The 72,089-nt window shown below is 37.1% G+C and overlaps 1 pseudogene; it reads right to left on the bottom strand.

Moving 5' to 3' along the window:
• Positions 1-12,980: 12,980 nt before the first annotated feature.
• On the bottom strand, positions 12,981-69,844 carry LOC104976350 (tigger transposable element-derived protein 1-like; annotated as a pseudogene).
• Between the last annotated feature and the right edge of the window lie 2,245 nt (positions 69,845-72,089).

The raw sequence follows: 72,089 nt of genomic DNA, 5'->3' as shown, positions 1-72,089 counted from the left end.
TGCAATTCATGGGGTCACAAAGGGTAGGACACGACTGAGCGACTGAACTGAACTGAACTGAAATCATAGATCTAGTAATGAATATTTGTTCTACTACTTACTTGTTTTAGGTTTGAGCAAGTTATTTAATCTCTTTGAAACGTAGTTTATTTTGTAAAAATAGGAATGATAATTAAAAATACATCTAGCACAATTATGAGGAACCCATGATCACATATGATTATAGAAGTTGATTCCAAGGAGTTGAGATGTATTGTTGTGTAACCAGAGTGAATTTTATTTAATTTCCATCTACAAATGAAGCACTGGAGGTTCTCAGAGCTTAATGTTCAAGCAGGACTTGAAATTATATTTGTAACTTAATTCCAAAACTTTACATTATACCATCCTCCTGTAGAGGCTCTACAGTTGAGAATATAGTCCAATATAGTCAATATAGCCCAATATCGTCAATGAAACATTGAAATTAGTTCATTTAATGTGATTTGCACTTTTAATACTACATTGTGTGGTTAAAGTCAGCTGCCTGTGAGGTTTTTCTTATACTTTGTGTATCATGGTGGAATATCTTACAGTCCTAAACAGCCAGTAGAATGTGCTGGAAGTGGTACCATCTGCTTTATGAGCATGGGTGGTAAAAGGCAATGAGGTTTTAGCTTTCTTTGCTGGAATACTTGTACTTAGATCCCTGAGCTGCCATCTAAGTTATTTGGTTAGTCTCATATCCCATGTTGTATGGCTTATGCCACATACAAATGTATGTGGTAGTTTTGTTGAAAGCTACTGTTGAGGCCAACTTTTCAGCCATTTCTGCCAAGGTACTAAACATGTTAGTTAAGCCATCCTGAATCCTCCAGGCCAGACCATCTGCCCTCTGGAGTATAAGTGAACAACTAAGGTTGAGGCCAAAAAAGGGCAGAAAAATTGTTCAACTGGGCCTTTCCAGAATTTCTGACTCAGAATATCTGTGAGATATAATAAAATGCTTGTTGTTTAAGCCACTTGATTTGGGGGTAGTTACATAGAAATAGATCACTGGAGCAGTCTGTTTACATAAGCAAATTTATCTTCACTTTTCCTATCTTTCTGTCACTTTGACCACTTTCCTTTTGTCTCTTTGACAGTGATAAAAGATAAGTTCATAGTGAGATACTTATTATCTTAAAGGAAAACAAAACAGATGAAGAAATGTCTTAATCAGAAGTGTAAAGGAATGGGGATATTGTTGTAGAACATGACAGATGCTATAAATGTTGTATTATATAACAGGAGGAAATAAAATATGACAAGTAAAGAAGAGGTTTGAATTACACAATTAATTGGAAGCAATACTCAGATAAAAATTGGAAATGATACATTAAAACAGTAGGTTAAGTAAAACTGTATTTTATTTATTTATTTTATTATTATTATCTCTTTTTTTTTTTACTTTACAATATTGTATTGGTTTTGCCATACATCAACATGCATCTGCCATGGGTGTACACATGTTCCTCATCCAGAACACCCCCTCCCACCTCCCTCCCCATACCATCCCTCTGGGTCATCCCAGTGCACCAGCCCCTAACTTCCTGTATCCTGAATCGAAACTGGACTGGCGATTCGTTTCACATATGATATTATACATGTTTCAATGCCATTCTCCCAAATCATCCCACCCTCTCCCTCTCCCACAGTCTATGTTTGATTTTCTTCTGATTCTTATTTCCAAGGTGATATTTACCATCACCAACTCCAGGAGTTCACTCAGACTCATGTCCATTGAGTCAGTGATGCCATCCAGCCATCTCATCCTCTGTTGTCCCTTTCTCCTCTTGCCCCCAATCCCTCCCAGCATCAGAGTCTTTTCCAATGAGTCAACTCTTCTCATGAGATGGCCAAAGTACTGGAGTTTCAGCATTAGCATCATTCCTTCCAAAGAAATCCCAGGGCTGATCTCCTTCAGAATGGACTGGTTGGATGTCCTTTTAGTCCAAGGGACTCTCAAGAATCTTTTACAACATCACAGTTCAAAAGCATCAATTCTTCGGTGCTCAGCCTTCTTCACAGTCCAACTCTCACATCCATACATGACCACAGGAAAAACCATAGCCTTGACTAGACGGACCTTTGTTGGCAAAGTAATGTCTCTGCTTTTGAATATGCTATCTAGGTTGGTCATAACTTTCCTTCCAAGGAGTAAGCATCTTTTAATTTCATGGCTGCAGTCACCATCCACAGTGATTTTGGAGACCCCAAAACTAAAGTCTGACACTGTTTCCACTGTCTCCCTATCTATTTCCCATGAAGTAATGGGACCAGATGCCATGATCTTCGTCTTCTGAATGTTGAGCTTTAAGCTAATTTTTTTACTCTCCACTTTCACTTTCATCAAGAGGCTTTTTAGTTCCTCTTCACTTTCTGCCGTAAGGGTGGTGTCATCTGCATATCTGAGGTTACTGATATTTCTCCCAGAAATCTTGATTCTACCTTGTATTTCTTCCAGTCCAGAGTTTCTCATGATGTACACTGCGTATAAGTTAAATAAGTAGGGTGACTATATACAGCCTTGACATACTCCTTTTCCTATTTGGAACCAGTCTGTTGTTCCATGTCCAGTTGTAACTGTTGCTTCCTGACCTGCATACAGATTTCTCAAGGGGCAAGTCAGGTGGTCTGATACTCCCATCTCTTTCAGAATTTTCCAGTTTATTGTGATCCACGTAGTAAAAGGCTTTGACGTAGTCAATAAAGCAGAAATATATGTTTTTCTTGAACTCTCTTGTTTTTTCCCATGATCCAGCAGATGTTGGCAATTTGATCTCTGGTTTCTCTGCCTTTTATAAAACCAGCTTGAACATCAGGATGTTCATGGTTCACGTATTGCTGAAGTCTGGCTTGGAGAATTTTGAGCATTACTTTACTAGCGTGTGAGATGAGTGCAATTGTGCCATAGTTTGCGCATTCTTTGCCATTGCCTTTCTTTGGGATTGGAATGAACATTGACCTTTTCCAGTCCTGTGGCCACTGCTGAGTTTTCCAAATTTGCTGGCATATTGAGTGCAGCACTTTCACAGCATCATCTTTCAGGATTTGAAATAGCTCAACTGGAATTCCATCACCTCTACTAGCTTTGTTCATAGTGATGCTTTCTAAGGCCAACTTGCCTTCACATTCCAGGATGTCTGGCTATATGTCAGTGATATTATATTATACATGTTTTAATAACATTCTCCCAAATCATCACGCCCCCCTCCCTCTCCCACAGAGTCCAAAAGACTGTTCTATACATCTGTGTCTCTTTTGCTGTCTTGCATACAGGGTTGTCATTATCATCTTTCTAAATTCCATATATATGTGTTAGTATACTATATTGGTGTTTTTCTTTCTGGCTTACTTCACTCAGTGTAATAGGCTCCAGTTTCATCCACCTCATTAAAACTGATTCAAAAGTATTCTTTTTATTGGCTGAGTAATACTCCATTGTGTATATGTACCACAGCTTTATTATCCATTCATCTGCTGATGGACATCTAGGTTGCTTCCATGTCTTGGCTATTATAAACAGTGCTGCGATGAACATTGGAGTACATGTGTCTCTTTCAATTCTGGTTTCCTTGGTGTGTATGCCCAGCAGTGGGATTGCTAGGTCGTATGGCAGTTCTATTTCCAGTTTTTTAAGGAATCTCCGCACTGTTCTCCATAGTGGTTGTACTAGTTTGTATTCCCACCAACAGTGTAAGAGAGTTCCCTTTTCTCCACATCCTCTCTACCATTTATTGCTTGTATACTTTTGGATTGCAGCCATCCTGACTGGCGTGAAGTGGTACCTCATTGTGGTTTTGATTTGCATTTCTCTGATAATGCGTGATGTTGAACATCTTTTCATGTGCATGTAAGCCATTTGTATGTCTTCTTTGGAGAAATGTCTATTTAGTTCTTTGGCCCATTTTTTGATTGGGTCGTTTATTTTTCTGGAATTGAGCTGGAGGTTTTGCTTATATATTTTTGAGATTGGTTGTTTGTCAGTTGCTTCATTTGCTATTATTTTCTCCCCTTCTGAAGGCTGTGTTTTCACCTTGCTCATAGTTTCTTTTGTTGTGCAGGAGCTTTTAATTTTAATTAGATCCCATTTGTTAATTTTTGCTTTTATTTCCAATATTCTGGGAGGTGGGTCATAGAGGATCCTGCTGTGATGTATGTCAGAGAGTGTTTTGCCTATGTTCTCCTCTAAGTGTTTTATAGTTTCTGGTCTTATGTTTAGAATTTTAATCCATTTTCAGTTTATTTTTGTGTATGGTGTTGGAAAGCGTTCTAGTTTCATTCTTTTACAAGTGGTTGACCAGCTTTCCAAGCACCCCTTGTTAAAGAGATTGTCTTTTCTCTATTGTATATTCTTGCCTCCTTTGTCATAGATAAGGTGTCTGTAGGTGCATAGATTTATCTCTGGGCTTTCTATTTTTTTCCATTGATCTATATTTCTGTCTTTGTGTCAGTACCATACTGTCTTGATGACTGAAGCTTTGTAGTAGAGCCTGAAGTCAGGCAGGTTGATTCCTCCAGTTCCATTCTTTTTCTCAAGATTTCTTTGGCTATTTGAGGTTTTTTGTACTTCCATACAAATTGTGAAGTTATTTCTTCTAGCTCTGTGAAAAATACCGTTGGTGGCTTGACAGCAATTGCATTGAATCTATAGATTGCTTTGGGTAGTATACTCATTTTCACTCTATTGATTCTTCCAATCCATGAACATGGTATATTTCTCCATCTCTTAGTGTCCTCTTTGATTTCTTTCATCAGTGTTTTATAGTTTTCTATATATAGGTCTTTATTTTCTTTAGGTAGATATATTCTGAAGTATTTTATTCTTTTTATTGCAATGGTGAATGGAATTATTTCCTTAATTTCTCTTTCTATTTTCTCATTATTAGTGTATAGGAATGCAAGGGATTTCTGTGTGTTGATTTTATATCCTGCCACTTTACTATATTCATTGATTAGCTCTAGTAATTTTCTTGTGGAGTCTTTAGGGTTTTCTATGTAGAGGATCATGCCATCTGCAAACAGTGAGAGTTTTACTTCTTCTTTTCCAATTTAGATTCCTTTTATTTATTTTTCTGCTCTGGTTGCTGTAGCTAAAACTTCCAAAACTATGTTGAATAGTAGTGGTGAGAGTGGGCACCCTTGTCTTGTTCCTGACTTTAGGGGAAATGCTTTCAATTTTTCACCATTGAGGGTAATGTTTGCTGTGGGTTTGTCATATATAGCTTTTACTATGTTGAGGTATGTTCCTTCTATTCCTGTTTTCTGGAGAGTTTTTATCATAAATGGATGTTGAATTTTATCAAAGGCTTTCTCTGCATCTATTGAGATAATCATATGGTTTTTATTTTTCAATTTGTTAATGTGGTGTATTACATTGATTGATTTGCGGTAATTGAAGAATCCTTGCATCCCTGGGATAAAGCCCACTTGGTCATGGTATATGATCTTTTTAATGTATTGTTGGATTCTAATTGCTAGAATTTTATTAAGGATTTTTTGCCTCTATGTTCATCAGTGATATTGGCCTGTAGTTTTCTTTTTTTGTGGCATAATGCTCAGGTTTTGGTATTAGGGTGAACTTCATCATAGAAGGAGTTTGGAAGTTTACCTTCCTCTGCAATTTTCTGGAAGAGTTTGAGTAAAATAGGTGTAAGCTCTTTTCTAAATTTTTGGTAGAATTCAGCTGTGAAGCCGTCTGGACTGAGGCTTTTATTTGCTGGAAGATTTCTGATTACAGTTTCAATTGCCATGCTTGTGATGGGTCTATTAAGATTTTCTATTTCTTCCTGGTTCAGTTTTGGAAAGTTGTACTTTTCTAAGAATTTGTCCATTTCTTCCACGTTGTCCACTTTATTGGCATATATTGCTGATAGTAGTCTCTTGTGATCTTTTGTATTTGTGTGTTGTTGTTGTGATCTCTCCATTTTCATTTCTAATTTTATTGATTTGATTTTGCTCCCTTTGTTTCTTGATGAGTCTGGCTAATGGTTTGTCAATTTTATTTATCCTTTCAAAGAACCAGCTTTTGTCTTTGTTGATTTTTGCTATGGTCTCATCTGTTTCTTTTGCATTTGTTTCTGCCCTAATTTTTAAGATTTTTTTCCCTTCTACTAACCCTGGGGTTCTTCATTTCTTCCTTTTCTAGTTGCTTTAGTTGTAGAGTTAGGTTATTTATTTGACTTTTTTCTTGTTTCTTGAGGTATGCCTGTATGAACTTTCCCCTTACCACTGCTTTTACAGTGTCCCATAGGTTTTGGGTTGTTGTGTTTTAATTTTCACTCGTTTCTATGCATATTTTGATTTCTTTTTTTATTTCTTCTGTGATTTGTTGGTTATTCAGCAGCATGTTGTTCAGCCTCCATATGTTGGAATTTTTAATATTTTTTCTCCTGTAATTGAGATTTAATCTTACTGCATTGTGGTCAGAAAAGATGCTTGGAATGATTTCAATTTTTTTGAATTTACCAAGGCTATATTTATGGCCCAGGATGTGATCTATCCTGGAAAAGGTTCCATGTGCGCTTGAGAAAATGGTGAAATTCATTGTTTTGGGGTGAAATGTCCTATAGATATCAATTAGGTCTAACTGGTCTCTTCTATCATTTAAAGTTTGTGTTTCTTTGTCAAGTTTCTGTTTAGTTGATCTATCCATAGGTGTGAGTGGGGTATTAAAATCTCCCACTATTATTGTGTTATTGTTAATTTCCCCTTTGATACTTGTTAGCATTTTTCTTATATATTGTGGTGCTCCTATGTTGGGTGCATATATATTTATAATTGTTATATCTTCTTCTTGGATTGATCCTTTGATCATTATGTAGTGTCGTTCTTTGTCTCCTTTCACAGCCTTTGTTTTAAAGCCTATTTTATCTGGTATGAGTATTGCTACTCCTGCTTTCCTTTGATCTCTGTTTGCATGGAATACCTTTTTCCAGCCCTTCACTTTCAGTCTGTATGTGTCCCCTGTTTTGAGGTGGGTCTCTTGTAGACAACATATATAGGGGTCTTGTTTTTGTATATATTCAGTCAGTCTTTGTCTTTTGGTTGGGGCCTTCAACCCATTCATGTTTAAGGTAATTATTGATAAGTATGATCCCGTTGCCATTTACTTTATTGTTTTGGGTTCGAATTTATACACTGTTTTTGTGTCTCCTGTCTAGAGAATATCCTTTAGCATTTGTTGGAGAGCTGGTTTGGTGGTGCTGAATTCTCTCAGCTTTTGCTTGTCTGTAAAGCTTTTGATTTCTCCTCCATATTTGAATGAGATCCTTGCTGCTGCTGCTGCTGCTACTAAGTCGCTTCAGTCGTGTCCGACTCTGTGAGACCCCATAGACGGCAGCCCACCAGGCTCCTCTGTCCCTGGGATTCTCCAGGCAAGAACACTGGAGTGGGTTGCCATTTACTTTTCCAATGCGTGAAAGTGAAAAGTGAAAGAGAAGTCGCTTAGTCGTGTCCAACTCCTAGCGACCCCATGGACTGCAGCCTACCAGGCTCCTCCATCCATAGGATTTTCCAGGCAAGAGTACTGGAGTGGGGTGCCATTGCCTTCTCCGAGATCCTTGCTAGGTGCAGTAATCTGGGCTGTAGTTATTTTCTTTCGTCACTTTAAGTATGTCTTGCCATTCCCTCCTGGCCTGAAGAGTTTCTATTGAAAGATCAGCTGTTATCCTTATGGGAATCCCCTTGTGTGTTATTTGTTTTTTTCCCCTTGCTGATTTTAATATTTGTTCTTTGTGTTTGATCTTTGTTAATTTGATTAATATGTGCCTTGGGGTGTTTCACCTTGTGTTAATTCTGTTTGGGACTCTCTGGGTTTCTTGAACTTGGGTGATTATTTCCTTCCCCATTTTAGGGAAGTTTTCAACTATTATCTCAAGTATTTTCTCATGGTCTTTCTTTTTGTCTTCTTCTTCTGGGACTCCTATGATTCGAATGTTGTGGCATTTAATATTGTCCTGGAGGTCTCTGAGGTTGTCCTCATTTCTTTTAATTTGTTTCTCTTTTTTCCTCTCTGATTCATTTATTTCTGCCATTCTATTTCACTAATCCTATCTTCTGCGTCCATTATTCTACTATTTGTTGCCTCCAGAGTGTTTTTGAACTCATTTATTGCATTATTCATTATATATTGACTATTTTTTATTTCTTCTAGGTCCTTGTTAAAACTTTCTTGCATTTTCTCAATCCTGACGCCAGGCTATTTATCTGTGATTCCACTTTTATTTCAAGATTTTGGATCATTTTCACTATCATTATTTGGAATTTTTATCAGGTAGATTCCCTATCTCTTCCTCTTTTGTTTGGTTTGGTGGGCATTTATCCTGTTCCTTTACCTACTGGGTATTCCCCTATCTCTTCATCTTGTTTATATTGCTGAGTTTGGGGTGGCCTTTCTGTATTCTGGCAGTTTGTGGAGTTCTCTTTATTATGGAGTTTCCTCGCTGTGGGTGGGATTGTATTGGTAGCCTGTCAAGGTTTCTTGGTTAGGGAAACTTGTGTCGGTGTTCTGGTGGGTGGAGCTGGATTTATTCTCTCTGGAGTGCAATGAAGTGTCTAGTAACGAGTTATGAGATTTCAATGGATTTGGAGTAACTTTGGGCAGCCTGTATATTGAAGCTCAGGGCTGTGTTCCCGTGTTGCTGGAGAATTTGTGTATGTCTTGCTCTGGAACTTGTTGGCCCTTGGGTGGTGCTTGGTTTCAGTGTAGGTATGGAGGCGTTTGATGAGCTTCTATCACTTAATCTTCCCTGGAGTCAGGTGTTCTATTATGTTCTCAGGATTTGGACTTAAGCCTCCTGCTTCTGGTTTTCAGCCTTATTTCTACAGTAGTCTCAAGACTTCTCTTTCTATACAGCACTGTTGATAAAACATCTAGGTTAAAGATGAAAAGTTTCTCCACAGTAAGGGACACCCAGAGAGGTTCACAGAGTTACATGGAGAAGAGAAGAGGGAGGAGGGAGTTAGAGGTGACCCGAATGGGATGAGGTGGAATCAAAAGAGGAGAGAGCAAGCTAGCCAGTTATCACTTCCTTATGTGTGCTCCACAGTCTGGACCACTCAGAGATGTTCATGGAGTTATACAGAAAAGAGAAGAGGGAGGATGGAGACAGATGTGGCCAGGAGGATAAAAGGGGAGAATGAAAAGGAAAGAGACAGATCAAGCCAGTAATCAGTTCCCTAAGTGTCCCCCACCGTCTGGAATACACAGAGATTCAGAGAGTTGGATAGAGACGAGAAGGGGGAGGGAGGAGACAGAGGCGACCTAATGGAGAGAAAGGTGAGTCCAAAGGGGAAGAGAGCAGTCAAGCCAGTAATCTCGCTCCCAAGTAATAATAGGTACTGAAGATTGGATTCTTAAAGGTACAAAATTGATAACAAATACCAAAAAGCAAAGATTAAAATTCTAGAGTAGTGGTTGGATTTTCAAAGATACAATATTAAAGAAAATAATAATAAGAAAAAAAAACAGTCACAAAAGCTATTATATATATATATATATATATATATATATATAATATGGAGTTTGCTTTAAAAAATAGTCTTTTTTTTGAAAAGTAATAGTGGGTTATAAAAATGAAAATTAAAGGAGTAATAGAGGATTTAAAAATTTTAAAAAAAAGTTAAAAAAGGAAAAAAAAGAAAAGAAAAAAAAGAAGAAGAAAAAAAGGAAAAGAATGATGGTAAAAATATATCTAGGACTTTCTCTGGTGTTGTTGTGGGCAGTGTGGGGTCAGTTCATTTTCGGATAGTTTCTTGTTTTGGCTTATATTTCTCAAGATCTATAGGCCCCTTCCTATGTAGTTGGTATTAACTACAGGGTTTTAATCTAGTGCACCTGTCACTTCCAAGGCAGTTCCCTCGGTTTTAGCTTCTGTTTGCTGGTCTCTTCAGTGTCTGATTTCCGCCCTGACACAAAGAGGCAGTGGTGGACACTTTCTTAGGCTCACTTGTTCAGTCGCGCTGTGGGGAGGGAGGGACACTGTAGGCAAATAACACTGGCATGTGCTTGTAGTGTCTCAGCCACACTGGGCCTGCCCCTGCTCACGGCACGTGCACCCTCCCTGCCCACACAGCTCAGGCTCTAGGTTGCTCTGCTGGGAACCCTCTGAGGCCAGCCCTGGGCTGCATGCACCTCGCGGGTCTTAAGCCGCTCAGGTTCAGGCACTTGGGTAGTCCTCAGAGGTGCAGACTCCGTTGGGCCTGCGTTTGTGCCCTTCCCAGCTCCGAGCAGCTCGGGTGATGAGTTGTTTGGCGAGCGCAGTCACTGTGACTTATTGCCTCTCCTGTCCCTGCCACTAGGTTTTCTGGGTGTACAACCGGTGCACCTTCTCAGGCGGATGACTGTCCAGAACCCCAAGAAGCCTTAGTAAGCAAAGAAGCCTGCTTGCAGTTTGGTAGATAATGTCTCTCTGGGGCTGCGATTGCCCCCTTCCGGCTCTGGCTGCCTGTCACCTGAGGGGGATGGTCTGCTGCCAGCTAGTTCTGTTCTGCCCTTTGTTCTGTGCACGGGCCTGGTGGTGTCTTAGGGCTTTTAGCATGATAGCTATCCCACAGTCTGGTTTGCTAGCCCAAATTGGTTCGCTCTGATTACCCTCTGGTGCATTCAGTCCTGATCCTTACTCTAAGCAATGCAGCCCACGCCTCCCTTCCCAGCCCCCACTTGCTAGTGGTGGGTGCAGGCATATGCGCTGCTTCTCTGCTGGGGGAGTTACCGTTGGGCTCTTAATCTGTGGGTTTTAATTACTTACTTATTTTTCCTTCCTATTATGTTGCCCTCTGTGCTTCCAAGGCTCAGCACAGACTCGGCAGTGAGAGTGTTTCCTGGTGTTTGGAAACCTCTCTTTTTAAGACTCCCTTCCCAGGATGGAGCTCCATCCCTACCTCTTTTGTCTCTTTTTTTGTCTTTTATATTTTTCCTACCTCCTTTTGAAGACAATGGGCTGCTTTTCTGGGTGCCTGATATCCTCTGCCAGCATTCAGAAGTTGTTTTGTGGATTTTACTCAGCGTTTAAATGTTCTTTTGATGAATTTGTGGGGGAGAAAGTGGTCTCCCCGTCCTATTCCTCCTCCATCTTCAAGCCAACAAACTGTATTTTATTTGTTTTTTAATTAGAGGGTGGAATAGAATTTTGGCTGATGCATGGTCCTGTGGCAGTGATATAGGTTCTTCCATGTTCTTCCAAGGCACAATTAGATAACTTCTGTTGAGCATTAACAAACAATGGTGACTAATATTTATTGAGGATATCTAATGCATCATCTTATTTAATTTCCATGCAAAGCCTGCAGGATAGATATACTATTGCTTCTATCCTCAAATTAAATACAAGGAAAGTAAAATTCAAGTAGATTAAGGGACATAGTTAAAGTTTCAAGCCTGACTCCAAAAGCTTTAGCCTTTTCCACTCAAGCTTCCAACTGCCACAGCTATATAATAGGCCAGTTACTGTTATTGACACAGGTAGTAACACTAAGGTACAATGACAATTTTCAATATCATATTCATATCACCAATAATCAGAGAGGGGAATAAAGAGAACAGCTGAGAGAATGTGAGTAGCTGAATGCAGACTTAACCACACTACTAGAAATAAGAAAAGTCATAAATATTTACCTTTCTATTTCAGAACTATAAAAAGTCTCCTCTAAGGTTCTATTAACATAATTAAGCTCTCAATGCTTTTGAAAATTAAAGCTCCTTAGCATGCTACATAAAAGGAAGAAAAGGACTGCTTACTTCTAGGGAATTGATGTTGTGATTTTAAGTCTGAGGTCTTTAAGTTTTCTATGCTGATGTTTTCAATTTGTTTTCTATACATTTGAAAGTTTCTGTTGGATATATTTGCATTTATAATCTACTAGATAGCAGGATGTAGACTGAAGTCTAAGTTTGCCATGTGTATATTTCCAAATAGTGTACATTTACAAATTTACTAGTTTGCTGGATCAAAGTCTATAACTATAGGTAGCTTGCAGACTGAAGGAGGAGTTTACTAATGGAGGAGTTTGAAATTAGGGATTGATGAAAATGTGGTATGTAGCACACTTCCTTTGAAAGCCCACTGCTTGAATCTTCAGTCATATTTGGTTTTTTATAAAAATGTAAGCAACAGGGAACAGAACTACCTCCAAATGAAATGCCATATCTTTAGTAGCAGCAAAGTTTTTATTTTTATAGCAGAGCCAGGGAAACCTTTAGTTTGGTTGGCCAAAACAGTCATCCTTTTAGTATAGTGGTTTTTCAAGCCTTTTAAATCATGAACCATATTAAGGAATTAATTTAGCTCATGACTCAGTACACACATACATATATAACAACAACAACAAAAAAGGAACAACTGAAATTATGGGGAACAATAATTACCTTACTAACATGTTTTGTTCTCTTCTGTTCTACTTTATGCTACATTCTATTCTTCTAGTCTAGTCTAGTTTGTTTCATTTAAAAAGTAAAGTGTGACACAATTCACCAAAATAATTAGATGATTTTAATTTATGAGCTTCTTTCTGCCCATAGTCCTAGAATACAGTGATTTATCGATGAGAGAGCGAAGGCTCCAGATTCTGAGTTATAGTAGAAGATGGGCCACAACAAGATGTGAGCAGTAGAAGGACACACATAAATTCTCTCTTTCAAATGAGAAAAGAAGATGAGATATTCAATAGAGATTACTAATAATTTGCCACTATTTGTAACACAATAATATGTAGAAGAAATCATTTGTGGATTTTATAAATTTTTACCTTGGAGTAGGTTAAAAAAAATTGGAATACATATAATAAAGGCATAACTCTGAGATTTCAGATGACCATGATAGAGAATATAGAGCAGTGAAATGAGTCAAACTTTTTTTTTTTTTTTTGGTTTTCCAATGCATTTAAAAGTTATATGTAACTATACAGTAGTCTATTAATTGTGCAATAACATTATGTCTAAAATAAACAATATATATACCTTAACTAAAAAAATACTTTGTTCTTAAAAAATGATAACCATCAACTGAGCCCTCAGTGAGTTGTTATCTTTTTTCTGGTGGAGAGTCTTACCTTGATGTTCATGGCTGCTGAATGATCAGACTGATGATTGATGAAGGTTGGAGTAGCTGTGGCAATTTCTTAAAAAGTATACCTGTGGGGGATTCATTTTGATATTTGGTGAAACTAATGCAATTATGTAAAGTTTAAAAATAAAATTAAATTAAAAAAAGACAACAATGAAGTTTTCTGCACTGATTGGGTCTTCCTTTTACTAATTATATATCTATAGCTTACAATGCTGTTTGAGAGCATTTTATCAACAGTAGAAAATTCAAAGCTGGAGTCAGTTCTCTCAAGCACTGCTGCTCCTGTACAAGCAAAGTGTATGCAATATTCTAAATCCTTTGTTGGCATTTCAACAATCTTCAGAGCATCTTCCTCAGAAGTAGAGTCCATCTCAGGCAACTACTTTTTTAACTCATCCATAAGAAGCAACTCCTCATCTGATAGTTTTTTCTTGAGACTGCAGAAATTCAGATCTTCAGGTTCCACATCTAATTTGATTTCTCTTACTATTTCTCCCACATCTGCAGTGGCTTCCTCCACTGAAACCTTAAACTCCTTGAAGTCATCCATGAGAGTTGGAATAAACTTCCAAATTCCTGTGAATGTTGATATTTTTAATTCTTCCCATGGATCAATAATGTTCTTAATGATATCTAGGATGGTGAATCTTTTCCGGAGGGTTTTCAACTTACTTTGTACAGATCCATCAGAGGAACCACTCTCCACGGCAGCTACAAACATTGCAAAATGTATTTATTAAGTAGCAAGACTTGAAAGGAAAATTCACTCCTTGTTCCATGGTTGACTTAATGGAAATTGTGTTAACAGGCATAAAAGCATTAATATCATTTTCCATGTCCATTTGAGCTCTTGACTGATGTGGTGCATTATTAAGAAGCAGTAACATTTTGAAAGGAATTTTTTTTTTCCTGAATAATTGGTCTCAGCAGTGGCTTAAACTCTTCAGTACACCATATTGTAAACAGATGTGCTGTCATCTAGTCTTTGTTGTTTCATTTGTAGAGCACAAGCAGAGTAGATTTAACATAATTTTCAAGGACCCTAAGCGTTTTGGAATGGTACATGAGCATTTCTTCAACTTAAATCACCATCTGTATTAGTCCCTAACAAGAAAGTCAACCTGTTCTTTGACACTTTGAAGCCAGGCATTGACTTCTCCTTTCTAGCTATGAAAGTCTTAGATGGCACCTTCTACCACTGTAAGGCTGTTTTGTCTACATTGAAAATCTGTTGTTTAATGTAGCTACTTTCATTAATTATCTTAGCTAGGTCTTCTGGATAACTTGCTGCAGCTTCTATTTGAGTCTTGCTGCCTCATCTTACACTCTTATGTTGTAGAAACAGCTTATAGAGGTAAAGTTTTCTTCTGATGCTACCTCATCTCTTCCAGTTTTTATAGGATGGAAAAGAGTTTGGTGGGCCTTGCTCTGAATTAAGTCTTGGCTTAAGGTAATGTGGTGGCTGGTTCGATCTTCTACCCAGACCACCACATCTTTTTTTTTTAAACTTTTAGAAAATAAAAACAAGCAATATAAAATAAGATCATTAAATCTTTCTCCATATAAGCAAGGTTGTTTCACTTTCTTACCATTCATATGTTCACTGGAGAAACATTTTTAATTTCCTTCAATTACTTTCCCATTTCATATAAAAGTTGGCTAATTATTTGGCACAAGATGTCTAGATTTTGGCTTATTTCAGCTTTTTATGTGACTTCCTCACTAAGCTTAATCAGTTCCAGCTTTTGATTTAAGTGAGAGATGAGGGGCTCTTTCTTTCTCTTGAACACTTTTAAGTGTTCAATATCTTTTAAGATATTGTATAGTTATTAACTGGCCTAATTTCAATATTGTTGAGTCTCAGAATACGGAGGTCCATCCAAGAAGAGGGATAGAGATGGGGTAAAGGCCAGTCCACAGAACAGTCAGAACATACACATTTGATTAAGCTTGCCATCTTATATGGGCATGATTTCTGACCCTTGAAAACAGTTACAATGGTAACATCAAACATTAGTGATCCCAGATCACCATAACAAATATAATAATAATGAAAAAGCTTGAAAAACTTTGAGAATTATAAAATTGTGACAGAGACATGAATTAATCCAATGCTTCTGGAAAAATGAAGACAATTGACTTGCTTGATGTGGGGTTGCCACAAACGTTCAATTTGCAAAAAATGCAGAATCTGCAAAGTACAATAAAGCAAAGTGCAATAAAATGAATCATGCTTATTTACCTTCAAAAAAATTTAGGATCACAGTTATCATGTGATCACTTAGCTTTATTTATTTAAATTTTAAAAGCAATATGCACTCATTTACATATAATTAGCAAAAAAATGCTATGAGTGAGTAAATCAAAACTACCCATAATTCAAAAACCGATTAGTAATATTTCGTCATATTTTCATATAACTTTTATTCTTCTCATTCTTTATTTTTATATGTATATTTTTCTTCAACAGAAACTGATGTCATATTATATATATTCTACCTTTTCACTTAAAATTATAAATATTTCTATGATATTACATACTGTTTGAAAAATAATTTTCATGTGAACATTATATTAAGATGTATACTATGACCTATGTGTCTGCGTTTTGTTGTTAGACATGTAACTTATTTTTATTTTCTCACTGAAATTTATAGCAAATTATAAATAATATTGCACTGAACATTATTGTACATATATCACAGTTGAATTTGAACCTCATGGTATATTTTATAGGATGTGGATTTAATGGATCAAGAAGTACAATTATGTGTGCCTACATAAGTATGTCCCCAAACTTCTTTCCAGGAAGGCTATAACAATTTGTTTTCAGAAACAGTCTATGGGACTGCATTTGACATTGATCTTTTAAAAAAATAAAACATTGCTATTATCTTAAGAAAATTGCTGATTTAATACATATTACTTTTATTTTTACTTTATATAATTTACAATTATATTTGTAAATATTATTTTCTATAACTATAAAATTTGAGTACAATACATTTTTCTCCTTATCTAATTTGAAATGATTAAGCATCTTTTACAACATCCTTTCAACGATTCCCAATGTGTGCCAATACAGTTTAGAATTGTACACCTGTACTATTATTATTATATAATTATTTCATTTTTGCAACATTCTTTTACATATTGCTTTTTCTCTTATGATTAATCTCTTTAAAATAATTATAAAAATATGTCTCCATTTGTTTAGTTGCTATAAATTATCATCATAAACCTACTCTTAAGTTCTTATTTTGTTTTTGTGAATTTAAAAAAAAATATCTGAGCTCTAACACATTAGAGATTTTAAAACACTTTTGGTTATTGATCATTCCATTTCACCTCATGCAATGATGCATCACTAAGAACTATAGTTTTCTTAAGGTATTTAGCAATAAATACTGAAGAGCTCCAGGTGGGGATGGCTACCTGTGTCGTTAACAGTTTTTCAAATGGTAAATGAATGACCAATAATTTTTTGTTTGTATCCCCATCCTTGAGCCACTAATATGACAATATAAAGTGAAAACACTAAAAGTCTTCTCTTACATATATTTTATTTTCCGTTAAGCCCAAGTTGGTCTTTGCCTCATAGAACTGCTCCTCTACTAAAAGCTACTTAGATTCTATACCTTGTTCTCATAGGTATTTAAATGGGAAAGTGGATTAATGTGAATCAGACATCATCATCTCAAATTGGAATGGCCATTTATTTGTTTTGACTAAAGATTCTAATTGAGTTGAAAGACTATCCTACAACATTAGAAGGCTTAATATGTCTGTGATGTATTTTGAGTGTATATATTGTATATGTGTGAATATTTTATATCTACAGTATGAAAGCCAATAGAAATTTCCAATGAACTCTATGAAATAATTATTTCTAAATTATTTACTACTTTTTTAAAAATAGTGGGAACTGTTTCAACTTTTTAATAATTTTGTTCAGACCTTCTATGGACTGCTGCTGCTGCTGCTAAGTCACTTCAATTGTGTCCGACTCTATGCGACCCCAGAAACAGAAGCCCACCAGGCTCCCCCGTCCTTGGGATTCTCCAGGCGAGAACACTGGAGTGGGTTGCCATTTCCTTCTCCAATGCTTGAAAGTGAAAAGTGAAAGGGAAGTCACTCAGTCGTGTCCGACTCTTAGCAACCCTATGGACTACAGCCTACCAGGCTCCTCCATGCATACTGGAAAATTTGGTAGTATCGATATTATGCATGGTCTCGTTTCTGCTGTATGCATATCTACTATGCTTCCCCTTGCCTAAATGCAGTATTAACATGAAATCTAAGTTGCACAGATGTCTTTAAATCAATGCTGAATTTGCAAAACAGATTTTTTTGGTAAAAAACTGTGGTTTGCCTTAATAAAATTGCTACTCAATTTCTGTCTTAAGTTATTTCACAAGAATTTACATATTTAAGTTATTTCTGAAGAACCAATGAAGTTCAAGTGATTTTGAACATAGACGACATGAATGAGTAAAATAAACTACTGTCTTTCCTTCATTATACATGAGGTGTAACTTGCAGTGTGAGTGAGTGAAAGTCTCTCAGTTGTGTCTGACTCTTTGCAGCCCTATATATACAGTCCATCGGATTCTCCCAGCCAAAATACTGGAGTGGGTAGCCTTTCCATTCTCCAGGGCATATTACCAACCCAGGGATTGAGCCCAGGTCTCCCACATTGCAGTCGGATTCTTTACCAGGTAAACCATTAGTGAAGCCCAAATAAGAACCTCAGATATGCAGATGATATCACCCTTATGGCAGAAAGTGAAGAGGAACTAAAGAGACTCTTGATGAAAGTGAAAGAGAAGAGTGAAAAAGCTAGCTTAAAACTCAATATTCAGAAACTAAGATTATCCATCCAGTCCCATCACTTAATGGCAAATAGATGGGGAAACAATGGAAACAGTGACAGATTTTATTTTCTAGGTCTCAAAATCACTGCAGATGGTGACTGCAGCCATGAAATTAAATGATGCTTGCTCCTTGGAAAATAAGCTATGACCAACCTAGACAGCATATTAAAAAGCAAAGACATTACTTTGCTGACAAAGGTCCACTAGTCAAAGCTATGGTTTTTCCAGTAGTCATGTATGGATGTGAGAGTTGGACTATAAAGAAAGCTGAGCACTGAAGAATTGATGCTTTTTAAAAAATAAATAAATGAATTTTAATTGGAGGCTATTTACTTTACAATATTGTATTGGTTTTGCTACACATCAACATGAATCCGCCATGGGTGTACATGTGTTCCCCATCCTGAAACCCTCTCCCAGCTCCCTCCCTATTCCATCCCTCTGGATCATCCCAGTGCACCAGCCCGGAGCATCCTGTATCATGCATCAAACCTGGATTGGGAATTCATTTCACATATGATATTATACATGTTTCAATGCCATTCTCCCAAATCATCCCACCCTCACCCTCTCCTGTATGTGAGACAGCAAAAGAGACAGAGATGTATAGAATGGCCTTTTGGACTCTCTGAAATTGATGCTTTTGAACTGTGGTGTTGGAGAAGACTCTTGAGAGTCCCTTGCAAAGCAAGGAAATAAAACCAGTCAATCCTAAATGAAATCAGTCCTGAATATTCATTGGATAAACTGATTTTGAAGCTGTAACTCCAGTATTTTGGCCTCCTTATGCAAAGAACTGACTCACTGGAAAAGACCATGATGCTAGGAAAGATTGAAGGAAGAAGGATAACGGGATGACAGAGGATGGGATGGTTGGATGGCATCACTGATTCGATGGGCACAAGTTTGAGCAAGCTCTGGGAGTTGGCAATGGACAGGGAGGCCTGGTGTGCTGCAGTCCATGGAATCTCAAAGAGTCAAACACGACTGAGCAACTGAACTGAACTGAGACAATTTTCATGGGCTAAATAAACTTAGATGTTAAGTGCAAAAGAAAGCAAACTTTCTATCGGTGATATCTGGCCAACTTCCATCAAATTTGCAAATGCTGGCTTTTAGGCATCATAATGGAAACTGTTTCTATGAAGTACTATAGCATATTCAAAAGTAGAGACATTACTTTGCCAACAAAGGTTCGTCTAGCCAAGGCTATGGTTTTTCCTGTGGTCATGTATGGATGTGAGAGTTGGACTGTGAAGAAGGCTGAGCACCGAAGAATTGATGCTTTTGAACTGTGGTGTTGGAAAAGACTCTTGAGAGTCCCTTGGACTGCAAGGAGATCCAACCAGTCCATTCTGAAGGAGATCAGCCCTGGGATTTCTTTGGAAGGAATGATGCTAAAGCTGAAACTCCAGTATTTTGGCCACCTCCTGCAAAGAGTTGACTCATTGGAAAAGACTCTGATGCTGGGAGGGATTTGGGGCAGGAGGAGAAGGGGACGACGGAGGATGAGATGGCTGGATGGCATCACTGACTCGATGGATGTGAGTCTGAGTGAACTCCGGGAGTTGGTGATGGACAGGGAGGCCTGGCGTGCTGTGATTCATGGGGTCGCAAAGAGTTGGACACGACTGAGCGACTGATCTGATCTGATCTGATCTGAACTTTAAAAAATTAAACCAAACTCGGCAGTTAGTGCAAAACTTTCTAAATTGTAGCCAACAATTTACCTCTCTTTTCCTTTAACACCTCATTAAAAGTAGCAATGAGAAAAAGCTAAATGGGAAATAATAATGAAAAGATAATGGAAAGAATGAGACAACAGAAAAAAAAAAAATTGAAACTAGAAGTCATAGCATTTAGCAAACAAGGGAAAGCTGAACTTTAAGCCAGGAAGTAATAGGGTGAATGGAAACAATCCAGGTGCTCTTTTTAGAAATCTACCAGAGGTTGTGCTGCTCCTCCAAAATGAAAGAACAATCTAAGAAAGAGTAAAACATAGGATACAAGAAACAAGGAAGAGAGAACAAGATGGTGGAGGAGTAGGTGGATGGGGAGTACATCTCTCTCCATGGATACATTGGAAACACACTTTCAGACACAGAAGTACATGCAGAACATCAGTTCAGAGTGGACAGGAGTACCTGACCAGAGGAAAAGAATATATAGTACCATGCAAAACTCAGTAGAACAAAGGAACTCGGGGGAAAAACAGAAGTATTAGTAGCACTGGACCTGCCCTGGGCTGGTGGAGGAACTGAAGCAGGGATCTGATCCCATTTCGGGGCAATTGTCTGAGTCAGAGGAGAAACATTTAAGGCTGAGAGTGAAGCAGCTGATTTGTGGCACCTAAATGGAATGAAAATCAGACAGTCCTTGCCACAGCCATACATAGCCTGGACAGGGATAAGGGTCCCCTGGAAGGTGCAGTGGCTGGGAGCTGGAGTTTGGGGAATGTGGAACGATTCCAGAGTGAGGAGTGCTGTTGACTGCGGAGGGACAGATTGAGAAAGGAGACTGTGATAGGAAATTCCTGTGGGGGAAAGCCAGGCAGCCATGGAAGCAAGGTGATACAGCTGAGTCATGCATAGGGGGTGGAGCCATCACCATAACCTCTCTCTCCCCACAGGCCAGCATTGGCAGCTGAACAACAGAGAGGCTGGCCCATCAAATGCCTGACACATTGAACTGCAGAGCAGGACCCCACCCAGGGTGCCCCTTTAAGTGCCTGACGTGCCAATCTACAGAGTATGACCTGAGCCAGGGGGTCCCTCTATGTGCCTGATGCTCTGAACAGAGAAAGACCTCAGGCAAGGGAGCCCTCTAAGTGCCTGAATGGGTGGAGCTAAGGAGAAAGACTGGCCAAAGAGGCCTTCTGATCGTCAGCTACAAAAAGATTGAAAAACGACTCTGATAGGGCCATAACTCCTTCAGTGGAGTCAGTCTGTGTTCCTGCACACTTGGCATCACCAAGGTTCCCACAAGCCAAGCAGGTGCAATACCTTCACACTCAACTCTCATTAAGGCAGAGCTGGAACAGGAAAAAAAAAGTCTTGTGTCTATGTGCACAAGGTCACTTTGATCATGTCTGGCTCTGTGACCCTGCAGACTGTGGCCTTTCAGGCTTATTTGTCAGGGAAGGGGGGGTTCTCCAGGCAAGAATACTGCAGTATACTGGCCAATATTGTTTGCCATACCCTTCTAGAGCACTATATTTCCTGCTGCCCTAGCTGCCAACTGCTCTGTGTGCCTGGTGCTGCCAGAACCATGTGACCCAAGCAACTGCATTACCTCTACACCTGGCCCTCACAGGGGCAAGCCCAAGTCCTACAGGGCAGCCTCAGGAGCAAACCCCAGAGGATGATCCACATGCAGAGGTGGAAAGAAAACCACAATTGAAACTCAGGGGCAGTGTGGCTAAGGGAGAAACCCAAAACCTTTCCACCAGCTGTACATGCTGCTGATTAAATCCACACCACTAACTAGGCAGACTCTGTGTCAATGGAATATATAAAAGATCATTGAGAGCTACCACAAAAGAAAACAGTAGTTCTTATAGCTGTGAACATTGGAAGCAAGAACACACAGGAGTAGGACCAGATTAGAATCTGAGCTGCACCCACAGCAGGTCCAGAGATCAACACAGTGTTGGAGGGCATCCTAGGGAGGTGAGGTGGACTATGCCTCACAGCAAAGGAAAGGACTCTGACAGCAGTGACTCGAGAAAAACATTTATTATTCTTATATTTTGACTTGTTCTGTAGATTCTTTTGGATTTTTTCTTTTTTTTTTTTCTTTTATTTCTTCACCTGTTGTAGCTGTCTATTTTATTGGCCTTATGAAATCTAATTAAGCTTCCGAGCTTTTTTTTTTTTTCCTCAGTCACAAGTTTTATTGTTGTTATAAACCTCTACATTGGGATTTTGCAGTCCTGTGGAGTTTTCCTTTTCTTTCTTTCTCTTTTTTTTTAAATTTTAATTTTTTAGCATATATATATATATATTTTACATTTATTTCCTTGTTTGCTTTTCCTACTGTTTTTTCCCTTGCAGTTAATCTTTAATGTATATAAATCTTCTTTATCTACCTCTATTTAACTTTGCATATTTATTCTTTCTTTTCTTTCTTCTCAACAAATTGGTTGGTTTTATTTTCATTGCTTTATTTCCCAGTTGGCACCTTGCTTTAGTTTCTTATTTTTTTTTCCAGATTTAATCTGGTAGATATAATTTTTTGATTCCTTTGTTTGCTGGGTCAATATATTGTACTGTATTTTTGTTGGACTGTTTTGATTTTACTTATCAGTATATATGTTTAGGTGTATATTCAGTCACAATTTTTGTTGTTGTTGTAAACCTCTGGCTCTAAGTTGGGCTTTTGCAGTTCTATGGAGCTTTCTTCTTTTTTTTTTTCTTTATTCTTTCTCCTTTCTTTTTTTTTTTCTTTTCTCTTTTTTATAATTTTAATTTTTAAAAACCTATTACATTTTTTCTATATTTATTCATTTGTTTGCCTTTCCTACTGTTCTTTTCCACTTGAAGTTAATCTTTAATGTATATAAATCTTCATCTACTTCTATTTAATGTTGCATATCTATTCTTTCTTTCTTTACTTTCTTTACTTTCCTCTCAACATATTTGTTATTGTTTCCATTGCTTTATTCCCCACTTGTCCCCTTGTTTTAATTTTGTTTTCCAGTTTGTCCTTTAGTCAGTTTTGTTCTTAACTGGTAAATATAATTTTTAATTTTCTTTGTTCACTGGGTCAATCTACTGTGCCTTGTTTTTGTTGGACTGTTTTCACTTTGCTCATGGATGTATATGCATGTGTGTATATTTCATTATTTTAATTATTACTTGTCTGATTTTGTAACTGCCATTTGTCTGGGGTTCATCTTTGCTTTCTAGTTTTGGATATTTGTTTTAATCCCACTTAATACCATAGCAAACCACTTGTGGAATCTTGATTCCTGACCAGAGATCAAGCCCTGAGCCTGTGGAGTGGTACCACTGACTCCAAGACCTTAGACTACCAGAGAACTAACCCTAGGGAGTATCAAATAGTGAGAACTCACACAAAGGAAACTGCTTGAAAACAAGACCCAGCAACACCCAACCACCAGTAGCACCCTATGCAGGATACCTCACCTAAACAACAAACAAAACAAAAATACAAACCCAATCATCAGCAGACAAGATTACTACATCATTCAACCTTGCCAATCAGAGAAAAAAAAAACAAACAAAAACTCAGCACAAATATCACCCTATATGAAGCTTACACAGGCCACTGGACCAACCTTAGGAGGGAAGAAAAAAAAAGGAAGAAAGAATTCAACCTTGAAGCCTAGGAAAAGGAGACCTCAAACACAATAAGTTAAAAAAAAATAATGAAAAGGCAGAGAAATATTACACAAATGAGGGAACAAACTAGAAACACAGAAGTCCAAATAAATACAGAGAAAATAGGCAAACTTCCTGAAAAAGAATTCAGAATAATGATAGTAAAAATGATGAAAAACCTTGAATACAAAATGGAAAAAATGCAAGAATCAATTAACAAAGACCTAGAAGAATTATCAGACCACCTCACCTGCCTCTTGAGAAACCTATATGCAGGTCAGGAAGCAACAGTTAGAACTGGACATGGAACAACAGACTGGTTCCAAATAGGAAAAGGAGTATGTCAAGACTGTATACTGTCACCCTGTTTATTTAACTTATATTTAACTTATATATATGCTGGAATCAAGACTGCCGGGAAAAATATCAATAACTTCAGATATGCAGATGACACCACCCTTATGGCAGAAAGTGAGGAGGAACTTAAAAGCCTCTTGATGAAAGTGAAAGTGGAGAGTGAAAAAGTTGGCTTAAAGCTCAACATTCAGAAAACGAAGATCATGGCATCCAGTCCCATCACTTCATGGGAAATAGATAGGGAAACAGTGGAAACAGTGCCAGACTTTCTTTTTTTGGGCTCCAAAATCACTGCAAATGGTGACCGCAGCCATGAAATTAGAAGATGCTTACTCCTTGGAAGGAAAGTTATGACCAGCCTAGAGAGCATATTGAAAAGCAGAGACATTACTTTGCCAACAAGATCCGTTTAGTCAAGTCTATGGTTTTTCCTGTGATCATGTATGGATGTGAGAGTTGGACTGTGAAGATGGCTGAGCGCTGAACAATGGGTGCTTTTGAACTGAGGTGTTGGAGAAGACTCTTGAGAGTCCCTTGGACTGCAAAGAGATCCAACCAGTCCATTATGAAGGAGATCAGCCCTGGGATTTCTTTGAAGGGAATGATGCTGAAGCTGAAACTTGAGTACTTTGGCAAGGTATTGTCTCTGCTTTTGAATATGCTATCTAGGTTGGTCATAATTTTCCTTCAAAGGAGTAAGCGTCTTCTAATTTCATGGCTGCAGTCACCATCTGTAGTGATTTTGGAGCTCAGAAAAATAAAGTCTGACACTGTTTCCCCATCTATTTCCCAGGCAGTGATGGGACCGGATGCCATGATCTTCGTCTCACGCTCCTCTTTCACTTTCATCAAGAGGCTTTTTAGTTCCTCTTCACTTTCTGCCATAAGGGTGGTGTCATCTGCATATCTGAAGTTATTGATATTTCTTCCGGCAATCTTGATTCCAGCTTGTGTTTCTTCCAGTCCAGCGTTTCTCATGATGTACTCTGCATAGAAGTTAAATAAACAGGGTGACAATATACAGCCTTTAAGTACTCCTTTTCCTATTTGGAACCAGTCTGTTGTTCCATGTCCAGTTCTAACTGTTGCTTCCTGACCTGCATACAAATTTCTCAAGAGGCAGATCAGGTGGTTTGGTATTCCCATCTCTTTCAGAATTTTCCACAGTTTATTGTGATCCACACAGTCAAAGGCTTTGGCATAGTCAATAAAGCAGAAATAGATGTTTTTCTGGAACTCTCTTGCTTTTTCCATGATCAGTGGATGTTGGCAATTTGATCTCTGCTTCCTCTGCCTTTTCTAAAACCAGCTTGAACATCAGGAAGTTCATGGTTCACATATTGCTGAAGCCTGGCTTGGAGAATTTTGAGCATTACTTTACTAGCATGTGAGATGAGTGCAATTGTGTGGTAGTTTGAGCATTCTTTGGCATTGTATTTCTTTGGGATTGGAATGGAAACTGACCTTTTCCAGTCCTGTGGCCATTGCTGAGTTTTCCAAATTTGCTGGCATATTGAGTGCAGCACTTTCACAGCATCATCTTTCAGGATTTGGAATAGCTCAACTGCAATTCTATAACCTCCACTAGCTTTGTTTAGTAGATACTGAACAGAAAAAAAAAATTACTGCAGATAGTGACTAGGCATGAAATTAAAAGACACTAGCTCCTTGGAAGAAAAGCTATGGTCAACCTAGACAGCATATTAAAAAGCAGAGACATTACCTTGCCAACAAAATTCCATATAGTCAAAGCTATGTTTTTTTTTTTTTTTCAAATAGTCATGTATGAAAGTGAGATTTGGACTACAAAGGAAGCTGAGGGCCAAACAATTGCTGCTTTTGAGCTGTGATGTTGGAGAAGACTCTTGAGAGTCCCTTGGAGTGCAAAGAGATCAAACCAGTCAATCCTAAAGGAAATCAGTCCTGAATATTCATTGGAAGGACTGATGCTGAAGCTGAAGCTCCAATACTTTGGCCACCTGATGGGATGACCTGATTCATTGGGAAAGACCCTAATGATGGGAAAGATTGAAGGCAGGGGAAAGATTGAAGGCAGGACGAGGAGCAAACGACAGGATGAAATGTTGGATGGCATCACACTCTCCATGAACATGAGTTTGAAAAAGCTCCAGGAGTTGGTTATGGATGGGGAAGCCTGGTGTGCTCCAGTCTATGGTGGTAACTGATACTTCCTAAGGCCCACTTGACTTCACATTCCAGGATGTCTGGCTCTAGGTCGGTGATCACACCATCGTGACCATCTGGATCCTGAAGAACTTTTTTGTACAGTTCTTCTGTGTATTATTGCCATCTCTTCTTAATATCTTCTGCTTCTGTTAGGTCCATACCATTTCTGTCCTTTATCGAGCCCATCTTTGCATGAAATGTTCCTTTGGTATCTCTGATTTTCTTGAAGAGATCTCTAGTCTTTCCCATTCTGTTGTTTTCCTCTATTTCTTTGCACTGATCTCTGAAGAAGGCTTTCTTATCTCTTCTTGCTATTCTTTGGAAATCTGCATTCAGATGCTTATATCTTTCCTTTTCTCTTTTGTTTTAGCTTCTCTTCTTTTCACAGCTATTTGTAAGGCCTCCCCAGACAGCCATTTTGCTTTTTTGCATTTCTTTTGCATGGGGATGGTCTTGATCCCTGTCTCCTGTACAATGTCACAAACGTCATTCCATAGCTCATCAGGCACTCTATCAGATCTAGGCCCTTAAATCTGTTTCTCACTTCCACTGTATAATCATAAGGGATGGGATTTGATTTAGGTCATACCTGAATGGTCTAGTGGTTTTCCCTACTTTCTTCAATTTAAGTCTGAATTTGGCAATAAGGAGTTCATTATCTGAGCCACAGTCAGCTCCTGGTCTTGTTTTTGTTGATTGTATAGAGCTTCTCCATCTTTGGCTGCAAAGAATATAATCAATCTGATTTTGGTGTTGACCATCTGGTGATGTCCATGTATAGAGTCTTCTCTTGTGTTGTTGGAAGAAGGTGTTTGTTATGACCAGTGCATTTTCTTGGCAAAACTCTATTAGTCTTTGCCCTGCTTAATTATGTATTCCAAGGCCAAATTTGCCTGTTACTCCAGGTGTTTCTTGACTTCCTACTTTTGCATTCCAGTCCCCTATAATGAAAAGGACCTCTTTTTTGGGTGTTAGTCGTAAAAGGTCTTGTAGGTCTTCCATAGAACCATTCAACTTCATCTTCTTCAGTGTTACTGGTTGGAGCATAGACTTGGATTACTGTGATATTGAATGGTTTGCCTTGGAAACAAACAGAGATCATTCTGTCGTTTTTGAGATTGCATCCAAGTACTGCATTTCAGACTCTTTTGTTGACCATGATGGCTACTCCATTTCTTCTGAGGGATTCCTGCCCGCAGTAGTAGATATAATGGTCATCTGAGTTAAATTCACCCATTCCAGTCCATTTCAGTTCGCTGATTCCTAGAATGTTGACATTCACTCTTGCCATCTCTTGTTTGACCACTTCCAATTTGCCTTGATTCATAGACCTGACATTCCAGGTTCCTATGCAATATTGCTCTTTATAGCATTAGACCTTGCTTCTATCACCAGTCACATCCACAGCTGGGTATTCTTTTTGCTTTGGCTCCATCCCTTCATTCTTTATGGAGTTATTTCTCCACTGATCTCCAGTAGCATATTGGGTACCTACTGACCTGGGGAGTTTCTCTTTCAGTATCCTATCATTTTGCCTTTTCATACTGTGTATGGGGTTCTCAAGGCAAGAATACTGAAGTTGTTTGCCATTCCCTTCCCCAGTGGACCACATTCTGTCAGATCTCTCCACCATGACCCGCCCATCTTGGGTTGCCCCACGGGCATGGCTTAGTTTCATTGAGTTATAATAAAATATCATATTATACTCACTAGGTTGAGTACTATTAAAAGAAAACAGAAAATAGTAAGCATTGACAAGGATGTGGAAAAATGAGAACTTATATGCACTGTGGATGGGATCGTAAAACGGTTCAACTACTAGGGAAAAGAGTGATGTTGGCATGTGTACTTAGTTGAGTCCTACACCCTGCTACCCCATGGACTATAGGCTGCCAGGCTCCTCTGTTCATGGGATTTTCCAGGCAAGAGTACTAGAGTGGGTTTCCATTCCCTTCTCTAGGGGATCTTTCCAACCCAGAGACTGAACCCGGTCTCCAGGGAAGCCCCCATGGAAAACAGTATAGACATTCAAAGAAAAAAACCTACATATGATCCAGCATTCTTATTTCTGGATATATACACCAAGAACCGAAAGCTGTGTCTCAAAGAGATATTTACACATCCCTGCCTGTTCATAGCAGCAGTATTACAATTGCCAAACAAGAAAAATGTGCATTCATTTAGATGAATGGATTAAAAAAATGTGAAGTATATATAATGAGATACTGAACAGACTTAACTAGCAAGTTAAGTCTGTCACATGCTGTAACATGCATGAACCTTGAGGTCAATTTGCTAGTGAAATAGGCCTGTTGCAAAAAGACAAATACTATATAATTCCACTAAATGTGAGTTATGTAAAGTAGTCAGATTTATGGAAACAGAGGTAGAATGTTGGTTACCAGGGACTGGGGGAGGGGGAAGTTAAGAGTTGTTTATTGGGGATACATTTTCAGGTTGGCAAGATGAAAAACTTTGGAGACCTTTTTCACCACAGTGTGAATATACTTAACACTGCTGAATTGCTTATGAAATAGTCAAAACATGTAAATATTAAAAATAAAGCTGCTTCAAAAACAGTTAAGATTGTAAATTTTATGTTGTATATTTTTTACTGCAATAAAAATAACTTATCTAAAATGTTTTTCATAGTTCCAAAACTGAGAACAGTTGAATTTTCCATAAGCTTTTCTTATGCCATTCCATAAGCTGGCTGTGTATATATGCATGTTCACAGTTTCCTTGTGTTGAATATATTTACCCTTGGTTAAGAGAAAAAAAATTGTCCTTATGAAACTTTTGTGTTATCTGGAGTTTTACAATAAAGCTGTTAGTGAATATTCAAACAAGTATGCATGGTTTGCTTGCTATTCTAGTAGCTGAGTGGTGAAGATGAGCTGAAAGAGTTCTGGTAGGATCTTGAATTATAAAAAAGAACTTTCTCAGGTACTCAGGAAACCTAATGGGAATTTTGCCTGTTGATTTCATGGTCAATAAAAGGTGGCAATTTCCTCAGAGAACTGGCTTGGATTCAGTATCATCCTTCTCTCCTCCAAAGATGGCTCTGTCTTCAAAATATATATTCAAGCATCACATATTCACGCCTGTATTTGAATCCTTTTCACTGCCTCATACATCAAAGTTGCCCGATATATATTTATTTCATACATGAATGCATGGATCATTCATTTCTTAAATGCTGAAGAAGTTTTATTCTAAGGGGAGAACTGTATTAGAAGTCAATCATGACAGTAGTCCAGGTTGTCTAATGATCCAGTCATGACAGTCATTTGTATTTTGGCAAATCACAGCCTTATAAGTGGGACAGTCTTCATCTGTAAAATAATGAGAATTATGAATAAAAATGACAATACTTGGATCAAAATTTTAATGCATTTGTAAACTGTATGGCAATATAAAATGTAGCATTTCATTTATTTTCAGAATTACTATATGTCTTGTTCTTTGCTAGGTACAGGGGAGATAGAAAGGAAACATGATCCTTCACCATTCCTTCAGGAAGCAATGTACTCATCTATCTAATTTTGAAGGACTACCTTGTTGCTTTTTAAAGAGATTTAAGACAGGAAATTAGATAGATGGACACAGTTATATATTAAATAGCAAGCTCTGATGATAAGTTTGGCTGACAATTCAAGTAGATAGATTACTGACGGAGACTTTCAGACAGTGATAAATCTTTTGGGAAATTTTGTTTGTTTTGTTTAAGCAAATAGAAAGTTCTGTGAATGTCTACTGGCTTTTATAAGATGATCATTCTAAACACCTGATAATAATGAGATCTCACCATGCTACTCCATAAAAAATAGGTAAGACCAGAAAAAGGTAATATTAGAAACTGAAATTCTGAGTTGTACATCATACATCTTTAAACTGTGAATACAGTATATGCTGCAACACTATATGCTTGCAACTTTTTAAATGTATTTTTGTCATATTGAAGTGTAACTTTGAATTATACCCTGCTTCATTTCAGTTCCTCAGCAAGATAGAATTGCATAGCTTATAGCTTTTGTGTTAGCTCAAGTTGACCAATAGTGAGTTGGGCTCTGCATGGGCATATTGCATGATGTAAAGTTCTTGAAGCACATGAGTGGGAATAAGACTTAAATTGCAAAGTTCTGGGGAACTATTGTAGGCTAATGAGAAGAACATAAATGCATGGTGGAAGTGATGATGGTGTATCACTTCACTCATTATTATTCTTATTGTTTAATAGTAGCCAAGTTCTTTGAGATCATTTTGAAAAATGTCTTGGTTAGTACTCAAAGATTTGTAAGCTACTCTTGACCAAACAAAACAAACAAAAAACAAAAGTAAATATTAACAAGATAAAGAATACCTTACTTTAGGGGAACATGATTACTTTTAAAAAATGACTCATATCTTTGCTTTATAAAACATTTTTCTGTAGTAACTTATCTACTAATTGAGTTGTTATGTAAAAATGCTGTCATCAACAAATCATCTGCAATTAGAGGTCATATGTAGTACCAGGATCTTAGTAGTTATCAAGCTGATTAACAGGTTGAAAGTTGCAGAGGACAGCTAGCAAGTACATGATGAAACAAATACAAAAAGTCCCACAGTCACAAACCAAGCTAAATACTGAAGTATTTATCTTCATAAATACTGAAATATTATATTTATGGAGATCAGGTGCAAGACTGTGAGATACAGGTAGTATATAAAGAATATTCAGTCAGTTTAATATTTTCAGCATTCAGTAAGGTCTAAATTCAGATCAAGTTGGAAGACTATCAGAAATTTTGCATATGTTGACCATGTTATTGTAGTTCTTCACAGACATGTGAATTATGCTGTGTTTTAATATTATCTATACAGATTTTCTCCAAACAAAACTGCCACTCTTGTTCTAACATTCCTCCCACTTGATATAAACAAAATCCATCCATACCCACTTAGGGGCTTTTCTGATGGCTCAGTGGTAAAGAATCCATCTGCCAAGGCAAGAGCCATGGGTTCAATCCATGGTCCAGGAACATTCCCTGGAGAAGGAAATGGCAACCCACTCCAGTATTCTTGCCTGGAAAAACCCCCATGGACAGAGGGCCTGGCAGGCTACAGTCTATGGGATCGCAAAGAGCCAGACATGACTTAGCGACTGAGCCATTATTTCATGGCAAATAGAAGAAGAAAAATCAGAAGCAGTTGACAGATTTTATTTTCTTAGGCTCGAAAATCACTGCTAACATTCACTGCAGTCATGAAATTAAAAGACACTGGCTCCTTGGAGGGAAAGTGATGAAAAACCTAGATAATGTACATCATTTGTCAACAAATGTACAAATACTGAAAGCTATGGCTTTTCCAGTAGTCATGTGCAGGTGTGAGAGTTGGACCATAAAGAAGGCTGAGTTCTAAAGAACTGATGCTTTAAAACTGTGGTGCTGGAGAAGACTCTTGAGAATCCCGTAGACTGCAAGGACATCGAACCAATCAATCCAAAAAGAAATCAACCCTGAATACTCATTGGAAGGACAGTTGCTGAAGCTGAAGCTCCAGTACTTTGGCCACCTTATGGGAAATGCTAACTCATTGGAAAATACCTTAATGATGGGAAAGATTGAAGGCAAAAGGAGAAGAGGGCAGCAGAGGATGAGATGGTTAGATAGCATCACCAGCTCAATGGACATGAATTTGAACAAACCCTGGGAGATAGTGCAGGACAGAGAGGCCTTGTGTGCAGTCCATGGGGTTGCAAAGAGTTGGATAGGACAACATATCCACTTAAGCATCTGCCCCAGCAATACTTTTGAAGGGAATCCCATATATAAGCCTCGTTGTTCTACTATGAAAACCCAATGAAGAATGTCTTTAAGAAGTTATTCTATGAAGAACTGTTTTCTTTTTTTCTGATAAATACCAAGAACTCAGTTTTCACTTTGACTCTTGGGAAGTTTAAAACTTGAGCTGAGACTCCATATAGCAATAATGTAGGTCTCTATGACCTGAATATTTATTTTTCTGTTTTGTATCCTGGCTGAAACTTTCCTATTATTTAAAATATTTGTTTCCCTTTTTCTTTGTGTAAAATTGATCTTTTAGAACATTTTATTGTATATGTTCATATTATAAGAAACCTTGAATGCTTTTAAAATGAGGTAGAGGTACAAGTAAATACTTTTTAAAATGTCAGGTGACATAATCATTTGGCAAGAGAATTACATTCATTCACAGGAGAAGGATTAAAAACAGCAGATTGTGGTAGAATGTAATATTCAACAAATTAATGCATTATCCCTCTCAAAACACAAAACAAAACCCACACAGTCTTGTAGCCTAAACCATACATGAAAAGACATAACTTTGTTTTTCTAATTTTACTTTTTCAACTTTGCTATTTATAATAAAGTTCTGTATTGATGTACAATTACATTATAGAAATTTAGGAATGTGGAAATAACAAATTGTATTGGGATATATACATATATAGCAATTTATCCATTACTTTTTGGTTATCTAATTTGTCAATGTACACATTTTTAATTACTTTTAATTACATTACTTTGCCAACAAAGGTCCATCTAGTCAAGGCTATGGTTTTTCCAGTAGTCATGTATGAATGTGAGAGTTGGACTATAAAGAAAGCTGAGTGCCTAAGAATTGATGCTTTTGAACTGTGGTGTTGGAGAAGACTCTTGAGAGTCCATTGGACTGCAAGGAGATCCAACCAGTCCATCCTAAAGGAAATTAGTCCTGAATGTTCATTGAAAGGACTGATGTTGAAGCTGAAACCCTAATACTTTGGCCACCTGATGGGAAGAACTGACTCACTGGCAAAGACCCTAATGCTGGGAAAGATTGAAGGCAGGAGGAGAAGGGGTCAACAGAGGATGAGATGGTTGGATGGCATCACCGACTCAATGGACATGAGTTTGAGTAAACTCTGGGAGGTGGTGATGGACATGGAGGCCTGGCGTGCTGCAGTCCTTGAGGTCTCAAAGAGTAGGACATGACTGATTGACTGAACTGAACTGAATGACATTTTTAATAGTCTCTTATGATCCTTTTTATTTCTGTGGCATCAGCTGTAATGTCTCCTTTTTCATTTACAATTTTATGTTTGAGTCTTTTCTCTTTCATTCTTAGATTAGCTAAAGTTTTGTCAATTTTGTTTATCTATTCAAAAAGCCAGATATTTGTACTAATGCATTTTTTTTCTAATTTTACAGTTATCTATATTATTTATTTCTGTTCTAGTAAAGATATGACCAACCTAAATAGCATGTTCAAAAGCAGAGACATTACTTTGCCAACAAAGGTTCGTCTAGTCAAGGCTATGGTTTTTCCTGTGGTCGTGTATGAATGTGAGAGTTGGATTGTGAAGAAGGCTGAGCGCCGAAGCATTGATGCTTTTGAACTGTGGTGTTGGAGAAGACTCTTGAGAGTCCCTGGGACTGCAAGGAGATCCAACCAGTCCATTTTGAAGGAGATCAGCCCTGGGATTTCTGTGGAAGGAATGATGCTAAAGCTGAAAGTCCAGTACTTTGGCCACCTCATGCGAAGAGTTGACTCATTGGAAAAGACTCTGATGCTGGGAGGGATTGGGGACAGGAGGAGAAGGGGACCACAGAGGATGAGATGGCTGGATGGCATCACTGACTCGATGGAGGTGAGTCTGAGTGAACTCCGGGAGTTGTTGATGGACAGGGAGGCCTGGCATGCTGCGATTCATGGGGTCGCACGGAGTCGGACATGACTGAGCGACTGATCTGATCTGATCTGATCTGATTTATTATTTAATTTCATCTGCTAATTTTGGGCTTAGTTATTTTTGAACTGTGGTTTTGGAGAAGACTCTTGAGAGTCCCTTGGTCTGCAAGGAGATCCAACCAGTCCATTCTGAAGGAGATCAGCCCTGGGATTTCTTTGAAAGGAATGATGCTAAAGCTGAAACTCCAGTACTTTGGCCACCTCATGTGAAGAGTTGATTCATTGGAAAAAACCCTGATGCTGGGAGGGATTGGGGGCAGGAGGAGAAGGGGACAACAGAGGATGAGATGACTGGATGGCATCACTGACTCAATGGACGTGAGTCTGAGTGAACTCCGAGAGTTGGTGATGGACAAGGAGGCCTGGCGTGCTGCGATTCTTGGGGTCACAAAAAGTCGGACACGACTGAGTGACTGATCTGATCTGATCTGATTCTCTTTTCTTAGCTACTTGAGGTATACAGTAAGATTGTTTTAGATCTTTCATCTTATTTTAATCTAGGCTTTTATCTTCATGAACTTTCCTTTTAATGCTTCTTTAGCCACTTACATAAATTTGGTATATTTGTTTTCATTTTCATTTTTTTTGCAGTGGGAAAATTTTATTGCTGCAAAACATTGCAGAGTAGGTTTGTTTTCATTCTTTATCTTTGTTTTATAGGGGCCCTGTCTCTCCATTGACACAGGGTAACATAATCATCAGTACCCTTGTCCTTCTTTTCTTTTATAAGATAATTAAAAATCTTTTCTTATAGCCATGTGTTATTTACTTTTCAAATGGAGAATAACTACTTTACACTACCGTGATAGCCTCTATCATGAATAAACATGAATTGACCATAAGCATACATGTGTCCCCTCCTGAACCTTCTTTCCCACCCCATCCAGGTTGTCAGAGAGCACAGGCTTTGGGTTTCCTGAATCCTACATCAAAGTCCTGCTGGCTATCTAATTTACATTTGGTAATGTATATATTTCAATGCTATTCTCTCAAATCATCCCACCTTCTCCTTTCATTCTTTTACATGTAGCTGTCCAGTTTGCCCAGCACCACTTATTGAAGAGGCTGTTTTTGCCCCATTGTATATTCTTCCCTCCTTTGCTAAAAACAAGGTACCCATATGTGCATGGGTTTAATTCTGGGCTTTCTATCTTGTTCCATTGGTCTATGTTTCTGTTTCTGTGCCAGTACCATACTGTCTTGATGACTGTAGCTTGGTAGTATAATCTGAAGTCAAGAAGGTTTATCCCTCCAGTTCCATTCTTCTTTCTCAAGACTGCTTTGGCTATTTAGGGTCTTTTGTGTTTCCATGTGAATTGTGAAAATTTTTGTTCTAGTTCTAAGAAAAATGCCATTGGTAACTTGATAGGGATTGCACTGAATCTGTAGATTACATTTGGTAGTATAGTCATTTTCAAATATTGATTCTTCCTACCCAGGAACATGAGATATCTCTCCATCTGTTTATGCCATCTGCTTTTTCTCATCAGTGTCTTATAATTTTCTGTGGACAGTTATTTTGTCTCCTTAGGTACGTTTATTTCTAGATATTTAATTATTTTTGTTGCAATGGTAAATGTGATTGATTCCTTAATATCTTTCTGATTTTTCATTGTTAGTATATAAGAATGCAAGAGATTTATGTATATTGATTTTCTCTCCTGCGACTTTGCTGAATTCACTGGTTAGCTCCAGTAATTTTCTGATACCTACTTTAGGGTTTTTCTATGTATAGTATCGTGTCATCTGCAAACAGTGAGAACTTTACTTCTTCTTTTCTGATTTGGATTCCTTTTATTTCTTTTTCTTCTCTGATTGCTGTAGCTAGGACTTACAAAACTATGTTGAGTAATAGTGGTAAAAGTGAACACCCTTGCTTGTTCCTGATCTTAGGGGGAATATTTTCAGTTTTTCATCATTGAGAATAATGTTTGTTGTGGACTTATTATATATGGTCTTTATTTATGTTGAGGTGGGTTCCTTCTATGCCCATTTTTTGAAGAGTTTTAATCATAAACAGGTGATGAATTTTGTCAAAGGCTTTTTCTGCATATATTGAAATTATCACATGGCTTTTATCTTCCAATTTGTTAATATGGTGTATCACATTGAGTGATTTGCATATATTGAAGAATCCTTAAATCCCTGAAATAAACCCAACTTGATCACGGTGTATGAGCTTTTTAATATATTGTTGAATTCTGTTTGCTAAAATTTTGTTGAGGATTTTTGCATCTATGTTCATCAGTGATATTGGCCTGTAGTTTTCTTTTTGTGGGTTGTCTTTGTCTGGTTTTGGTATCAGGGTGATGGTGTCCTCATTGAATCTGTTTGAAAGTATTCCTTTCTCTGCAATTTTTTTTTTGGAAGAGTTATAGAGAGATAGGCATTAGCCTGTCTTTAAATGTTTGATAGAATTCACCTGTGAAGACTTCTGGTCTTGGGCTTTTGTTTTTTTGGAGATTTTTTTTTCATATTTTTCAAAGGAATTTATTAAGAAACAGGGGGGGAAAATATAAAGTAAACAATCAAAGGAATCAAAGAGTTTACAACATAGCTTCTTCAGGCCAGTGGCAACTAAGAAATACTTGCTGAGCCGACACCAAGGGTACGGAGGCCCGAATTCCATTTTCAATCCCATCTCTCTGGTTTGGGAAGGCAATCTGACTTTTTGGAGGAAGTTTCAAGCTGATTGGGTTAGCAGCCAAGAGAGATGGGATTGAAAATGTTTTTTGGGAGATTTTTGATCAGAGCTTGTAGTTGGGTTGTTCATAATTTCTATTTCTTCCTGGTTCAGTCTTGGAAGATTGAACAATTCTAAGAATCTGTCCAATTATTCTGGGTTATTCACTTTATCGCCATATAGTTCCTCACAATAGTCTCTTATAATCTTTTGTACTTCTGCATTGTCTATTGTACCTCTCCTTTTTCATTTATAATTTTGTTTATTTGATTCTTCTCTCTTCTTTTCTTGGTGAGTCTGGCTAAAGTTTATCAATTTTGTTTATCTTCACAAAGAACCAGCTTTTAGCTTTATTAATCTTTGCTATTGTTTCTTTCATATCTTTTTCATTTATTTCTGCTCTGATCTTTATGATTTCTTTCCTTCTGCTAATTTTGGGGTTTCTTTTTCTTCTTTTTCCAGTTGTTTTAGGTGTAAAATTTTGTTGTCTATTCAATGTTTTTCTTTTTTCTTGACGTAGGATGGTACTGCTATAAACCTCCCTCTTAGAACTGCTTTTGCTGCATCCCATAGTTTTTGAGTTGTGTTTTCATTGTCATTTGTTTTGAGGATTTTTATTATTATTATTATTTCCTTTTGGATTTCTTCAGTAACCTGCTTGTTATTTAGGAATGTATTAATCTCCAGTGTTTGTTGTTTTTAGTTTTTTTTTTTTTTTTCCCCCTTGTAATTGATGTCTAGTCTCATAGCTTTGTGGTAAGAAAAGGTGCTTGATTCTATTTCAGTTTTCTTAAATTTACTGAGATTTGATTTGTGACCCAAGATGTGTCCCATCCTGGAGAATGTTCCATGTACACTTGAAAATAAGGTGCACCCTTTGCATTTGGATGGACTGTCCTGAAGATATCAATGAGATCTAATCATTCCATATGTTCAGAAAATATACTTGCTATGATTTCAATTTTATAAAATTCATTAAGACTTGTTTTGTGACCTAATACATGATCTATCCTAGATACTGTTTCATCTGTGCTGGAGAAGAATGTGTACTTTCCTGCCCTTGGGGGACTATTTAGTATATATTCCTTAAGGTCATGTGTCTCTAGTGTTTTTCCAGTTCTCCATTTCCTTACTGATCTCCTATCTGGATGTTCTATTCATTATTTAAAATGGACTATTGAAATCTCCTACTGCTAGTGGATTTTGTATTGTTGAATTGGTTTCTCCATGGGAGGAAGGAGAGTCTCAGGCTTCTTATTCTATTATCTTGTATTTTACCCTTGTAACTAGCTTTTAAATCTAGTAACAGAGTGATAATATGTGACACTATAATTAAGGCTTTATGAGTATTATTTTATACCCTTTATATTTTTCAGATTTTGCTTTAAAATTTTTGATCCTATGTTTTCTAAAATAGTAAAATTTATCATTATGAATCAATATTTTATATAAAATGACACCCTTTGCCCTATTTAGTTTTGCCTTCATTTCCACTTTGTCAATTAGTAATATTATAAGTATTTTTATTTTTGTCATTGCCTGGCAAATATTTGTCTACCTGTTGATTTTTAATCAGTTTGCCTCATTTAATCTTTCAGCATGTATCTTATAAGTGAAAAAAGTAATAATATGTTTTTATTATCTCACAAAACCTACTTCTAAATAAAGTTTTCATCTCTTTACATTTATTTTCACAATTGATAAGCTTGACCTGACTTTTATTTTGCAATCAAAATAAATTTTTTATAAAAAAAATTTTGTAATTTTTATTCCATGGATTTTAATTCTTCTAGTTGCCTATTGTTTATCTTTGAGATATTTCTCATAATTTCTCTTAAATATAGTATGACAAAAATAATTTTGATTGTCATTTCACATTTGACTTAATGCAGTGTTATTTTTTATTTATGTTTCTACTCAAAACTTTGAAAACAAAAGTCTCTTACAGTGTAATGCATGGACTCTAGGGAACCACAGACAGACTTAAAGGATTGCATCAACCACTTGAAAATTTAGGCCAATATTTTATTTATTGAAAGGATATTTTCTTTAATTTTATTTTTTAACTTTACAATATTGTATTGGTTTTGCCATATATCAACCTGAATCCACCACAGGTATACACATGTTCCCCATCCTGAACCCTCCTCCCTCCTCCCTCCCTGTACCATCCCTCTGGGTAGACCCAGTGCACCAGCCCCAAGCATCTAATATCATGCATCAAACCTGGACTGGCGACTCATTTCATACATGATATTATACATGTTTCAATGCCATTCTCCCAAATCATCCCACCCTCTCCCTCTCCCACAGAGTCCAAAAGACTGTTCTATATATCAGTGTCTCTTTTGCTGTCTCGTATACAGGGTTATTGTTACCATCTTTCTAAATTCCATATATATGCATTAGTATACTGTATTGGTGTTTTTCTTTCTGGCTTATTTTGATAAGAAGAAATTTTTAAAATCCTTCAAAGTGATCATGATCCCTAAAATGTTAAGTACCACTGATTGAGGTATTATGCCATTGTCTTCTAGCTTATTCTTTGGAGAAGAATGTCCTTCACGTTACTGGTTTGATATTCTGCTGTGTCTATTATGCTCTTATTTTATCAATTTATTGTCTATATATTTAAAAATATAATATGTGTTTGTTTGCATTTTTCTTAGTTAGATTTCTTGGTCTTCTTTAATTTCAGTCTGCTATTTTCTTAAGGCTCTCTGGTACTGTTTCATGCAAACTGTTCTATTTTCTACTTTTGAAGATAATAGCATATATATTCTAGAAATTTCATGTGCATCTTAACACAAAACTATTTTAAGAGATTTTTTTTCTGAGTTGTCATGGCAATTTTCCCTTTCTCGCTTCCTTCAGAGTCTTTTTAAAAGCTTCATACCAGTTTTACAAGTTCATGACTGTTTCAATAGCTGTGTACCTAAGCATGCTATTTTCTAGAAAACAGGAGGAATATAGTTTCTATAACTTTCTTAACGGTCTATTTAGATATTGGCATTTTTTTTTTCCTTTTCACAGCTAGATCTGAAGTTGAGTTCATATGGATCCTACCTCAATTTGCAATACTTTTATTTTTTGGGGTTCTATTAAAAGTATTTTAGATATTATCTAGTTACAGCTCTCATATATATTTACTAGACTTGGAAATGAGATGCAGTTTGAAATAGTTATTTAGACAGTATGAAGTGTACGTCTACCATATACACTCTCCCAATATTCATTCTTGTTTATATTCCTCACTCCCCCTTAGATGTTTACATATCAGGATACTGCATGCATTCATTCATCTCTTCTCTTCCTTCCAAGCAACATTCTGACGTGGTTACTAGGTGAAAGCAAAAACTAATTTGTACTGGACATAGCCAAACTCTGTCTCTGTTTGGCTCAAAATATATGTGCCATACATTTGGAAGATAACACTTTTTTTTTTTTTGTCCTGTTTTTTTTGATCAGGACAGTACTTCTGTTCCAGACTTAGGTGAAAACAGTAAAACTGAGTGAACTTTTATTTTTATCATTATGTCCATGTGTGTAACCCTTAGTGTTTTGTTTTAGATGGTTGAGAATGAAGCATTTTTTTTTTTTTAGTTTATCCCTATAAATAATACTGGATATAGAAAGTAGTGCTTTCTTGATGGCTCAGTGGGCAAATAATCTGCCTTCAATGCAGGAGACACAGGAGATGGATGTTTGATCCTAGGGTTGTGATGATCCCTTGGAGAAAAAAATGGCAACCCACTTCAATATTCTTGCCTGAAAAATCCCATGGATAGAGGAGCCTGGTAGACTACAGTCGAAAGGGTCTCAAAGAGTCAGACACGACTGGGAAAATAAGGACATGGAAAAGTATGAAGAGACTCAGACCAAATATCTTTGTTTTTCTCCTTATCATTTGGTTTTCTTACATTTATCTTAGAGATGTTTTGTGTAACCAATCATGACTACCTTGTTTTCATGCTAAAATTAAATTCGCTTCCTGAAATATTTGTACCTATTATTTCATTTCTATTACATTTAATTTCTCTGTCATTTTGTTTTGAATGGATATTAAGTCTCAGGTCTTTATGTTAGATCCCATTTTAGTCATTAATCCTGTCCTGAAGTGTGTAAAACCTTTTATTCTAAAAAATTACACCATATTAAAAATTGTCCTAATTTTTCTGAGATGTTTCAAAGTATTTGTGTTCCTATGTAAAATTACACTTAGATCTCCCTATTACTTAAATCTCCAAGACTTTATTTTTGAAGACACTGCAGAATGAGTTTGTCTATTTATGAATCATTAGTTGACTTGTTTGTTCATGTGAACCATTCCACTCCACCTCACAAAATAAAAACAAATGAAGTCTACAAATCAGTCATAAAATAGCAACAATAAAACATCAAATTAAGTTTAAGTAAAATTTTTATAATGGCGACTTAGTTCAGATTTGCCTACTGCCAGATTATGAAACTTATTTGATCATCATGGGCAAACTATGATGTAGATACTATTATTGTATCCTTTATTGTTAAAAGGGAAGTATGACAAGATTAAGCATCTTGCCTCAGTTCATGTAGCTTGTAAGTGGCAGACCAGGATTCAAACTCAGGTTGCCTATCTCTTTAATACCTTCATAACCACTAAATTATACAGAATCTCATTACATTTCATTTCCTTATGGACTTCAGAGGCCAACAATCTCAATATTATAAGATAATTAGCTATATAGAATATGTATAGAATATGATTTTATACATTTTGTCATTTGAGTATTCATAGAAATAGGCTTGTTAAACAGTGGTATGTGTGTTTGCTGATATGACTTTATATGGGAGCAAAGAATGGTTGACACTATTTGGTATAAGTAGCAATAATACTCGGTTTACTGTAGGAGTTCTCTGGTATTCATATGAAATAGACTAGTTAATATGATGTCAGTTACTTAGCTAGACACTGGGAATACACTGATTAACCCAACAGGTCCTATGGAGATATGGACATTAAATAAATCACTTTACATATTTCTTAAACTGAGTTTATGGGCACAGACTAATTTGAAAAGAAGTACTGGGTCTAATTAAGACTATTGGGAGTGCCTTGTCAATGTCCTTGTCACTGAAAAAAAGCATAGTGTACTCAAAAGACTGTAAGAAGTGTTCTATTGCTGAAGTGGAGAAAAAAGGTGGAGAGAATCCTGAAATAAGACACTAAAGATAGGAATCAGAATATTATGGGCCTTGTATCTTATGTTAAAGAATTTTATTTCATCCAGATGAGAGTACTAATAGGATTTTAGGGAGAGAAATGGCTTGTTAACATGAGTACATTAGAAAAATGATCCAATGAGATATTACAACTGTCACTAGTGAGAGGAAAGATAGACAAGTAGCACTAGTAATATTTGGGTTGAAGATAAATTTTAGAAAATGCTATATAACCACAGGTCATTTCTATAGAAGACTGACAAAATATTCATGTCAGATAAAATTATTCTAAGAGAATTGTGGTTTTGTACTTTGATTTCAGGTAAGGGTGCAAGTAGCATGCATCAGTACAAAGGTAATGAAGACCTTTCCAGGGATTTAAGTAGATGTAAGATACAGTTGGCAACCGGATGTAGGAGGCAATGGCAACCCACTCCAGTACTCTTGCCAGGAAGGTCCCATGGATGGAGGAGCCTGGTAGGCTGCAGTCCACGGGAGACTTCACTTTCACTTTTCACTTTCATGCTTTGGAGAAGGAAATGGCAACCCACTCCGGTATTCTTGCCTGGAGAATTCCAGGGACGGGAGAACCGGGTGGGCTGCTGTCTATGGGGTCACACAGAGTCAGATACAACTGAAGTGACTTAGCAGCAACATATATTATTGTTCATAGGGAAGTAATATCTCTTTAGGACTGCCAAGTGGATACTGGAGAGAACTTATGATACACCTTGAGGCATCATTTACACATCATTTATTTGGATGTAGTGGAGTTAAAAGTCAAAATGAAAATACCTACTAGAAACTGACTGCTCCCAGGATATATGTAGACATTATTGCTAACCCTCTATGACTTTATTCTTGTACTAACCAAATCAGAAGATCAGTGCCCTAAAATTAGTTTTCTGACCAGCAATATCTTGAATAGTTAAACCTTAAAATGCTGCCTTCTTCTAGAGGTCCTCAATGAACTTCATTACTAGAACAATGCAATCATTCAGTCAAGCCCTATGGGTCTCAGAGTAATTGGGGAAAAATATCCAACTAACCCACTGAGTCCTTCAGCTGCCATTCATAGACTGGCACCATGTAATATTCCAAGTAGAGCAACTGCTCTACTATCACAGAAACCTTACCATATTAATACTGTGGACTCAGCCATTTTGAAGACTAAAGGAAGTGATTGTGTTTAATGTATAGCAGCTGACTCTTTCAATTTTCCTCTTGAAATTCCTCAATAATAATATTCGTGAAACTAAAAAGTATATATATAATATATATATATATATGTTTCTTATATATATATATATATATATGTTTCTTTCTGAACAAAACTACAGATTTGTGTAGAATTACTCTACTAAATTTTTGACCATGTGCATGTGTAAGACAGAAATGTTTGACTATAAAGATTTCATATTGATGTAATGACAGCTTTCAGCTAAGCACTTACAATACGTGTTTCCCCAATGGTTTCCTTACATACTGTCAATTGAAATGCACATTAAAACAGTCAATCCCAGTTTTTCAGCATCAGTGCAGAGTAATTGGCTGCATTTATATTTAAAAATAGTATCTAGTGGAACTTAAACTATGTTGAATATGTCTCATTAAAATATGCATTGCAGATAAAATAATTGGGCACAGGCAGATACATGTATTGAACTTTAAATGCAGGAGGTTTGAAGTTGTCTGGGCAGTGATTACATTTTCAAAATTTATCTTTGTATTTTTAGCACCTAAAATATAGGCAAATAGAAGGTATTCAAAAATTTTTGATGGCAGAATGAAGGAACAATTGAATAAATAAATGAATAGACAATAAAAGAATGATTAAATCACCCGAAATAATTTTAAATTTTTGTATTATCATTTTTATGCAAAAATATAAGGAAAGATGTTGTTGGAATTTTTTTGTGTTTAGACTGAACCTAAAAATATTTTGACTTTTTTTGTTTCGTTCAGCCCAATTCAGTTACTCGGTAGTGTCCAACTCTTTGTGACCCCCATAGACTGGAGCACGCCAGGCTTCCCCATCCATAACCAACTCCTGGAGCTTTTTCAAACTCATGTCCATGGAGTGTGTGATGCCATCCAACATTTCATCCTCTGTCGTCCACTTCTCCTCCTGCCTTCAATCTTTCCCCTACCTTCAATCTTTCCCAGCATTAGGGTCTTTCCCAATGAATCAGGTCATCCCATCAGGTGGCCAAAGTATTGGAGCTTCAGCTTCAGCATCAGTCCTTCCAATGAATATTCAGGACTGATTTCCTTTAGGATTGACTGGTTTGATCTCTTTGCACTCCAAGGGACTCTGAAGAGTCTTCTCTAACACCACAGTTCAAAAGCAGCAATTGTTTGGCCCTCAGATTCCTTTGTAGTCCAAATCTCACTTTCATACATGACTATTTGAAAAAAAAAAAAAAAAACATAGCTTTGACTATATGGAATTTTGTCGGCAAGGTAATGTCTCTGCTTTTTAATATACTGTCTGGGTTGGTCATAGCTTTTCTTCCAAGGAGCTAGTGTCTTTTAATTTCATGCCTAGTCACTATCTGCAGTAATTTTTTTTTCTGTTTAGTATCTACTAAACAAAGCTAGTGGAGGTGATAGAGTTCCAGTTGAGCTATTCCAAATCCTGAAAGATGATGCTGTGAAAGTGCTGCACTCAATATGCCAGCAAATTTGGAAAACTCAGCAATGGCCACAGGACTGGAAAAGGTCAGTTTCCATTCCAATCCCAAAGAAAGGCAATGCCAAAGAACGCTCAAACTACTGCACAATTGCACTCATCTCACATGCTAGTAAAATAATGCTCAAAATTCTCCAAGCCAGGCTTCAGCAATATGTGAACCATGAACTTCCTGATGTTCAAGCTGGTTTTAGAAAAGGCAGAGGAACCAGAGATCAAATTGCCAACATCCGCTGGATCATGGAAAAAGCAAGAGAGTTCCAGAAAAACATCTATTTCTGCTTTATTGACTATGCCAAAGCCTTTGACTGTGTGGATCACAATAAACTGTGGAAAATTCTGAAAGAGATGGGAATACCAAACCACCTGATCTGCCTCTTGAGAAATTTGTATGCAGGTCAGGAAGCAACAGTTAGAACTGGACATGGAACAACAGACTGGTTCCAAATAGGAAAAGGAACATTTCAAGGCTGTATATTGTCACCCTGTTTATTTAACTTCTATGCAGAGTACATCATGAGAAATGCTGGACTGGAAGAAACACAAGCTGGAATCAAGATTGAGGGAGAAATATCAATAACCTCAGATACACAGATGACACCACCCATATGGCAGAAAGTGAAGAAGAACTAAAAAGCCTCTTGATGAAGGTGAAAGTGGAGAGTGAAAAAGTTGGCTTAAAGCTCAACATTCAGAAAACGAAGATCATGGCATCCGGTCCCACCACTTCCTGGGAAATAGATGGGGAAACACTGGAAACAGTGTCAGACTTTATTTTTCTGGGCTCCAAAATCACTGCAGATGGTGACGGCAGCCATGAAATTAAAAGATGTTTACTCCTTGGAAGGAGAGTTATGACCAACCTAGATAGCATATTCAAAAGCAGAGACATTACTTTGCCAACAAAGGTTCGTCTAGTCAAGGCTATGGTTTTTCCTGTGGTCATGTATGGATGTGAGAGTTGGACTGTGAAGAAGACTGAGCACCGAAGAATTGATGCTTTTGAACTGTGGTGTTGGAGAAGACTCTTGAGCGTCCCTTGGACTGCAAGGAGATCCAACCAGTCCATTCTGAAGGAGCTCAGCTCTGGGATTTCTGTGGAAGGAATGATGCTAAAGCTGAAACTCCAGTACTTTGGCCACCTCCTGAGACGAGTTGACTCATCGGAAAAGACTCTGATGCTGGGAGGGATTGGGGGCAGGAGGAGAAGGGGACGACAGAGGATGAGATGACTTGATGGCATCACTTACTCGATGGATGTGAGTCTGGGTGAACTCCGAGAGTTGATGATGGACAGGGAGGCCTGGCGTGCTGCGATTCATGAGGTCGCAAAGAGTTGGACACGACTGAGTGACTGATCTGATCTGATCTGAATCTAAGAGATGAGATTTGAGGCATTCAAACACTTAAAGGAAGATCTGGTTCAGTCTCTTATAGGGTTCCTGTGTCTTGGTGTGCATAAGGTTTTGTTTAAACTCTCCACGCATTTCTGGCGGGTATGGGGTTTGATTTTAAACATGCTATCCTCACTCCTGCCATTTTGTTAAGGCTTCGCCTTTGCCCTTGATCGTGGGGTATCTTTTTTTTTTTTTCCTCTGGGATCTGACATTCTACTGTCGATGGTTGCTCAGCAGTTTGTCGTAATTTCAGAGTTCTCACAGAAGATGAGCACACGTTCTACAAATGTCATGCCAGTGCTCCTTTGCCACCATAAAGGAGGCTATGTGCATAACGGGGACTTCAGTATTTTTGCCTTGAGAATCCATGAACAGTATTAAAAGGCAAAAAGATAAGACACTGAAAGATGAACTCCCCAGGTCAGTAGGTGCCCAATATGCTACTGGAGAAGAGTGGAGAAATAGATCCAGAAGGAATGAAGAGGCTGAGCCAAAGTGAAAACAACATTCAGTTGTGGATGTGACTGGTGATGGAAGAAAAGTGCAATGCTATAAAGAACAATATTGCATAGGAACTGGATAGTTAGTTCATAAATCAAGATAAGTTGGAAGTGGTCAAACCAGAGATGACAAGAGTGAACATCGACATTTTAGGAATCAGTCAACTAAAATAGACCAGAATGGGCAAATTTCATTCATATGACCATTACATCTACTACTGTGGACAAGAATCCTTTAAAATAAATGGAATAGCTCTCATAGTCAACAAAAAAGCCCAAAATGCAGTAATTAGGTATAATCTCAAAAAAGAACAGAATGATCTATGTTGGTTTGCAAGGCAAACAATTCAATATCAGAGTAATCCAAGTCTATGCCCCAACCACTAATGCCAAAGAAGCTGAAGTTGAATGGTTCTATGAAGACCTACAAGACCTTCTAGAACTAGTACCAAATATATATATATATATATATATATATATATATATATATATCCTTTTCATCATAGAGGACTGGAATGCAAAAGTAGGAAGTCAAGAGATACTTGGAGTAGCAGGCAAGTTTGGCCTTGAAGTACAAAATGAAGTAGGGCAAAGGCTAACAGAGTTTTGCCAAGAGAATGCACTGGTCATAGCAAACACCTTCTTCCAAAAACATAAGAGACGACTCTACACATTGACACCACCAGATAGTTAATACTGAAATCAGACTGATTATATTCTTTGCAGCCAAATATGGAGAAGCTCTATAGAGTCAGCAAAAATAAGACCGGAAGCTGATATGGGTCAGACCCTGAACTCCTTACTGCAAAACTGAGACTTAACCTGAAGAATGTAGGGAAAACCACTAGACCATTCAGGTATGGCCTAAACCCTTATGATTATACAATGGAAGTGACAGATAGACTAAAGGGATTAGATCTGATAGAGTGCCTGAAGAAATATAGGCAGAGGTTCATAACATTCTATAGGAGATGGTGATCAAAACAATCCGCAAGAAGAAGAAATGCAAAAAGGCAAAATGGTTGTCTGAGAAGGCCTTACAAACAGCTGAGAAAAGAAGAGAAGCAAAAGGCAAAGGAGAAAAGGAAAGATATATCCATCTGAATTCAGAATTCCAAGGAATATCAAGGAGAGATAAGAAAGTCTAAGTGATCAATGCAAAGAAACAGAGGAAAACAATAGAATGGGAAAGACTAGAGATCTCTTCAAGAAAATTAGAGATATCAAGGGAACATTTCATGCAACAATGGGCACAAGAAAGGACAAAAACGATATGGATCTAACAGAAGCTGAAGATATTAAGAAAAAGTGGCAAGAAAACACAGAAGACCTGTATAAAAAGACCTCAAGAACCTGGATAACCACAATATTGTGATCACTCACCTAGAGCCAGATATCCTGGAATGTGAAGTCAAGTGGGCCTTAGGAAGCATCACTATGAACAAAGCTAATGGAGGTGGGTGATGGATTTCCAGTTGAGCTATTCCAAATCTTAAAAGATGATGCTGTCAAAGTGCTGCACTCAATAGCCAGCAAATGTAGAAAACTCAGCAGTGGCCATAGGACTGGAAAAGGTCAGTTTTCATCCCAATCCCAAAGAAAGGCAATGCCAAAGAATGCTCAAACTACCACACAATTACACTCATCTCACATTCTAGCAAAGTAATGCTCAAAATTCTCCAAGGCAGGCTTCAACAGTACATGAACTGTGAACTTTGAGATGTTCAAGCTGGATTTAGAAAAGGTAGAGGAACCAGAGATCAAATATCCAACATCCATTGGATCTAGATAAAAACAAGAGAATTCCAGAAAAAAAAAACCAAAAAACTTCTAAACATCTACTTCTATTTCATTGACAACACAACAACCTTTGACTGTGTGGATCACACAAACTGTGGAAAATTCTTAAATAGATGGGAATACCAGACCACTTTACCTGCTTCCTGAGAAATCTGCATGCAGGTCGAGAAGAAACAGAACCAGACATGGAACAATGGACTGGTTCCAGATTCGGACAGGATTATGTCAAGGTTGTATATTGTCACTGTGCTTATTTAATGTATATACAGAGTATATCATGCAAAATGCAGGACTGGATGAAGCACACACTGGAATCAAGATTACATGGAGCAATATCAATAATATCAGATATACAGATGACACCACCCTTATGGCAGAAAGCAAAGAGGAACTATGGAGCCTCTTGATGAAAGTGAAAGAGGCGAGTTAAAAAGCTGGCTTAAAACTCAAAATTCAAAAACTAAGATCATGTCACTCAGGCCCATCACTTCATGGCAAATAGATGGGGAAACAATTGAAACAGTGACAGACTTTATTTTCTTGGGCTCAAAATCACTGCAGATGGTGATTGCAGTCATGAAATTAAAAGACACTTGCCCCTTGGAAGAAAAGCTATGACAAACCTAGAAAGTATGTGAAAAAGCAGAGACATTAACAATACTTTATTGACAAAGGTCTTTATAGTCAAGGCTATGTTTTTTCCAGTAGTCATAAATGGATGTGAGATGGGACCATAAAGAAAGGTGAGCACTGAAGAATTGATGCTTTTGAACTGTGGCATTGGAGAAGACTCTTGAGAGTCCTTTGGAAAGCAAGGGGATCAAACCAGTCAATCTTAAAAGAAATTAGTCCTGAATATTCATTAGAAGGACTGATGCTGAAGCTGAAGCTCCTTTGGCCATCTAATACAAAGAACTTACTCTTTGGAAAACACCCTAATGTTGGAAAAGATTGAAGGCAAGAAGAGAAAGGGACAACAGAAGATCAAATGGTTGGATGCCATCATTGACTTAATGGATATGATTTTGAGCAAGCTCCAGGAGTTGTTGATGGATGGGGAAGCCTGTCGTGCTGCAGTCCATGGGGTCACAAAGAGTTGTACACGACTGAGCCAGTAAACTGAATCTAAGAGACACTGCTGCAACATAAAATGATGTGAAGGTTAGGGATTTGTTTGGGTCTAGCAGATAGGCAGGGACTTCGTGATATTTTTCTATCTTTTGACATTACTGGCCACAGTGATATGTGAATTAATTCTAATTTCTGTTACATTGGCTAAAGCATGTTTTCGAGAATTGGAATGCAGCCTTAGTTCTCTCCCCTCCAAAAAAATCTACTTAGTTATATGGTATGATCTCAGTATCACTTCTGTAAACTTGTTTTCATCATAAGTGAGTCTTGCCAGATTCATTTTCAGGCAGGCATTCCCCTTTGGGGCTTCCCTGGTGGCTCAGACGGTAAAGCATCTGTCTACAATGCGGGTGACCCAGGTTCAGTCCCTGGGTTGGGAAGATCTCCTGAAGAGAGAAATGGCAACCCACTCCAGTATTTTTGCCTGGAAAATCCCATGGCCAGAGGAGCCTGGTAGGCTACAGTCCATGGGGTCACAAAGAGTCGGACACGACTGAGCGACTTCACTTTCACTTTTATTCCTTTGGATTAAGCAGTCACTTCTAAAAACGTTAAAATTATTCTATCTAATTTAACTATTTGACATCAGCAAATAGACAAAGTTTAAAATGTTTGTAGATTATTATGGAACACATACTTAAAAGTGTGACTTCTTAGCCAAAACTTATTAATGTCTCGATGGTTGTTCCCATTACCATTTTGCACACGTTTGACCTCAGTCAATATTTGTTGTTTAAAACAATGTTCTCTGTAGAAAGTGTGGTGAGAGAGCATTCAGAAATGACAGAATTTTAGACCTTAGAAAATAACTGAACTGTACAAAGAGGATATGGTCCAATACATTCCAGAAATTGCTATCTAGGGAGTAAATAGTCTGTCTTCCCATTCCCAATTTTCTTAGTTGACCTATGGATGACTATGACAGGTCCCACAAATTATATCTCTGGGTGACTGTTAACGAGACAGAACGTGAAGACTATCAAAAAAACTAGTTAGAGACTTTGTTGAGGAAGCAGATTAGATTCTTCAAGGTTCATGTACCGAATCAGATTAAAAATATATGAATAGATATCTGCAACACCAATTTACCACCGAATGTTGATAATTCAGGAACTTCATGTAAAATCTTGCACCAACAGCAACAGATGTCTGATTAAGATGATTGACATAACAGCAAGAACAAACTTTTACTCAGTATTTAATGTCAGAAACTATACTAAGAACTCCATGCATATTATCTAATTAATTCACATTGATGTTAAGGTATACATATATTCTTACTATCTTTGGCCTCTTGATGTGAAGAGCATGCTAACTGGAAAATACCCTGATTCTAGGAAAGTTTGAGGGCAGGAGGAGAAGGGGTCAACAGAAGATGAGATGGTTGAATAGGTTCACTGACTCAATGAATATGAATTTGGGCAAACTCCAGGAGATAGTGAAGGACAGGGAAACCTGGTGTACTGCAATCCATGGGGTTGCATAGAATCAGACATGACTTAGTGACTGAACAACAACAAATTATTATCTCCAATGATACACTGATTGACAACATGTCCCTAACTGTTCCCTGCTTCCTATTTCCACACCCTATTTAATTAATTTTGTTGTTATTCCCATCAAGAGGAATCTGTTTCCTCACTACTTTTTCTTTTAATTGAAGTATAGTTGATTGATTGGAAATGTCATGCCAGTCTCTGCTATTCAGCAAAGCAACTCAGTTATATACATATGTACATTTTAAAATAGACTTTTTCTTTATGGTTTATCTCAGCAGATCAGATATAGCTCCCAGTAGGACCGTGTTGCTTATCCATACTGAATGCATTAGTTTGTATCTACAAATCCAAAACACCTATTTCATCCTTCTGCCTCCCCCTCATCTCCTTTGGCCACCACAAATCCAATCTCGATATCTGTGAGTCTGTTTCTTATTTGTGCCATTTTTTCTGATTCAGCCTATCAGTGATATCAGGATTCCCTCTTGGCTCAGTCAGTAAATAATCTGCCTGCAATGCAGGAGACACAGGTTCAATCCCTGGGTCATGAAGATCCCCTGTAGAAGGGCAAGGCAACCCACTCCAATATTCTTGCCTGGACTGGCATACTGCAGTCTATGGAGTTGCAAAGACTTGAACATGACTTAGGGACTGAACAACAACAACAACAACAAGTATTCCATTATATATATGTACCACATCTTTATCCATTAATCTGTTGGTGAGCATTTAGTTTGCTTTCATGTCTTGGTTACTGTAAATAGTGCTGCTATGAACATGGGGGTACATGTATCTCTTTGAAATTAGTTTTGCCCAGGTATATGCCTAGGAGTGGGATTGTTGGATCATATGACAATTCTATTTTAGCTTTCTAAAGAACCACCATACTATTTTCCATAGTGGCTACACCAACTTACATTTCTACCAACAGCGTAGGACTGTTCCCTTTTTTCCATACTCTTTCCAACATTTGTTATTTTCAGACATCATTTTAATAATGGCCATTCTGACTAATATGAAGTGGTACCACATTGTAGTTTTAATTTGCATTCTTTAATAATGAGTAATGTTGAATATCTTTTCATGTGCCTACTGACCATCTACATGCTTTCTTTGAAGAAATGTCTGTTAAGGTCTTCTCCTCATTTTATGATTTTTTTGTTGTTGTTGTTTTGTATGATCCATTTGCATATTTTGAAAATTAAGCTTTCGTTGGTTGCATCATTGACAAGTATTTTCTCCCATTACATATAGTACCTTTTTTTTTTCTTTTATGATTTTTTTTGTTGTGCAAAGAGCTTCACTAGTGGCTCAGATGGTTAAGTATCTGCCTACAATGTGGGAGACCTGGGTTCAATCCCTGGGTCAAGAAGATCCTCTGGAGAAGGGAATGGCTACCTACTCCAGTATTCTTGCCTGGAGAATACCATGGACAGAGGAGCCTAGCGGGCTACTGTAAACAAAGAGTTGGGCATGACTTAATGTCTAACACTTTGCTCTGTGAAAGCTTGTAAGTTTGATTAGTTCTCATTTGTTAAGTTTTGTTTTTATTTTTATTGCTTTGGGAGACTGACTGAAGACATTCATACAATTTATGTCAGATAATGTTTAACCTATGCTCTCTTCTAAGAGTTTTATAATGTGTCTTATGCTTAAATCTTTAAGCCATTTTAAGCTTATTTTTGGGCATCGTGTGAGGGTGTGTTCTAACTTCACTGATTTACATGCAGTTGTTCAACATTCACAGCACCACTTGCCACAGAGACTATCTTTTTCCCATTTTATATTCTTATCTCCTTTGTCAAAGAATAATTGACTATAGGTGTGTGGGTTTATTTCTGGGCTGTCTATTGCATTCCATTTGATTAGCATGTCTATTTTTGTACCAATACAAATACCACATTGATTTTATTCCTGTAGCTCTATAGTATTCTCTGAAGACTGGGAGACTTATGCCTCCTGCTTTTTTCCTCACCTCCTCCCCCCCCACAGGGTCGCTTTGGCAATTCTGGACTTTTTATGGTCCCATGTAAAATTTCTGATTGTTTGTCCTAGTTCTGTGAAAACTGCCATGGATAATTTGATAAGGATCACATTATATCTGTAGATTGCTTTTCTTGGTATTGTCATCTTAACAATATCAATTCTTCCAATCCAAGAGCATGGGCTATCTTTCTATTTCTTTGAATCCTCTTTAATTTCCTGAAATGTGGAAGACCTGGCAATTCTATTTTAGCTTTCTAAAGAACCATCATACTATTTTCCATAGTGGCTACATCAACTAAGAAATTAATAATTTATTTATTAATGCTTTATAGTTCTCAGCATATTTTTTTTTTTTTGTCTACTTGGTCAGGTTTACTCCTTGATATTTTTTTGGTGCAATTTAAAAAATATTGTTTTTTAAGCATTTCTGTTTTGATATTTCATTGCTAGTGTAAAAAATGAAACCTATTTCTGGGTGTTAATCTTGTATCCTGATACTTGGTTGAATTGACTTATTAGATGTAATAGTTTCTGTGTGGAGTCTGAAGGGTTTTTATTTGTAGTTATTATGTCATCTACATATAGTGACAAATTTTCTTCTTCCCTTCCAGTATGGATAGCTTTTAATTCTTTTTTCTTGTCTGATTGCTGTGGCTAGGACTTCCAACACTATGTTGAATAGAAGTAATGAGAGTGGGCATCTTTGTCCTGTTCCAAATTTTAGTAGGGAGGCTTTTAGATTTTCACCATTGAGTACTATACTGACTGTGCGTTTGTCATAAATCATTTTTACTATATTAAGATATATTCCCTCTAAACCCATTTTGGTAAGAGTTTGTGTGTGTGTGTGTGTGTGTGTTTAAATAATTAATGAATGTTCAATCTGTCATATGCTCTTTCTGCATCTACTGAGATTATCACATTTTTTTTCTTTTGTTTGTATGGTATATCACATTGAATGGTGTTTGTTGAACCATCTTTGTGAACTTAAGATGAGTCCCACTTCATTGTGGTATATGATCTTTTTATATGTTGTTGAATTTCGTTTGCTAATACTTTGGTAAGAATTTTTACATCTATATTAATCAAAGTTATTGACCTGTAATATTCTCTTTTTTTGGTGGTATCTTTGACTGGTTTTGGTATCAGAGTGATGGTAGCTTCATAGAATGTCTTTGGAAGTGTTCACTGGTGTTCCATCTTTTGGAAAAGTTTGAGGAGAATTTGTATAATTTCTTTGTATGCTTCATAGAATTTGCCTGTGAGGCTGTCTGGTCCTGGACTTTTGTTTGTAGGAAGATATTTTTTGCAAAATCTATTTCACTTCTAGTGATTGGGCTGATAAAATTATCTATTTATGAGGTAGGTTAGGTTGTTTATTTGAGATTTTTTCTTGTTTTTTGAGTAGGCTTTTATCACTATGATAAAGTGTGGAAGAAACACAAGCTGGAATCAAGATTGCTGGGAGAATTATCAATAACCTCAGATATGCAGATGACACCACCCTTATGGCAGAAAGTGAAGAGGAACTCAAAAGCCTCTTGATGAAAGTGAAAGAGGAGAGTGAAAAAGTTGCTTAAAGCTCAACATTCAGAAAACAAAGATCGTGGCATCTGGTCCCATTACTTCATGAGAAATAGACGGGGGAACAGTGGAAACAGTGTCAGACTTTATTTTTTGGGGCTCCAAAATCACTGCAGATGGTGACTGCAGCCATGAAATTAAAAGACACTTACTCCTTGGAAGGAAAGTCATGACCAACCTGGATAGCGTATTCAAAAGCAGAGACATTACTTTGCCAACAAAGGTCCATCTAGTCAAGGCTATGGTCTTTCCTGTGATCATGTATGGATGTGAGAGTTGGACTGTGAAGAAGGCTGAGCACCGAAGAATTGATGCTTTTTAAATATGGTGTTGGATCAGCCCTGGGATTTCTTTGGAGGAAATGATGCTGAAGCTGAAACTCCAGTACTTTGGCCACCTCATGCGAATAGTTGACTCATTGGAAAAGACTCTGATGCTGGGAGGGATTGGGGGCAGGAGGAGAAGGGGACGACGGAGGATGAGATGGCTGGATGGCATCACTGACTCGATGGATGTGAGTCTGAGTGAACTCCGGGAGTTGGTGATGGACAGGGAGGCCTGGCGTGCTGCAGTTCATGGGGTTGCAAAGAGTCGGACACGACTGAGCGACTGAACTGAACTTAACTGAACTTATCACTATGAACTTACCTCTATGAACTACTTTGATTGACTCATTGGCTTTTTTGTAGCATGCTTTTTTAATCTCCATGAAATTTTTAAAATTTATTTTTCTGTGGTTGACTTCTAAATGCATGCCATTGCTCTCAGTGAAGATGATTGAAATAATTTCTATACTCTTATTTGTTGAAGTTAGTTTTGTGTCCTCATACATTCCATTTGGAGGCTACCCAGATGGCACCTGCCAATGTAAGAAACCTAAGAGATGTGGGTTTGATCCCTGGGTTGGGAAGATCCCCTGGAGGAGGGCATGGGTACCCACTCCAGTATTTTTGCCTTGAGAATCCCATGGACAGAAGAGCATCATGGGCCACAGTCCCTAGGGCTGCAAAAAGTTGAACATGACTGACTTGACTTAGCACGCACACATGCATGTTTCATTTGCACTTGAAAAGAGTTTGCATTTTTGGGGAGGGGGGTATAATATTCTGTTCTGTGTCCATTGATACGAGTGGAATGTTAAAGTCTCCTACTATTACAGTCTTCCCATCAATTTCTCCCATTATATCGGTTAGTACTTATTTTATATGCTTGAGTGTTCCTATATTAGGGGTGTATACATTGACGTGTAAAATCTTCTTCTCGTATTGATCTTTTTTTCATTATATAGTGTCCTTCTTTATCTTTCTTTATGGACTTTGTTTTAAACTCTATCTTGTCTGATATGAATATTGAAGCACCTGCTTTCTTGTCACTTCTATTTACATGAAATATCTTTTCTATCCTCGCACTTTCAATTTATGTGTGTCTTTTGCACTACAGTGGTTCTCTTATAGGCAGTATATTGTAGGTTCTTGCTTTTTATACAGTCTGCCACTCTATGTCTTTTGATTAGAGCATTTAGTTCATTGACCTTTAAGGTAATATTAATACATATAAATTTGTTGTCATTTCAAATCTTGCTTTTCAGTTGTTTCTTCTTTGTTCCTTTTTTTGTGGTTTGAATATTTACTTTTGTTTTATGTTTTGTTCTCTTCTTTTTGTATTTTGTGAATATATTGTATGTTTTTGAATAGATGTTCTGTTTTTCGAGTATGTTAATCCCTTTTTATGTCTGCTTGCTTTAGACTGATAGTCATACAGGCTCAAACACATTCTTAAAAAAAAAAAAAGGAAAGAAAAAAATCTGCATTTTCTTATTCTCCTTTCCCCAATTTTTTGATTCCGATGTCCTTTTTTATGTCTTTATGTATATTCATTTTCTGTTCCTTGTGTTTATCATTACTTCCACAAATATTTTTTTTGATCTGTTTACTAGCTAATTTAAGTAATTAACTTTCCAATTATGACTTCTTCCTTCCTATATCTTCTTGTTTCTTTTCTATTTAAAATGCCATTTAAGTTTTTCTTTTAAGCTAGGTTTAGTATTGCTGTATTCTTTTAGTTTTTGTTTGTCTGAGAAATTCTTTATTTCTCTTCCTATTCCAAATAATATTGTTGGGTAGAGTATTCTAGATTTCATATTTTTCCCTTTCAAAATTTTTAATATTGTTTGCCACTCCCTTCTGTCCTGCAGTGTTTCTGTATAGAAATAAGCTGGTAGCCTTATGGGGTTCACTTGTAATTAACACTTGCTGCCTTTAGAATCTTCTCTCTATCTTTAACTTTTGCCATTTTTTAAAAATGCCTTGGGGTAGGTTTATTTGGATTCATCTTGTTTGGGGCCTTCTGTGCTTCCTGTATCTGTATATCTGCTTCATTGTTTAAGTTTGGGGAATTTCCAGCTATAATTTTTTTCATATACATTTTCAATCTCCCTTTTCTTTTCTTCTACTTCTGGAAAGCCTATTATGCATATATAAGCATGCTTTACATTATTTCACAGGTATCTTTTATTTCTTTAAATTTGGCTTTCTGTCTGCTGTTTTGATTGGGTAATATCCATTTTTCTACCTTTCAGATTATTTATTCTTTATTCTAAACTATTCATTCTGCTAATCATTGCCTTTAGCTCAGCTTTTGTCTCAGGAAATGAATTTTCTAATTTTTCTTGTATCTTCCTTATAATTTCTAGTTCCTGTTTATAGTAATCTGTATTTCTGTCAATAGTCTTTCTTAATTTTTTCAGTATTTTCATTACGTCCTTTTTGAACTTTTTGTCTGTTAGACTGAAAAGGTCTGTTTTATTGTTTGTTCCTTCAAGTGATTTCTATTTGTCTTTTAACTGAGAATGGCTCCTATACATTTGCATTTTGTTTATTTTTCTCTTATTCTGTGAATTTAGGAGAAATAATTTTCTACTGCAGTCTTGGATGGCTATTTATTTGTGGGAGCATATATCATAGCTTGTGTGGGCTTAATATTTTTTAACATGAGGGGTATTTTTGGTTTGAGTGCTTGCCATCTCTTTCCTCAGAGTGTGCTAACCATTATCCACTTGATAGAGGATTTGCAGGTGTGCAACCCATGCTTGCTTCCAGGAAGGTAAGGGCAGTGATTAGTTCCCAGTTGTGGGACACTTGGAGGTGGCAGTAGTGGGTTGTATGTGCTCCTTGGGAAATGGCAGCAGCAACTTGTGCCCTCTTGTGGGATCCTCAGTGGCAGCAGCTGTCTGCACTCTCCTCTGAAGACCATGATAACAGAAGCAGTTCACACCTGGCCCTAGAGCTCATGTAGGTGGGTGGTACCATGCTGCCTGAGAGTACATGAAAAGGAAAAAGATCTATGGTGGACCACCCTTCTAATCAAACACCCTAGAACAAGGGCTCCTTGCCTCTCTGGTAGGCCCAGGCTTCTTCTTGCATTCCCTAGGTGTGGCACACAACACTGTAGCCCCCTCAGGCTATCTCCATGCATCCAAATCCAGTCCTCTTCCCGTGGTCTGATCTTCAAAACCTGAGCCTCAGCACCTAGCCTCCACTCACCCCAGTGGACAAGTGGACTCCACTAAGGAGAGTCATCTGGCACTGACCAGATGATCTGTGCAGGTCTCTCTCCACTTTGCCTTCTGCAAACTGGGTGCTATGCTCTCCTTTGAGGCTCCAAAGCTCCCCCTCTGTCCCAGCTGATCTCATCAGTGAGATGATAGGATTTCTCACTGTGTGGAAACCTTTCCACTTTACAGCTCCTTCCCAGGGATGCAAGTTCCATCCCAGTTCCTTTCTCTCTGTATCTCTCTTTTTTTTGTTTTCTTTGCCCTACCCAGATATGTGGAAATGTTCTTGCCTTTTGGAAGTCTGAAGTATTTTGTCAGTGTGAAATAGATGTTCTATGAGAATCATTCCGTATAAAGATGTATTTTTAATGAATTTGTGAGAGAATTTAGCTCCATATTTTACTCCTCCTGCCACCTAGATGTGATCTTATCCTCACTCTTTAAAACTAAATTTTCATTGTTAGCTGATTTGGTTAATAAAACATGTTAAAAGTGATATTGTGCCAATTCAGAGTCTGAGTCTGTGTGTGTGTGTGTGTGTGTGTGTGTGTGTGTGTGTGAACTCTGCCATTTCCATGTGTTCAAGGATAATCTAACTTGCTGTAGGATGAGAGGCCACATTAGAGAGAGCTAGTTAACATTAGCCAAAGTCTGGACAAACAGCCTCCTAGCTAACCTGTAGCTGACTAAGGATGCATAAGAAAAATCCAATTGGAACCAGAAGATCCACTCAGCAGATCCCAGTCTAAATTGTCAAACCACAGAGTTGAAAACTAATTTGTTATTTAGCTTAATTATATTTGCAACTATTGTTTTAAGCCACAATGGTTTGGGATTCTTTGTTACACAGAAATAAATACTAACATGTCTACATTTCATCTATTAAGATATTGAGCTAAGAGAAGTTCATTAATTTTTCCTGAGGTCATAGAGCTAACAAATATGAACTGGGATTTGATTCCATGTCTGCTTAACAACAAAGTTTGTGCTCTTAATTACGAATTCATACTGTTTCAGGACGTTATGGCAGTGTGGGTTTTGCATTATAAATACTACATTTTAAATGATACAACAAGATGCTGTTTTCGGTCTTATATTTGGTCCATGCTGAGGCAAAGTATTCTGGGAAGAAGAGTGTGTTCATCATTTTAGTTCACTCACTCAGTCATGTCCAACTCTTTGTGACCCCATGGACTGCAGTATGCCAGGCCTCCCTGTCCATCACCAACTTCCGGAGTTTACCCAAACTCATCTCTATTGAGTCGGTGATGCCATCCAACCATGTGTGCATATGCGTATACTTTTGTATGTGTGTTTAAAGGAATCCATTGCCCAAAACTATTTTGAAGCCAAAAAACACTATAAGCATTTGGAAGTAGAAAGACCCAAAGGGAGAAACACTGCACATGCACACATAGATATTTTGTTTTCAGTGAAGCAGTCAGAACATCTATTTCAAAACAGTTTTTAAAAAAATCCTTTGGAAATATGAATTCTGGACAGCTGCTCTTATCGTGATGATGGTGCTAAATTAAATTGGCATCGCAAACACCCATTCACAAGACTCAGACCAAAATAGCATAGCAGCACAGAAACAGGAATGACTAAATATTAGGGAAGATGATTTTTCACATTTTTGGGGAAAATATTTCCTTATTCATCCTGTTTTCATTTATCCAGTTTTCTCATACCAGTTTTTCATCTCAGATTATGCCTTCTGGATCTTTTCTCTGAAGAGCATCAACATACTGTGAAAGGTATCTTGATCCTTATTTAGGGTAGAATGATAGAGCAACTCAAAAGAATATAAGAAATATGAATATTTTAAAGCTTGGTCTGGAAACTTCATAGAAATCTATGGACCTAACAATTGTAGATTCATAACTAGCAGCTGAATGAAGGCAAAAGAAGAGAGGGTAGATGTTTTATAAATGAGCAGATTATGCAAGCCACCTGCCCAGATAAAGACATGCATGGCACACACCTAGTGAAGATGAAAAAACTAGTAGCAAGACATACTAGATGGCAAAGGGGAAGGTACATAAATTATCTACATCTAATGGAAATGGTCTTGACTAAAATTGGAACACAGCAAAGTGTGTTGAAATTTCCAAAAACAAAAATCTGAAACCCTCTATTTTCATCAATCTATACAGACTAAGCATGATCTTTCATCCATATTTCAACTATTGTGAATAATGCTGCAATGAAAATTACAGTGCAGATATCACTTTGAGATCCTGATTTTAATTCTTTTAGCTATATACTCAGAAATGGGACTGCTGAAATATATGGTAGTTCTATTTTTTTTTTTTTTTTTGAGACACCTCTTTTCATGTACTTGTTGGTCATTTGTACTTCTCCTTGGGGAGGGAAAAAAAAACATCTATTCAACTCCTATGTCCATTTCTAAATCAGTTGTTTGTTTTTTCTATGGAGTTGTATGAATTCTTTATATATTTTGGATATTAACCATTATATATATATATATATATATATATATATATATATATAATTTGCAAATATTTATCCCTTATATAGATTATATTTTCATTTTGTTGATTTCATTTTGCTGTTTGAAAGGTTTCCAAATAAGAAAAGAAGTAAAATTGTCTTTGTTTGCAGAAGACATGAGCTTACATATAAAAAATACCTGAAGACCATGCCCAGAAACCTGTTAGAGCTAATAAAAAATCTTAGCAGTTGCAGAATAAAAAAGTCAACATAAAAAGTTGTGTTTCTATACACTAACAACAAAACCTTTGAAAAAGAAATTAAAAAAGCAATGCCATTCACAATACCAAAAAACAATAAAATCCTTAGAAATAAATTTAACCAAAGAGCTAAAAGATCTTATACACTGACAATTGCAAGGCTTTGATAAAATAAATTGAAGAATACACAAACAAATGTAAAGATATCCTATATTCATAAATTGGAAGAATTAATTTGGTTAAAATGTCCATATTACCCTAAACCACCTATAGATTTAATTCAGTGCTCATCAAAATTCTAGCCCTCTACTTGGGCTATAAAGAAGCTGGGAGAGCCCAGTACTCCAGCCATTCTGAGCTCATTTTGAATCTCAGTTTTGTTCTTCAACAAATTTGATATCCCCACCAGCTTTGGGTCATCTTCAGATCTAAGCTAAAGGCTTGAGCCTTTGGAGTGGGAGCACTGACTCCAAGACCCTAGACTACCAGAGAACTAACCCTAGGGAGTATCAAATAGTGAGAACTCATACAAAGGAAACCACTTGAATATAAGACCCACCATCACCCAACCACCAGTAGCACCCTGTGCAGGATACCTCATCTAAACAACAAACAAAACAAAAATACAAACCCAATCATCAGCAGACAAGATTACCATCTCACTCAGCCTTGCCAAACAGAGGAAAAACAAAAAAAAAACAAACAAAAACTCAGCACAAATCTCATTCTATACAAAGCTTATACAAACCACTGGACCAAACTTAGGAGGGCAGAAAACAAAAGGAAGAAAGAATTCAACCTTGAAGCCTGGGAAAAGGAGACATCAAACACAATAAGTTAAAAAAAATAAGTAATGAAAAGGCAGATAAATACTACACAATTAAGGAACAAACTAGAAACACAGAAGTCCAAATAAATGAAGAAGAAATAGGCAAATTACCTGAAAAAGAATTCAGAATAATGATAGCAAAGGTGATTAAAAACCTTGAATACAAAATGGAGAAAATGCAAGAATCTTTTAACAAAAACCTAGAATAATTAGAGAATAAACATACAGAAATAAATAACACTATTACTGAAATTAAAAAAAAAAAAAAAAACCTCTAGAAGGAATCAATAGCAACATATCTGAAGCAGAAGAACTAATCAGTGAGCTGGAAGATTAAAATGGTGGAAATAACTTCTGAAGAGTAGAATAAAGTAAAAAAAATGAAATGAGTCTGACCTCTGTGACAATATCAAATGCACCAACATTCGAATTATAGAGGTCCCAGAAGAAATGAGAAAAAGAAAGGGTATGAGCAATTTTTGAAAAGATTATAGTTGAAAATTTCCCGAACATGGAAATGGAAATAGTCATTCAAGTCCAAGAGGCACAAACAGTTCTATACAGGATAAACCTAAGGAGAAACATGCCAAGAAACATACTAATCAAACTAACAAAGACTAAACACAAAGAAAGAATATCAAAAGCAGCAAGGGAAAAGCAACAAGTAACTTACAAGGGAAACCCCATATGCTTAACAGCTGATCTTTCAGCAGAAATTCTGAATGTAAGAAGGGTATGGTAGGATATATTTAAAATACTGAAAGATAAAAATATACTACCAAGATTACTGTACCCAGCAAGAATCTAATTCAAAATTGATGGAGAAATCAAAAGCTTTTCGGACAAGCAAAGGTTAAGAGAACTCAGTATCACCAAACCAACTGCACAGTAAATTTTAAAGGGACTTATATAGTCAAGAAACACAAGAGAAGAAAAAGGATCTACAAAATCAACCCCAAACAGTTAATAAAATTAAAATAGGAACATATATATCAATTATTACTTTAAATGTAATTGGATTAAATGCTCTAACAGAAAGACACAGACTGGCTGAATGGATACAAAAACAAGACCCATATATGTATGCTGTCTACAAGAAACTCATTTCAGACCTAGAGACACTTATATACTGAAAGTGAGAGGGTGGAAAAATATATTCCATGCAAATGGGAAGCAAAAGAAAGCTGGATTAGCAATCCTCATATCAGTCAAAATAGACCTTAAAATAAAGAAGAGTACAAGAGATAAGGAAGGACACTATATAATGATCAAGGGATCAATCCAAGAGGAAAACATAACAATTGTAAATATCTATGTACCAAATATAGGAGCACCTCAATACATAAGACAAAGACTAACAGACATAAAAGGAGAAATTGAAAGTAACACAATAATAGTAGGAGACTTTAACACCCTACTCTCACCAATGGACAGATCATCAAAACAGAAAACTAATAAGGAAACACAAGTCTTAAAGTATGCATTAGATGAGATGGATCTCATTGATATCTTCAGGACATTCCATCCAAATGCAGAAGAATACACCTTCTTCTCAAGTGCACATGGAACAGGATAGACCACATCTTGGTTCACAAATTAAACTTCAGTATATGTAAGAAAGTTGAAATCACAAATTAAACCTCAATATATGTAAGAAAATTGAAATCATATCAAGCATATCCTCTGACCACAACACTATGAGACTAGATATCAATTACAAAAAAGAAACTGTAAGAAACACAAACACATGGGGAATAAACAACACGTTTCTAAGTAACCAACAGATTACTGAAGAAATCAAAAGGGAAATCAAAATATATCTAGAAACAAATTACAATGAGAACATGACAACTCAAAACCTATGGGATGTAGCAAAAGCAGTTCTAAGAGGGAAGTACAATCCACTTCAGGAAACAAGAAAAAGATCGAACAGACAACCTAAATTTACACCTAAAACAACTGGAAAAAGAAGAACAAAAACCCCAAAAAATTAATAGAAGGAAAGAAATCATAAAGATCCAAGCAGAAATAAATGAAAAAGAAATTAAATAAACAATAGTAAAGATTAATAAAACTAAAAGCTGGTTCTTTGAGAAGATAAGCAAAATTAACAGTCCTTTAGCAGACTCATCAAGAAAAAAAGAGAGAAGAATCAAATCAACAAAACTTGAAATGGAAATGGAGAGGTTACAACAGACAATGCAGAAATACATAGGAAAATAAGAGACTATTATGAACAACTATATGGCAATAAAATGGATAACCCAGACTAAATGGACAGATTCTTAGAATAGTTCAATCTTCCATGACTGAACCAGGAAGAGAGAGAAATTATGAACAACCCAATTACAAGCTCTGAAATTGAAGCTGTGATCAAAAATCTCCCCAAAACCAAAAGCCCAGGACCAGAAGGCTTCACAGGATAATTCTGTCAAACATTAAGAGAATAGCTAATGCCTGTCCTTCTAAAACTACTTCAAAAAATTTCAGAGGAAGGAACACTTCCAAACTTATTCTATGAGGCCACCTTTACCTTGATACCAAAACTAGACAAAGAAAACACACAAAAAAGAAAACTACAGGCCAATATCACTGATGAACATAGATGCAATATCCTGTGATTAACCATAATGGAAAAGAATGTGAAAAAGAATGTAGGTGTGATGGGGAAGGAGATGGGAGGGAGATTCAAAAGGGAGGGAGTATATGTATACCTATGGCTGATTCATGTTGAGGTTTGACAGAAACAACAAAATTCTGTAAAGCAATTATCCGTTAATTAAAAAAAATAAATTAAGAAAAAAATTTCAATGGCATTTTTTTCACATAAGTAGTAAAAATGATTCTAAAATTTGTGTGAAGCCACAAATAATCAGAATAACCAAACTAATCCAGAGAAAGAAGAAAAAAGTAAATATTTCACACTCCTAATTTCACAAAGGCATAGTAATTGAAACAGTGTGATACTGGGCTGAATGTAAACATATAGGTCAATAGGACATAGTTTGAACTTATCCCCATCAATGGATGTGGTCAACGATATTTGATAAGGAAACCAAAGACACTCACTGGGAAAAGAAGAGTCTCTTCAATAAATGGTGTCAGGGAAATTTGATTACTACAAATTATCTTACAATCCTTATTTTAGTAATATCCTTAAGATAAGGATTGCTACACTTATCTTAAAACATTCACAAAAATCAACTTCAGTTCAGTTCAGTTCAGTCACTCAGTCGTGTCCGACTCTTTGCGACCCCATGAATCGCAGCACGCCAGGCCTCCCTGTCCATCACCAACTCCCGGAGTTCACTCAGACTCATGTCCATCGAGTCAGTGATGCCATCCAGCCATCTCATCCTCTGTCGTCCCCTTCTCCTCCTGCCCCCAATCCCTCCCAGCATCAGAGTCTTTTCCAGTGAGTCAACTCTTCGCATGAGGTGGCCAAAGTACTGGAGTTTCAGCTTTAGCATCATTCCTTCCAAAGAAATCCCAGAGCTGATCTTCTTCAGAATGGACTGGTTGGATCTCCTTGCAGTCCAAGGGACTCTCAAGAGTCTTCTCCAACACCACAGTTCAAAAGCATCAATTGTTCGGCACTCAGCCTTCCTCACAGTCCAACTCTCACATCCGTACATGACCACAGGAAAAACCATAGCCTTGACTAGACGGACCTTTGTTGGCAAAGTAATGTCTCTGCTTTTGAATACGCTATCTAGGTTGGTCATAACTTTCCTTCCAAGGAGTAAGCGTTTTTTAATTTCATGGCTGCAATCACCATCTGCAGTGATTTTGGAGCCCCCCAAAATAAAGTCTGACACTGTTTCCAGTGTTTCCCCATCTATTTTCCATGAAGTGATGGGACCAGATGCCATGATCTTCATTTTCTGAATCAACTTGAAATAGATTATATACTTAAACATAAGACCTGAAGCCATAAAACTCCTAGAAGAAAACAGGGAAAAGTTTCTTTAACTTTGGTCTTGGCAGTGATTCCACATATATGACACTAATCCCTTTATTATATCCCCAAAATACATGTTTATAAATTATTTGAGAGAAATCAACCTTTTTTGCTCTTTGATTTCTATTTGGCATCCAGGGTCTTGAATAGAACAGGCTGGAGATGTCTAAAATAGGAATAATAAGGATAAAGGAATTTGAATTTTTTTAATGTAAGGAAATTGGTTCTTTATCCTGAGAAGAGAAGACTCAGTGGCCACAGCACACCCCTTTTCAAATATTTAGAGGAGTGTTTTTTAGAATAAGGGGTAAGATTATTTCTTATCACCATAGAAAATAGGTCTTTGACCAATTGATGAGTTGAGGGAGTAGGTAAGGAGATTTAGGCTTAGCTTAAGAAAGATTAATAACAGAATTGAGAATGGAATTTGCTGCCTCAGGGAATATAGCTGTTCTCCATCTCAAAATATATGCAAACAGATGCTGGGTAACTTCTTGATAAGGATACTTCAGAAAGAGTCACATCATTGTCTGGAGAATTGAGTAAACTGAACTCTAGGGTCTTTTCTAAGAGAATTTTGCAGTCCTGTGTATCATTCTTTAGCCCTGGTTGTTTCCCTCTTTGAGTCAATGACTTTGTAGTTAATGCTGTAATACTCTAACGGTTAAATAAATGCCATACATTTTAGTTCCCTAGTTTTTCTACTTCTGGTGAATATTCTACTGCTAGTCTTACAAGCAAATCAGCTGGCTGACTATTTTGAGCCATGAGTAGAGGGTAGGGGAAGAGCAAAAGACATGATATGTTAAACTGTAATTACACCTCATTGTGAGTGAAATATTGGAACCCATTTTTACATGAGAATTGAGTTTAATAGAAAAAATGGACAAAAAAATAGAAGACAATAAGTGCCTTGAAATGGCAGGCATTTCAAGATACTGACAGGCATAAAGAAGATACTGTAGATATTGGAGGCAAACTATACTTAACATTTGTCAGAGATGTCTATGGATATGCAGCTCTAATATATCTGGTTCCTCTTCAGAATATTGGATCTTTTGCTGGCTGAAAGCTCCCTTTGTTTTCCATTCCATTCACAATTAACACACCATGTGCATCATTGACAAACTTCTGAAGTTCAGCTCCGATTTAACATAACCCTGCCACAATGAAATTGTTGAAAGGCTCCTCAAAATAAAAGAATATGCAAAAATAGTATCCTGATTGATCAGGATTGAATGAGGTGAATCAAATTTATAACTCATAGTTTGGTGTGCCAGATAATTTTTGCTTTTGCCTCCATTTTCCATTCTAATTTTATATCCCATGCTTTACCTTCATAAAGAGGCTTCCCTTGTGGCTCAATGGGTAAATCATCTGCCTACAATGCGGGAGACCCAGCTTTGATCCCTGGGTCAGGAAGTTCCCCTGGAGAAGGAAATGGCAACCCACTCCAGTATTCTTGCCTGGAAAATCCCATGGACAGAGGAGCCTGATAGGCTACAATCCATGGGGTCGCAAAGAGTCGGACACAACTGAGCCACTTCACTTCACTTCTCATTCCAGCTGAAGTACCCATTGTTTACTGTAAAATGCATGTACTTTACTGATTATGTACTTTTGCTCCCACTATTTTACCTACTCCCCTGTCTCTTTGTGTGTAAAATTTTTGTCAATATTTTGTAAAAGCTAGACAGAACACTACCCTGCCAATCCAGCCTTCTGAAACCTGATTTCCTTAACCCTACTTCCCTGCAAATCTATCTAGCAAAAGTTTATCCCTGTATTTGATCAATCGGGAAACTATTTTTGCATATTCTTTTTTTTTTTTTTTTAGTTTTAGTTATGTTTTATTCTTTGTGTACTTGTCTTCTGGTATTAAGTTGAACTATACTAAATTGTTGATATTTAGTTATATTTGACTCACATAAGTAGAATTTACATGGTTGAACCTAATATATGACTTAACTCTCCTAATAGACTATAAGTTCCTTGAATTGCCCCCAAAATGCTTACCTATGCCCATCTTCGCCAGCAAAATGCTATTTGTTGAAATGAATTATGTTCAAATCAGATTCTGATATTCAGGAATTCTCACATTGAGCCATTTAAGTGTTTTTTTTCTGCCTCAAGATTGATAATTAGAGAGATTGCTATAAAATTATCCAGATAAAACTTTGACTAATTCAGACAAAGACAATTTTGTATATCACTGAATAGAATCATACAATCCTTTAAGGTGATTTCAACTTTAGGATTTTATAATTTAATTGTCAGATTTTTTTTTTTTTTTGGTGCATATTATCTATCTGCCTCACAAGCATATTTTAATCAGACCACCTATTTCATATGATGATTTTGCTCTTCAGGTTTTGAAATATAGGGTTTTCTCCTAGGAGCAAGATTCATTTATATTATTATATAAATTATAAACAGACTGCAAATTATTCATCTTTATTTCCTTTGTATTTGCTGTGGCAATCATCCATTTCCTATGCCCTGTCCACACCCACAACACCACCACTAGTCTTAATTTTCCTTTCAAGTAACTATGCCAGAGAATCTACACACAAAGGCTTTGAGTTGTTATTTTATTGTTCTCTGTACACTCAATACATGGCACAGTACCTGGCATGTCATAGACCCTAAAATGATTGCCAAAATAAGGAAGAAAGGGAGTTAGGAAGGGAAGAAAAGTAGGAAGGGAGGAAGAGAGAGAGAGAGAGGGATGGGAAGAGAAAACCATCACAGGAAGTTATCATCTATTAAGTTATACTTCCTTTAGCCAGTCTGCAATTTTGTTTTGGTTTCTCATTTAAGGTTGGCATATAATATATACTCTGGTTTCTCCTCAGATTGCATAAATCTTTCACCTTTTTAAGAAAGATAACCTAAAAGATAAAACTTTTACTAGGGATTAGAGGCAATGGAATTGAACGATTTCCATTTGTTCTCTGATTCTCAGGATAAATGTGATAGCAGCATTCCCCATTATGAACAGAACACTAAGGAAAATCAACTCTTAGGATACAGAACCAAAGTAGATATGCCATTAAGAAACATCACATAAATGAAAGCAGAATAAACCTTGGCATATGGGATAAATAATGGAAGACTGACAATCTGTTTATCTACAGGAAGACAAGCAAATTCTTAACTATAAAACTAAGGAAGGAGATTTACTGCCCTTCAAGCTCCAAGACTCTAGGTTCAAGGTAACTGCAGATTTCTCCCCTCCTCCATCTAAAACATAGTATACAGTCCCAAGAATGCAAGAAATAATAAATAATTTCTAAAGCTATTAGGAATATATTCAGAACAGAGGAGCCTGCAAGGTATAGCAGAGGCAGGAAGAGGATTCTTTTATTTTTTTTCCCCAGGCTAAATGTCGCTCAGAAAATTCTTCCCAATTGACAGTTTTAGTGATGTGCTGACTCTCGAAAGTTATGGCCAATATAGACAGCATATTAAAAATTAGAGACATTACTTTGCAAAAAAAGATCCGTCTAGTCAAAGCTATGTTTTTTTCAGTAGCAATGTATGGATGTGAAAGTTGGACTACAAAGAAAGTTGAGCACCGAAGAACTGATGCTTTTGAACTGTGGTGTTGGAGAAGACTCTTGAGAGTCCCTTGGACTGCAAGGAGATCCAACCAGTCCATCCTTAAGGAAATTGGTCCTGAGCATTCATTGGAAGGACTGATGCTGATGCTGAAATTCCAATATTTTGGCCACCTGATGCAAAGAACTGACTCATTGGAAAAGACCCTGATGCTGGGAAAGATTGAAGGTGGGAGGAGAAGGGGATGACAGAGGATAAGATAGGTTGGATGGCATCACCAACTCAGTGGACATAAGTTTGAGTAAACTCCGGGAGTTGGTGATGGACAGGGAGGCCTGGCATGCTGCAGTTCATGAGGTGACAGAGTCAGATGCAGCTGAACTGAACTGACTCAGGAAAGGCCATTCTCAGGTGACACACCTTTTATTTGGTCATTTAGTCATTCATTGGCCCCTTAGTCTGGAGTTTAATAACACATGATTAAGAGGGAAAATACCTTCCTTTGAAGAAAAAAAAAAAGTTGAATTTCTATCAATTAATCTTTTTTACTTCAAGTTAAAGAAATTTTTAAGAAAGGGCATACTCCTGCCACAGGACTAAAAGCCCCAAAAATGCTGATTAAGGACACAGGTTCAGGCCTTTTAACACAGCACCTCTGGTTTGTTTCAAATAGAACTCTTTAGGCAGAAAAAGATGCACAACCTTTATATAGGAATACAGAACTCCCCTACTGAGATTTTATTGCTCAGTGGCATTACTTCCTTACATTATGAGATTTGCAAAAACCTTATAGGCTCAAAACAGGAGACTTTCATCTCTCTGATTATGAAGTTACAAATTACCACTTTTTAGAGTGCCTCCACTACTGATAGATAATAATATTATTTTCATAATTCTTTTTTTCAAAATTGGTTAAGATAGACATGACACATTTAGCTAGCAATGAAGGAACTCATAGAGAATATGGAGGTGATGAATCTCGGTCCTTTGTGCTAAGAGAGGCAGTCTTTCCTTTTAATCATGTACGGACTGAGTTCACAGAATCAAGCCTAATTCTTCAGCTTTTCTCACCCAGACTGTGTCTTGTTCTGTGCTACATTTGATGGATTTTACTGTTTCCTGGATTTCGAGGTAAATACATGTCATTATGGCCTCCAACAGAACACAGAAATAAGGATCCAAGCGAGAACTGGGGAGACATAGTAGAGTATAAGGCCAGAATAAGGAGATGTTAAGAGTATTAGAACCCAAGGAAAATAAAATACCAAGAGTTGGAATGGGATCAAAAATCAATACCAGACAGGGAACTCAGAATAAAATAAACAGAAGGCAGAAGTCACTCCCAGGCAAAGGGCCAAAGCACTATATACATGATCTGTAGAGTATATATAAATTACAAAAACAAAAACTGAAGCAAAACTTGCCTCAAGTAGTAAGTTTCACTATAGTGAAACAACCAGTTAACAACCAGTTAGCAACAAGCAGCTAACCTACACTGAAAAGGGTTAAGAATTCTTAACTTGTAGGACTTGTCATGCTTGAAAGAGACTGGGATTCTTCTAGATGTACATAAGTTCATTCAGTTATCTATTTACCCTTTTAATACCCATCTTGAAGCTGGACCTTTATAGATTCGTTGGTCTATGCATAACAGCCAGGTAAGTACTTCCCTTCAATTTTTAAGATGAGGAATGTATATAGCTGGTAATCGATGATTGTTATTCCCTGTCTTTCTCAGATCAAGACTTTCAAGGAAATTATAGGGCCTATCCATCATATTTCAGAAGTGAAATAAAATAGCATATTAACTGCTGGTTCATTCCAGAGAAGTCATAAAAATTTGTCCTTCACCTATATCAAATTTCAGAACTGATAACAGATCAAATTACCAACATCCGCTGGATTGTGGAAAAAGCAAGAGAGTTCCAGAAAAACATCTATTTCTGATTTATTGACTATGCCAAAGCCTTTGACTGTGTGGATCACAATAAACTGTGGAAAATTCTTCAAGAGATGGGAATACCAGACCACCTGACCTGCCTCTTGAGAAATCTGTACGCAGGTCAGGAAGAAACAGTTAGAACTGGACATGGAACAACAGACTGGTTCCAAACAGGAAAAGGAGTATGTCAAGGCTGTATATTGTCACCCTGCTTATTTAACTTATATGCAGAGTACATCATGAGAAACGCTGGACTGGAAATAACACAAGCTGGAATCAAGATTGCCGGGAGAAATATCAATAACCTCAGATATGCAGATGACACCACCCTTATGGCAGAAAGTGAAGAGGAACTAAAAAGCCTCTTGATGAAAGTGAAAGTGGAGAGTGAAAAAGTTGGCTTAAAGCTCAACATTCAGAAAACGAAGATCATGGCATCCGATCCCATCACTTCATGGCAAATAGATGGGGAAACAATGGAAACAGTGTCAGACTTTATTTTTGGGGGCTCCAAAGTAACTGCAAATGGTGACTGCAGCCATGAAATTAAAAGATGCTTACTCCTTGGAAGGAAAGTTATGGCCAACCTAGACAGCATATTAAAAAGTGGAGACATTACTTTGCCAACAAAGGTTCGTCTAGTCAAGGCTATGGTTTTTCCTGTGGTCATGTATGAATGTGAGAGTTGGACTGTGAAGAAGGCTGAGTGCTGAAGAATTGATGCTTTTGAACTGTGGTGTTGGAGAAGACTCTTGAGAGTCCCTTGGACTGCAAGGAGATCCAACCAGTCCATTCTGAAGGAGATCAGCTCTAGGATTTCTTTGGAAGCAATGATGCTAAAGCTGAAACTCCAATACTTTGGCAACCTCATGTGAAGAGTTGACTCATTGGAAAAGACTCTGATGTTGGGAGGGATTGGGAGCAGGAGGAGAAGGGGACGACAGAGAATGAGATGGCTGGATGGCATCACTAACTCGATGGACATGAGTCCGGGTGTTGGTGATGGACAGGGAGGCCTGGTGTGCTGTGATTCATGGGGTCGCAAAGAGTCGGACACGACTGAGTGACTGAACTGAACTGAACTGAACAGACTAGGTTCTGTCACATAGCTTGAAATTAAAAAAAAAAAAAACAAAAAACAATTTTTTTGAGTTTCACCTTGTGCTAAACATTGTGTGAGTCTCCTTTAGATATATTATGTCATTTAACCTTCACAAGTAACCCTTCAAACTCCATGTAATTATGAATTAAATATATTGTTTCATAATTGCTTTCACAGTGTTCATAGTCCTTAAGTCACTTTGCAATGGTTAGTTTTTGCAAATCTTTTAAGAAACAACAATAAGATACAGATTAGACTTCAGAACAGGAAATGATGCCTGCAAACACAACAAGATTGTTGCATTTCTTTAATGTTCTCATAAAAGCTTTTAAGTGTAATAGAAGTTT

This window comes from Bos taurus, chromosome X (genome assembly GCF_002263795.3).
Source record: "Bos taurus isolate L1 Dominette 01449 registration number 42190680 breed Hereford chromosome X, ARS-UCD2.0, whole genome shotgun sequence".
In the NCBI taxonomy this organism is placed as follows: Eukaryota; Metazoa; Chordata; class Mammalia; order Artiodactyla; family Bovidae; genus Bos; species Bos taurus.
The sequence above is the reverse complement of the archived record's forward strand: the minus strand, read 5'-3'. Positions and strand labels throughout refer to the sequence as shown.